Here is a 72,089-nt window from a genome sequence, read left to right as displayed (position 1 = left end):
AGTAAAGTTTACTTAAAGTTTATTTATTAAGGGGCAGGATGTTTAAACTCGAATAACAAAATTACCTCAAGTTCGCTCTGTAGAACTGGAAGTCCATAAAGTCCTCTTTTGCCCAGCCATGACTTGCTCCACACACGTCGTCTTTTTCGTTTGTTTTTTTTTTTTACATCAAGGCATGTAATTAATAAAACTAACGCTACAATATCAACATGTTAACCTTCTCTGGTTTAAGAAGCGGTCTTTTACTTTAGTTTGAAAACCAAATTCTCCATTGCGCTCAGTCCGTTACCTCTCCCTCATCTAATCACATGCCGGATCCATCACTCCACTTTGTTCCGGGACTTCGAAATTTACAAATTAAGCACTGGTGACACCCATATTTAGATTATAATAATAATATATTATAATATATTATTATAATAATAAAGGTGGGAATTATTAATATAATCTATAAAGGTGGGAATCAAGATATTTCATGACATAGCTAATGAATTCGCGAATGTTTCGAATAAAAAGGAAAAAAATAAAACATTAGTGCTGTTGTGGATGCTGTATGTCACATGAAGACCCCCCCCTCCCCTCCACAACCAACTCGTGCCCCCTCAAAAATAATGAGTGCATGACGCCTGTGATTTTTATGAAATCTGAGAGCTCTCTGACCCTACATAGACAGTCAGCAACACAAATTAAATGTTCCCAGATACAGAAACGTAGTAAGGACATTGATAAAACAGTCCATGTGACATCAGTGGCTCAACTTCAATTTTGCAAAGCTACGAGAATAATTTTTGTGGGCAAAGAAAACAAAATAGCATAATTATTCAACAATTCTTCTCCCCGAGCTTCCAACTTCCACCATTTTGGAGAGTTTCACGATGCAAAAAACATGCACTTTCCCCAGAATGTAATGAACATAATCAGCCTTGTTCACATTCAAGAGAAAGCATCGTGGTACACTCCAAAAATATCTTAATTTGTGTTCTGAAGACGAACGAAGGTCTTGGAACTTGCCATTTTTGTGAAATACGAACAATATACAGCTGTATTGTTAGGATCTCACATTAACAAAGATACATCAACACTGTAAAATATATTGCTTATTGTTAGATCACGCTAGCTGATGCATGACCTAATGTTAAGAAACTTTATGATAAAATGTTACAGCAATATGACTTTGTGACAAAAGAATTCAGAAATGAGCTGTTACAATGTATTAGATAGAGAAAATCAAAAGCAGTATACAGTATAATAAAGCACTCTTTTAAACCTAAATCTCAGATTTATGCAATTTGTTATGCTAAAATGATTCACTAAAGTTACATTTAATTTTATGTAAGCTAAATTATCTATTATAAAATGAAAACCACTTAAATTTTTTATATTAGTTTTATATTAATTGAGACAAAACAGCTAAATGAAGAAGAAATTGCAGTGAATAGAACCACACACACACACACACACACACATATATATATATAAACTGTATATAAACTGCATATATAAACTGTAAATGAGCTAAAACTAAATATACAGAACAAAGAAGAGCCAAAAATAAATATCCAGAACACAGTGGAGCAGATCACTCTATAACTGAGAGGTTTGTACTTCAGAAAGGTTACAGGATGAACCACTGCCAGGTAATGCTCAACACAGATCAGACACTGAAACAGAGGAAAATCCAAAGAAAGAAGTCCAAAGAAAAATTGTGTCAATGCTATGGGACTTGGAAAATGGGAAATGGAAACCATTCTGTCACTAGAGTGAAAAAAAGAGTCCACAGAGAAGAGGTTGGAGAATTCCAATGCAATTCCCTTCCTGTTCCTGTGATAAGCCACATAACATAAGAGTGCGTAGGAAGACCATATATGAAGTTGAAGGTCAGCATCAAAATTTCTAATATGCCCGTTTTCCAAAATGAAGATATTTTGATGTTGGCAGAAGAATGGGGTTTCATAGAAGTTCTTCATTAGTTCTATATTTATCTTCTCCAACAATAACCATAAGAACAAAGGAATTATGTTGCAGTTTTGATCTATGGAAAAGGAGGTAGGTATGTAGGTATTTTTTTTTTTTTTTACACAATACCCAATTTAAACCAAATTATATAATTTACATTTATGCATCTGTCAAAAACCTTTTTCCAAAGTGATCAAACATTTCATTCCAGATACAAATTTATATTTGATAATGATACAATGATTAATTAACTCAAAATGTTACAGATGCTGAGGCAGGAGACTTTTCCCAATCGATGCAGATAAAGAACGGGTGGTAAAAATCCAGCCAGCATAAGACAAAAACTACCAACTGACCAGAGAATCAGTGGAAAGTGCTGTGTCACAATAAATATCAATGCAGTTATAGTTAATGGAGCATATGAGATAACGGTGTTTACAGTAGTCATTAGAATGAGATAAAACACTTTTATCTTCATGTGGTTTTCTTCTACTTTCTCTCTCCCTCTCTCTCCTGGTCCTGACTGTTTCAGAGTTCTGAGAACAGCCACACAGCAGAACATCTGAATGGAGAGGAAGAGCAGAAATTGCATCGAGAGGAACCACATATACGTATAGTCAGTAAATATAAGAAAACTATGCATGCAGATTAAACAAGAACCAAGAGGGATTATCCAGGCCACAGAACAACAGATCACTCTATATCTGAGAGGTTTGTACTTCAGAAAGGTTACAGGATGAACCACTGCCAGGTAACGCTCAACACAGATCAGACACTGAAACAGAGGATGACCAGTGACGGCAACTCCTAACATAAAGTCAGCTGATAATATTAGACTTGGATACACAAAAAACTTTGTGAGAAAACATAGCAAATAGTACACAGAGCAAAACAGCCCACAAACAGAGAGATTGAGAATGAAGAACTCTGAAGCAACTCCATTTCCTGCTCCTGTGAGGATGAGCCAGATCACATAGGTGTTTGTAAGAAGACCAAACAGGAAACTGAAGCCCAAAATATTAAATTCAAGGATGTCGTTTTCATTAAATACAAATGTTGTGATGTTGGTGGATGCTTCATCTACGGTGAAGCTCACTGCAGAATTATTCATGTCTTCCTTGTCTATCTTCTCACTACAAAATAATCAAATAAATATTACAATTGTGATCTGCAAGAAAGAAGTGCAAATGCAGAGGTTATAGTCAGACTTCATGTACATCAGTTAAATCACAACCAGTTGTGAAGGTAAAACAGAATTGAAATTTAATTTCAGTGTAAAATCACCCAAAATTATCATCCCTCAAAATCCTTACATCAGTAATTACAACAATGCATTAGGTTTTAAGCAAATTACCTTCAATGACAAAAACAGAACTCAATACGCTTTTTATACAATAACCAATCCATCTAACTTCCCCATAACTCCTATAATATGACTTGCAACAACAATGAAAGTGTTATATATCACACAGCACAACAGAAGACAATGATCTGAACTGAAAAGAGGAGTTTGTCACCTGAAGAGTGAATGCTCAGTCTCAATGCGTGGATTTCACAGCTGTCACAAGTAATTGTGCATGATTTTATAATCTCACCATCACACAGTACATCAGCTATGCAAACAAAAAGAATGGAAATAATGCATTTTATTATACTGTACTTAATTTTTATTTTGTGGTACCATTTAATGGTAACTTTTAATGGCAACTCTAGCCATCACACAGTACATCAGCTATGCAAACAATAAGTATACATTTAAGTATGATTTTATAATACCCAATTTTGTGGTACCCTTTGTCAGAAGACAAAGGGAATGCATTCAAACCACAGATGCAAAAGTATATCTTTCATCATACACGGGTTATTTAATGTACAGACCATTACCTTCATGCAAACATTTAAAAAACACAAATAGATACATATACATATATGAAAATGCATTCAAATTAAACATTAATGACATGTACAGAAAGTGTGGAAGAACACAAACGGGACAGTTCACCATGTCACTTTACTCGTATAATCAAATAACTTTTAGAAACTTCTAGGTAAATCAAATAACATGTTATGCTGATTCATAATGATGGTTAATTGGATTTTTAAATGGACAGAAACCTATGTGTTCAATTTATACTCGAACATCAGAAATTGAGTTCCCAGTAGGAATGTTTGACATGAACGGCACCTCAAGTCAGATTTCCAACTCTGAAACTCTGAGGAACTCCAACAGCTCTGACTCCCAAATCCAATATGGCTGCTCAGCACATCAACATAAGTGAAATAGTAGCAATACACCATTTATTAGGATTTCTGTAAGTCTGCTTCATAAAGCTAAATTATACTTATACTTGGTAACACTAAACAACTTAAGATATGATTGATAATGGTCATGTTTTACAGTTCATCACAATCAAAACAGATCACAAATCCATTGCAAAAAGACCAGACAAACATATGACGGTGTTCACAGTAGTCACTAGAATAAGATAAAACACTTTTCTCTTCATGTTGTTTTCCTCCTCTCTCTCTCTCTCACTTTCTCTCCTGGCCCTGACTGCTTCAGAGCTCTGAGAACAGCCACACAGCAGAACAACTTAATAGAGAGGAAGAGCATAACAGAAAAAAAAGGAGTTACCTGAAGAGTAAATGCTCAGTCTCAATGCATGGATTTCATAGCTGTCACAAGTACTTGTGCATGATTTTATATTCTCACCATCACACATTACATCAGCTATGCAAACAATACGTGGAAATAATGCATTTTAAAGGACACGGTGCTCAACTTTAGAAAACAAACTGAACACATTCAAGCCGCAAATGCAAAAGTATATATTTTATCATGCATGGGTTATTTAATGAACAGGCCATTTCCATCACACATGGGCAAAAACGAGACATAACATTTCGGTGTCTGCATCCAAATTCAATTTACAAAGGTGATTTTATATACATAGTGTTTTGCGGTGCTAAATTCCCTACACCTCCTACCTTATTTTATTTAATCTCAGGTTAGGTAAAGGAAGTCAAGTCTGTCCTATCCCATAAGCATGAAAATGTTCATAATCACAAAATAGGTCACAGAAGACTTCTCCGTGGTCTGTTCTGGCCAATTCTATAAATCAGAGTCTTCAGGCAGGCGAGCTTCTTAGTTATAATTAAGTATAGTTCCTCTTCAGGAAATCGAGCTGCGTCTGGAGACGCTTTGGGGAACTCCTTCAGCGTGACCGGCTCTGAATACAAGTGAAATCTGTCCAATGGATGGACGGGACATCACGAGCAAGGTGACGTAATGACCAGCTGGTATAAAAGCACGTGCGGTGAAACCGGCGTCAGCTTTCTGTCATTCAGCTAGTGCTCTGTGTCTCCGTTAGTCCTATTTACTTATTGCTTATTATTGAACACTAGTTCATGCTTATTATTGAACACTAGTTATTATTACCTCATATTATGAGGTAATATTATGTTTGGTCTCTATCGATTCATCTTCGGATGATCTAATTGAGATTGTATATTATATGTCGATACCTATGCAACATATAAGTGTTCTAAGAATCTTTAATAGTTTGTATATCAACTTCCAATCCGGTTCATATGCAAATGACCATGCATGGAGACAAAGAGTCGTAAAACTTTCCCTCCAAAAGTTCAAGTCACCATAGGCTCTGACTCCCAAGAGGTGTGACCTCTGTAGCAGATAAAGCTGCAGTCTGCGGTTCTGTTAGATTCTGAGAAGATGAGGATGTGAGCTAAAACTCCTCTGAACACTTTACGTTTTTGTGCCAGGCCTTGCAGCCTTGACTTTCCATTCAACAAAGCATCCTCGGACCTCAGCAGATCTCTTTCTTAGCTCTTTTCCACTTTCTACCTGGAAAGAACATTTCTACCTCAGAACATCTTTGGAGTTCATCACTCTTCAACCCGGAAGAACGTGATCGGGAGTCCAAACCCTTGAAACCATTAAGACTTTCATCTGAGACTGCATTCCAGACACTCGTCACGACCAAATGCATTGCAAGTATTGTACATTTAACTAAACAAAACAGAGGTTATTAGTACAAGTTATAGACCCCGTTATAAACGGCGCTGATGGTTCTACTCAGGAGGTTAGAAGACTTTTTCCATAACTGGTTTTCCTGAGGGTTTCATCCATCAACTCTCATTTGCCCTTTCCCCATGTATGAGTGATTGTAAGTATGTATGTTTGTTTGTTAGTTAGACTAGTTTGCGTTAGTGTTTAGTTAATAAAAATACATAAAACACATATTTCTAACCACATATTCCCCACACATTTCAGTGGAAACTAAACAATCTAAACACTTTCCCTGTCTATGCATTTATTTATTTAGCAAAATTAACTAAATAAAATGATCAGGTAATCAGGACTCTGGCACGAAGCAGACAATAAATGGATTTATAACCAAATCTCTGAGTTACGTTTCTTTTAAAGAACAGAAGAAGGACAGTTTTCCAGTCCGGTGCAGAAAAAGACCAGGCTGAACAAAACCAGCCAGCATAAAACAAATATAAATAAGTGACCAAGCGATCTGAATATTCTGCAGTGTCGCAATAGAGTGCAATCCAATAATAGTAAACGGAACATATGTGATAACCAAGCTAGCAGAAATTACTCGGATTACATAAAATGCTTTTCCTCTCTCTCTCCCTCTCTCTCCTGGTCCTGATTGCTTCAGAGCTCCGAGAACAGCCACAAGACAAAACAATTGAATGGAGAGGTAGAGGACAAACTGCAGTGAGTAGAACCATATTTATATATATAAACAGTAAATGAAAAAAAAAACTGAACATGGAAAACAAACAAGACCCAAAAATAAATATCCAGGCCGCAATGCAACAGATCACTCTATATCTGAGAGGTTTGTATTTCAGGAATGTTCCAGGATGAACCACTGCCAGGTAACGCTCAACACAGATCAGACACTGAAACAGAGGACGACAAGTGACAACAAGTCCAAACAAAAACTGCGTTACTGCTGTGAGACTTGGAAATGGAAACCATTTTGTGATTAGAGTGAGCAAAGATTCCACAGAGAAAAAGATCCCACAAACTAACATATTAAGGTTGAAGAATTCTAATGCAATTCCACTTCCTGTTCCTGTGATGATGAGCCAGATTACATATGAGTGTAGGAAGACTAGATAAGAAGTTGAAGGTCAACATCCACATTTCTAATATGTCTATTTTCCAAAATGAAGATACTGTGAGGTTAACAGATGAATGCGTTTCAGTAAAGTTCTTCACTAGTTCTATGTTTATCTTCTCCAACCAGAACCAGAAGAACAAAGGAAAAATGTTGCAGTTGTGATCTATGGAAAGAGAAATGTCTAAGTGTTTCAAAGAAAATCAATAAAAAGCAGCTGATGACACATCGACTGACTACATTAATGTAGGTAAATTTAATAGTTCTACACAATACCACAATTATATCCAGAAAATAAATACATAAATATCATGCTATAAAACAATACTAATTTAAATGTATAGCATTCAAAGATTAAGTTCAAATTATTATATATTTTCTTTCCCCAGAGATCAACAGTTTTACTTAACTAATCCATCTAGCATGCTTATAACCCTTACTCAACCACAATGACCTTGTTATTTATCATAGAACAGAATGAATCAAACTGAAAAGAGTTTGTCACCTGAATATTGAACGTTCAGTCTCTCTGATTTGTCTGCTGTTTTTTATAGTGACTTCACAGCTGTTACAAGAGTATGTGTGCATGATTTTGCTTTGTAAACATCACATAGAACATCAGCTATGCAAATATATGCAGACAGTCTTGAGTAAACATGAACAGAATTTTTTTTTTTTATTATTTGGAAAACTAACATTTACCAACTAAAACACTACTTACAGGATAATTATAATAAGATAGATAGTAGTACAGTTTAATTACAAGTATAGGCCACTTACTAAGACTATTCTGTCTATTTGTCAGAATAATCATACTTAAATAATTATGTAAAGCATATCTCTGATTACATAAAACATAGATAAAGTACACTCTCCTATTTTTTTAAATAGAAGTAATAGCACATTTAAATTTTTGAGTATTTATTTATGAGGAACAGAGACAGAAGAGTTTTCCAGTGCGGTGCAGATAAAGAACCGGCTGAACAAAACCAGCCAGCGCGTAACAAATCAAAGCAGCAATCCGCAGTTCCAGGCTGTTGTGCTTTGTCACAACACGAAATAATCCTGAAATAGTAAATGGGACATTGATCAAAAATGTGTTCACAGTAGTTATGAGAATGAGATGAAATGCTCTTCTCTTCATGTTGTTTTCCTCTTCTCTCTCTCTCGCTCTCTCTCCTGGTCCTGACTGCTTCAGAACTCGGAGAACAGCTACAAGACAAAACATCTGGATAGAGAGGTAGAGGGCAAACTGTAGTGAAAAGTACCATCCATGTGCAATAGTATTGAGCGCCATTAAAATGAACATGCAGAATAAACAGGAGCCGAGAGTGATTATCCAGACCACAGTGCAGCAGATTACTCTATATCTGAGAGGTTTGTACTTCAGAAAGGTTACAGGATGAACCACTGCCAGGTAACGCTCAACACAAATCAGACACACAAACAGAGTACGGCCAGTAATGCCTAGCCCTTGCAGAAAATTTGATGCTATCTTGAGATTTGAAAACCAAATTGCCATTGTATCTAAGAAATAGTAGATACAGATGCCAATCTCACAAACAGACAGATTGAGGTTGAAGAACTCTAATGCAACTCCACTTCCTGCCCCTCTCATGATGAGCCATATAACATAGGACTGTGTTGGAACACCAAACAGGAAAGTAAAGCTGCACGTAAACAATTGTAGACTGTCTATTAGCCCAATGGATTGAGTTGTGGGGTTTGCAGATGCTGCAAGTGTTGTGAAAGTCACTGTAGAGTTATTCATCTTCTTGTCTTGTAAGACCCCCTGACAAGTTATCTATAGGAAGAGATAAGAGTAAGTAGATAAATAAGATACTCTAGGTTAAAAAAGTTAACACTTTATGAAAACTATACACTAATAAAGTACTTGCAAATCATTTACAAACTATTAATGGTTAAACCATACTTTATAAACTCTAATTAAAATATTAATAGACAAATAGTCAGTAGCAAGCATTTTGATAGGAAAGGATGATGAATACGAAAAACACATTTGAAAATGTCATACTCACTGTGAAAGGACCTTGTAAGCATTTTAAGGAAGACTAGTGCAATAAAGGTTGGTATAAAGCACTTAATTATAGTTTCTCATTTTATGACTGAATCTAAAGTGATAAGTCTTCAGTCATAATTCCTAATTAACATTTCCTTTACTACAAGCTAATTAAGTCATAATAACTGTGTTAATTATAGTGACAATGAATGAAGGACTGTCTATATTGATGTATTATCTACAGTTTATAAACTATGCATTAATTATAAACTAATAGTTTGCTAATGATTTATAAGTACTTTATTAGTGTATGTTTATAAAGTGTTACCAAAAAAAAAAAAAAAGAGAGAGACCTAGCCTTATTTTTCTCAACAGCTAATTCATCTAAGTAGCCCATAATTCAAACTAAAGTATGTCTGCTAATCACATTGATATTTGCATTTCACTGAATGGAATAACAAACAAAGTTAAAATATTTCACCTGAAGAGTGAATGTTCAGTCTCTCTGGGTGTAAATAATACCCGGTCCTGTTTGTGTAGTCTCACTTCAGAGTTGCCACAAACATTTATCAAAGATGTGTCACATTAAACAAAACATAAGCAAATGCATGTGGTTGAAAAAAGTGTGATTTGAATGGTGTTCATTCAAATGAATTACAATATTTGAATAGACTGAAAAATTGTGGGCATTTCCCCCCGTGGACATTACAATGAAAAATGAATTCATTTTAGAACTTAATATTAAGAAATTCTAGTAAATGTCAATGATATATAAATAAATAAATATATTTTCTCAGTTTTAAAAAAAATATATATGTAAAATAATTTAGAAAGCACTTTCATTCCAAGTGAATTGAAACACACATTCAAGGTATACATTTCAACAGAGGGTAAACTCTACTTAGCTCATATGCAGTGCTGTGAAAATAATATTGCCTACTTTTTAAATATAATAAAATATTTGTATATATTATTTTCAGTATAATGAAATATCTTTCATGACCCTAGAAAATGAGAAAATTGTGACACTGTATAATACATTAATTGTTTATTTAAAAATGATTGAATGAATGAATGAATGAATGAATGAATGAATGAATGAATGAATGAATGAAAGACCGAACGAATGAACAAAGACACAAACAAATACACAAACAAACAAACAAATACACAAACAAACACACAAATAAATAAATAAACCACAGACCAAACTATTACAATTTGTGCAAAGAAATAAAACTGGTTCATCCAAAAATAGTTTTGTAGTCAGTTTAATGTGGTAGAACTCTCTAAATAATATGTGAACATTATTAATATTTAAAATTAACGAAAAAAGCTATAACTTGAAAGAAAGAGAGGCAGGAGAGTTTTCCAAAGCAGTGCAGATAAAGAACAGGCTGAACAAAACCAGCCAGCACATAACAAAACAAACAAATGCACCAAAGTGCACGGATATTTTGTTTTATTAAAATGGTAAAGAATCCTGAGAGAATAAATGGGATATATATGATAACTGTGTTCACAGTACATATTAGAATGAAATGAAAAGCTCTTCTCTTCATGTGGTTTTCCTTCTCTTTCTCTCTCACTCTCTCTCCTGGTCCTGACTGCTTCAGAGCTCTGAGAACAGTTACAAAACAAAATAACTGGATGCAGAAGAGGAACTGCACTGAGAAGAACCATGTATGCAATATAGTATGTGGCAAGATGAACACAGAGAAAAAACATGAGCCAAGAATAATTATCCCGGCTGCAGCAGAGCAGATCACTCTATATCTGAGAGGTTTGTACTTCAGAAAGGTTACAGGATGAACCACTGCAGGTAACGCTCAACACAGATCAGACACCGAAACAGAGGACGACCAGTGACGGCTAGTCCTAATAAAAATCATATACATTTTTTGAGACTTGAAAACCAAAATGACAGTATATAAATCAAACTCTCCACACAGATACCAATTTCACAAACAGATATATTGATCTTGAAGAACACTGATGCAACTCCACTTTCTGTTCCTGTGACAATTAGCCATAAAGCATAGGAGTGTATTGGAAGACCAACCAGGAAACTGAAACCACATACACTCATTTCAAGGATATCCACAAGCTCAAAGGAATGATTTGTAGAGGCTTCAGGTGTGGTGTAGGTCACTGTAGAGTTGTCCATTTCCTCCTTGTGTTCTTAAAATCTCACAAAATTAAATAGTTGCAACATTGATCTACTGGAAGAGAGAAGAGTATTTGTCCTAAGCAAAAAGTGCTAATGATTTTATTCATTATTATAAGGCAGCAGTCATAAATGAAACATTTCTATAATTTTCCTTAACAAAATGCCTAGTGAAATAATACAAATCAGAGTCTTTACTCATTTTACCTAATTCATCTAACTCACCAATAACACAAACTACATTTTATAATCACAGAAAATGTGTTGCATATTACTTCATGGAAAAACAAACAAACAAATCAACCAAAATGGAGAGTTTGTCACCTGAAGAGTGAATGTCCAGTCTCTCTAGGTGTAAATGATAGTCTGTGTTATTTTTGCAGTATCACTTTACAGCTGTCACAAGGCATGGCTTCATATATGTCACATAAAACAAAACATATGCAAACATATGCAACATGCATGAAATTCAAAATTATCCATGGGTTTCTATTCAAATGAATTAAAATATTTGAATACAAGTGAGAAATTGTGTGTATTTGTTTTTTTTCTGGACAAATTTAACCACAAAAATGAAATTATATATAGCACTAGAGTTTGGTACGAGTCACTTAAGTTGAGTCCAGGTCGAGTCCGAGTCTTAAACCAATCGAGTAGGACACACAGTCCGAGTCCAAACAGGCAGAGTCCGAGTTGAGTCTGATTCCAATTAGACACTACTGTTTGTCAGTATCTGAACCTTGTTTTAATTACAACTAGAACAAAGCAATGTCAATTTAAATGTAACAAAAGCAAACCTCTATTACATCTTGCCATTTTGATTTTTGATTTCATATAATCTCATAATTAGTGTCCTGCTCAGCAAAGCTAAAGTCTTGAATGAATGAATGATGCATTTATATAGCGCTTTATTGTGTATTGCTGTACACCCACAGCGCTTTACAATCATGTGGGGGGGTCTCTCCTCAACCACCACCAGTGTGCAGCATCCACTTGGATGATGCGACGGCAGCCACAGTACAACGGCGCCAGTGCGCTCACCACACACCAGCTACAGGTGGAGAGGAGAGAGAGACAGAGCCAATCAAGTGTATGGGGATTATTAGTAGGCCATGATAGACAAGGGCCAGTAGAGGGAATTTATCCAGGACACCGGGGTTACACCCCTACTCTTTACGAGAAGTGCCATGGGATTTTTAATGACCACAGAGAGTCAGGACCTCGGTTTAACGTCTCATCCGAAAGACGGTGCTTTTTGACAGTATAGTGTCCCCGTCACTATACCGGGGCGTTAGGACCCACACAGACCACAGGGTGAGCACCCCCTGCTGGCCTCACTAACACCTCTTCCAACAGCAACCTAGTTTTCACCAGAGGTCTCCCATCCAGATACTGACCAGCTTAGCTTCAGTGGGCAACCAATACCAGTGGGACTTGATATGTGAAACAGCTTTTAGAATCTGAAACATTATACGGCGAGACTTGACTTTATTCATCGTTACAGTACATGTACGAATTCAAGAGTGGGGGTGGAGGGAGCTTGGTGAATGGGACCTGAATGGAAGAAAATGCACCTCTTATCTCTGATTGTGGCTGTGTTTTGGGTTTTATATGACAAATGGTTTGACCTTAGACAGGGTAGATGGCATTTTGATTTTTTTCTTGGATAGAAATGAGGCTGTGAGGGATACATCTTTATAAATGGCACACACTGCGTACAAATTAGCCCTGCGTGTACTTTCCATAACTCCAGCCAACTCACAACTATTTTTATTTTTGAAAGCTTTTAAAGTTAATATAACTGCATTATGTAAGCAATAATTGATGACGGGCCATTAAATTATTCAAAAATAATGCACACTCAAGGTGGGTTTGGATGCACAAAAACTATTTCTGCAAAGATGTTAGAAAAATATATATTTTTTGAAGCGAGAATCTGCCAATAATAATTTCAAAACAACAGCAAAAACTAATACAAAACTTATGTAAGTAAAACATTATCAAGCTTTCTGAAGGGAAGTAAATTGTCTAATTATTAATTACAAGCAAAAGGATAAATAAATATATTAATCAAAAATACAAATTAAATAGTTCAAGTTTTTCATATAGGTCTATAATATAGGTCCTGATACACTGCACAGTCTTCACTGTATGCATTAAATATAAATGATTCTTATTAAATTTATTAAAGTGATTTGGTCAAGATAAGTGTCACGGATCGCTGAGAGGAAAAGACGAGGTCAGGGTCCAAATGCAGGTGAGGTCTTTAATAAAACAAACAAAGGCCAACACGGCACAACAAACACTTCAGCACGACAGATCACAAAATAGCAAGACAAGTAATGAACCCACACCAGAGTGGTGGGAGAGGGGAGACTAAATAGTCAGTGGCAAATGGGGAACAGTTGTGGGTGTACTGAGTGTGATGATGATGCGGCAGGTGTGTGTTATGTGGCAGGTGTATGTGATATGGGAGAAGTCCGGGAGAACGGGAGATGGCGGCCTCCTGTGGCGCCAGGGAGAAGTGCAGGACCCGGACTCGTGACACTACCCCTCCCTAAAGGAACGGCTTCCAGACGTTCCACCAAGCGCAAAAGTCTGGAGGGAGGTGGAACCGGGGGATGGTGAAGCAGGGGGAGGGATGGCGGGCCAGGTCCATGCGAAGGCAGAGGGCCTGGAGACAGAGACCGAGCAGGAGACCGGGGCGGATTCGGAGGGTTGGACCAGGGAGACTCCAGCCGAACAGGAACCCCAGCGAACGGCCAGGGTGGGACCGGAGGGACAAACCAGGCGGGCACCGCCGCCTCGGAAGCGCTGTGAGCGGGTACCGCCGCTTCGGAAGCCTTGAGAGCGGGCACTGCCGCCTCGGGAGCTTCGTGAGTGAGCACAACTGTCTCGGGAGCTTCGTGAGCGAACGCCGCGCTCTCAGGAGGAACGTGAGTGACCACAGCTGTCTCGGGAGCTTCGTGAGCGAACGCCGCGCTCTCAGGAGGAACGTGAGTGATCACAGCTGTCTCGGGAGGAACGTGAGTGAGCACAGCTGTCTCGGGAGCAACGTGAGTGACCACAGCTGTCTCGGGAGCAACGTGAGTGACCACAGCTGTCTCGGGAGCTTCGTGAGCGAACGCCGCGCTCTCAGGAGGAACGTGAGTGATCACAGCTGTCTCGGGAGCTTCGTGAGCGAACGCCGCGCTCTCAGGAGGAACGTGAGTGATCACAGCTGTCTCGGGAGGAACGTGAGTGAGCACAGCTGTCTCGGGAGCAACGTGAGTGACCACAGCTGTCTCGGGAGCTTCGTGAGCGAACGCCGCGCTCTCAGGAGGAACGTGAGTGATCACAGCTGTCTCAGGAGGAACGTGAGTGAGCACAGCTGTCTCGGGAGCAACGTGAGTGACCACAGTTGTCTCGGGAGCTTCGTGAGCGAACGCCGCGCTCTCAAGAGGAACGTGAGTGATCACAGCTGTCTCGGGAGCTTCGTGAGCGAACGCCGCGCTCTCAGGAGGAACGTGAGTGATCATAGCTGTCTCGGGAGGAACGTGAGTGAGCACAGCTGTCTCGGGAGCTTCGTGAGCGAACGCCGCGCTCTCAGGAGGAACGTGAGTGAGCACAGCTGTCTCGGAAGCCTTGTGAGCGGGCACCGCCGCTAACTCCACCCTGAAGGTTGAGCCGCTCATCCATAGAACCAGGTTGATGTACTCCTCCAGCGACTCCTCAGGGTCCCAGAATGGCGTCAGGGACTTGAAGGGCTCGGCTAGGCCACCCCTGAAAAAGACCATAAGACAGGTCTTCTCCTTCTCCGATCGCCGAGCCAATTCAAAAAACTCCCTGGCGTACTCCTCCGTGCTCCGGACTCCCTGGCGAATGTTGAGGAGCCTCCCTGCTGGACCCATGTGTGGTGGGTTCATTCTGTCACGGATCGCTGAGAGGAAAAGACGAGGTCAGGGTCCAAATGCAGGTGAGGTCTTTAATAAAACAAACAAAGGCCAACACGGCACAACAAACACTTCAGCACGACAGATCACAAAATGGCAAGACAAGTAATGAACCCACACCAGAGTGGTGGGAGAGGGGAGACTAAATAGTCAGTGGCAAATGGAGAACAGTTGTGGGTGTACTGAGTGTGATGATGATGCGGCAGGTGTGTGTTATGTGGCAGGTGTATGTGATATGGGAGAGAAGTCCGGGAGAACGGGAGATGGCGGCCTCCTGTGGCACCAGGGAGAAGTGCAGGACCCGGACTCGTGACAATAAGTGAGTGATTTTTCACTTTTTCTTTTGTTTTTTGATTAACATTTATGACACAGTAAAACCTGATGCACAGATCAAATACTTTGACGCTTCCATATTTCTCCCAACTGTTAAGCATTTACATGAATTATTTCCAAGACAGCCATTTTGACATTACTTTTTGTGTGAATGTGTAGCAATAACGTGCGAAAGAGAACTTAATTTGGTATTCGCAAGCTGACTGAGAGGTGCTTTCGGTGAGTGCTCTTTGGGTGTGTGTGCACAGAATCCCGTCGGCTTTCAATTACTGGACCAGGCTTAAAGGGGCCATCGGATGCCCATTTTACACAAGTTGATATGATTCTTTAGGGTCTGTAACACACTGTGGTTACAATTTCTAAATAGTAGTGTAAAAAACACCTTCTTTACCCTGTCAAAATCAGCTCTGTTTTCAGCACGCTGATCTAGTCCATGTTGTTTTAAATCCTAGTGAGCTCTGCTGACTCCGCCCCTCTCTTCTGTGGAGTGACGAGTAGACCATAGATACGTGTAGATTCCCCATTTGACTGCTCCAGATACGTTAATCCCAGCCATCTCGCATTCACCATAATAATCAATGGATATTCAAAGATATACAAGCGTATAACTTGCTGTTGTAGACACACACAGTCAACGCGCTCAAACATTCGCAGACCGTTCCAAAACTGGCAGATGGCTTGCGTCAAAGACTATAGAATAGCCTTAAAGGAACACTCCACTTTTTTTGGAAATAGGCTCATTTTACAACTCCCCTACAGTTGAGTTTTACAGTATTTGAATACATTCAGCCGATCTACGGGTCTGGCGGTAGCACTTTTAGCTTAGCTTAGCATAGATCATTGAATCGGAATCAAAAATGACCAAAGACTTTCGATAATTTTCATATTTAAAGCTTGACCCTTCTGTGGTTACATTGTGTACTAAGACCAACAGAAAATGAAAAGTTGCGATTTTCTAGGCCGATATGGCTAGGAACTATACTCTCATTCCGGAGATCGGCTGAATGGGTTCAAAAATGGTAAAACTCAATTGTTTAACTCTTGGGGAGTTGTAAAATGAGCATATTTCCAAAAAAAGTGGAGTGTTCCTTTAAAGGGACTTTGCTTACGCACCGCAGCCGATAGAAACAGTCGATAATGAGGCATCTAGGTATATATCTATAGAGCATACTACTAAACTTCAGCCTCGAAACTGGCTAACTAGCACATTAGGAAAGGCGATATGCAAAGATTCATAAAAACCCTTATACTCACTGCTTCTGTAAATAAAGCTGGATCACGAATGATTCGCGCAAACATAGATGTGTTATAGGATGGATGTGTACTCACACTTCCAACACACATTTTTGTTCAAAACAAATTGTAAAGTGAATTCTGCATGCGATGACCCCTTTAAAAACACATGCAAAAACTGAATATCATTTTTTGTGATAATACATCAGTGACATTTCTGCAACTGCTCCTGGACTCAGCTGGACTCGGTTATTTTCTGAGTCAAAGGCTCAAGCCCGTGTCAAGTCAGAGTAAAAATGCATCCGAGTCCGTGACATGTCCAGGTCCCCTAAAAGCTGTACTCGAGACCAGACTTGAGTCAGAGTATGAGTCCAAGTACATTCAAAGACCATCACAGGTCTCTCTCATCCTAGCTACTGTCTGAGTCTACTGACTCCCATCATCATAATATGTTAATCCCTTTTCATAAGATTCTTGAGACAAAACTAAAAATAAATAAATAAATAAAATAAAAATCCTCTAAATGTATCTAAATAAGTAATATATTCAAAACAACCCCATCTAACAAACGCACAGAAAAGGCTTAATGTATATCTTTAAAAAAAAAATACACAAAATAATTTTATGGAAAATTTTTATTTTTAAGTGGTGGGGCCGGTGGACAATAAACGAGAGCTACACTAACTTGTTCAAGGATCATGAGGTTTAAAAAAAAAAAAAAAAGTTTGGCTGGGAAATAAATAACAATAGTTGTTAATACAATTAAGTAAAAAAATTAATTAATTAAGATTAGCTATTTGATTGTGTAATACTTTAATTCGCATGTGTAATCAAGAACAGATGCAGAATAGATTTCCAGTCCAGTGCAGACACAAAACCAGCCAACATTACATAAGCTAAAGCCGTGAGCAAAATTGCATGTTGTGACAAAACAGTAACGAATCTTAAAACTGCATTTGGGATGTTTATGATAACTGTGTTCACAGTAGTTATTAGAATGACTTGAAACGCTCTTCTCTTCATGTGGTTTCCTTCCTTCCTCTCTCTCTCAATTTCTATCCTGGTCCTGACTGCTTCAGAGCTCTGAGAACAGCCAAACAGCAGAACAACTGAATGGAGAGGAAGAGTACAAACTGCACCATAGAGAACAATATAGCTGTGTGTGTTTAAACATGGTGAAAAACTAAAATAAACATGAAGAACAAACAGGATCCAAGAGTGATTATCCAGACTACAGTGCAGCAGATCACTCTATATCTGAGATGTTTGTACTTCAGAAAGGTTACAGGATGAACCACGGCCAGGTAACGCTCAACACATATCAGACACTGAAACAGGGACCGGCCAATGGTGGCGAGTTCAAGTTGACACAGTCTCATTATGTTGAGACTTGAAAACCAAACTGACACTACGATGATCAAACTATTCAGACAGACAAAAATCTCACAAACAGAGAGATTTAGGTTGAAGATCTCTGATGCAACTCCACTTCCTGTTCCTGTGATGATGATGATCCATATAACATAGGAGTTTGAAGGAAGACCAAACAGAACACTAAAGCTGCCCATAATAACTGCCAGTCTATTAATGAGTTCAGAAGAATAATTTATGGATACTTCAGATTCAGTGAAGTGCATAGTATAGTTATTCATTTGCTCCATGTCTTCTCAGTTCAGAATGTATAATTAGCTGTAACGGTGAGCTAATGGAAGAGAGAAGTGTAAATGTATTGCACTGAAGAAGCCGAAGCAAAATCAATCAAACTCAATTGGTCCAGTCTCTAATTGTACAAAACTCTACATTACTACAGTCTTCCAATATTACATTTCTCAGACATAAAAGTAATCTTCACAAAAATATGTTGCTAAACTGTATTCCATTATTAGTAATGTAAAAATAAATTAAAATTAAATCATTAATATTATAGCTATAATCAAACTGTCTAGTGAAACAATACAATTCAGACCCACTTTACTCAACAGCTAATGAATAAATCACACAGATTTTATACTACTCAAAAAAAAAAAAGAGATTGTCACCTGAATAGTGAATGTCCAGTCTCTCTGGATGTAAATGTTACTTTGTGCTGTTTTGTAGTCTCACTTTCCAGCTGTCACAATCATAAATGCAATATGTCACAAAACAAAACACATGCAAACTATTTTTTTTTTGGAATGATCTTGGGGCATCTCTCACCTCAGCTAAGGTCTGTGTTCATGATTCTGCCCTCTAAAAGACAAATAAAAGGTGTGTCTTATGTCAAGATAATCCCTTAAAAATTCTGGAACTACACTCTAAAAAAGGTTTTCACAGAAATGGCATAGAAGAACAACTTCCAAATAACCTTTCAGTAAACAGTTTTTTAAAGGAACCACTTTTTTCTTAGTGTTTTTTTTCTTGCACTATAAAATAACTTAGGAAGTTTAGGAATGGCTTAGTTAAACTTCAAATGTTGTGGTAGGACCAGAATTGCCAGTGTCACTCTTATCATAAAGGGTCATATCATACCCCTTCCCAAAATCAAGGTTGTGTTTGTGCTCACTCAATGTATAGAATGCTCAGGCAATTTAATTAACTGATCTTTTTTCCTTTCTCATCTGGATTCTTGATCCTCATCCTGGCCCTTGTTTCAGTGCCGTCAAATGTGGACAGAACTCACCTGTACATGTGTTGACAGTGTGGCAGTTAAATCTCCCATGAATCCTCTAATGTTCTCTAATGTTCCTCTAATGTTCATTTGTTTCTTAAAAAAAACCCAGTTTTCTCTTCCAACCAATGAGATTCAGGGCCAGACTCAAAACAAAACAAAGAAAAAAAAATTCCTAACTTCTTAAGAAAACTACATAAGAACTAATTACAACTAAGTCACAACACAACGGAATATGCTTTTAAAACAATGGAAATATTGTAGAAACATTTACAAAGAAAAAAAATGTATTTAATGGTCATGAGCCACTTATGTCTAAATAAACGTGTATGTCTAAAGTATTGCAATGAACACCATTTTTACAGTGTAAGGTTTAGCAATAAACAACATTCACAAAAGAAAACGACAAAATACCCATTTCATAGGCACTATGAAAGGTTAAGTAAGGAAGAAATGGTTGTAAAAAGAGGCGATCAGCACCCAACCCTCAATCTGGAAAATGGTGAAACTGGGTGAAGCAGGAAGTACTTATTCAAATCAAACAAACCATAAACAAGTGTAACAACCACATCTGACAAACACACACATAAAAGGCTTAAAGTGTATTCAAATAACATAGTCAATGATTTAAATCACAAGTTGGTTTAAAGTGGTGTACCTCTCTAAAGAAATGAATGGCCATTTATCTACATTAACATGTTTTGGGATCATAAACTCTGAATTAGAGAGAAATTATATCAATGCAGACAGTTAAAAATAAAAACATAAAACAAAAACATTAGTGCCAGCAGGTATTATGAGGAACATGTTAATTTTCCAGTTCGACGCAGAAAAAGAACAGGCTGTACAAATCCATCCAACTAGTCCAATGGAATGAGTTGTTGAGTTTGTAGTGAAGTTCATTGTAGAGTTATTTTCTTCCATATCTTTTCAGCTTAAGACAGCATGGAAAAAAGTCAAAACAAGGTGAAGATGTAAAGAAAAAGATTCCATCATATTCCAGTCCCTAATTTTGCAGTTTTAAATTAAAAATCCAAATACCCAAAGCATACGATATTAAAAGATTTTCATGTGTAAGTATAATCATTCAGATAACAATAAATCCACAAATTCTGTAATTGTGCTGTCCAATGCCGAAATTACTCAGTTTTAAAATCACTTGAAAATATTGCTGCTTACATTATTATCAAACAAATGATCTTTATCTGATTATCGCATTGTTATTTGCATAATGTTATGACTGCAAAAATAAATGTAAGAATTTGTCACCTAAAGACTGAATGTCCAGACACTCTATATGTGTATAATACTTACTCTGTGATGTTTTTATAGTCTTTAAAGCTGTCAAGTGAATAAATGGCTTTATACACAACACTTCACAAAAAGTGGATATGCAAATTATTATTATTTTTTAAATCATGAGGTTCAAAATGATACATTTGATTCAAATGGTTTAAACATTTGAATACAAAGAAATACATAAAAAAAGAAGAAAAAAAAACGTAAGAAAAAGAAGACAAGTCCAAAAGAATCTCTAAGACAACTCTTAAACTGGAAAATGGTAATGCTGGTCACTAACAAAGTAGTTTATTCAAAAAACAAACCACCATATCAACTATATCTTATAAACAATGATAGAAAGTACATAATTTGCATATGAATAAATGCCACGCTAACGTGTTCTGGAATCAGACTGAAGAAATAAATAAATACAGAGTAAATTGTTACTTAATGTTATTTACATTACAGTTACTAACTTTAACAAGTTTCTTAGAGAAAAGCGGTAGTTTTCCAACATGACCCAGAAAAAGAACTGGCTGCACAAAACCAGCGAGAACATAACAAAACACAGCAGTAAACCAAAGAGCCGGAAACTGCTGTTCAGTCAAAATCACAATTAATCCTGTCACAGTATATGGAACATATATGATAGCCATGCTAACAGTCGTTATTAGTATAAGATAAAACGCTCTTCTCTTCATAGGGTTTTCCTCCTTTCTCTCTTTCCCTCTCTCTCCTGGTCCTGACTGCTTCAGAGCTCTGAGAACAGCCACAAGACAAAACAACTGGGCGGAGAAGAAAAGTAGGAACTGCATAAAGAAGAACCATATATAGATGTTCCTTACAAATGACATTACAATTAACAAGCAGAATAAACATGAACCACAAGTAATTATCCAGACAGCAGTAGAACAGAGCACTCTATATCGGATGGGTTTGTACTTCAGAAAGGTTACAGGATGAACCACTGCCAGGTAACGCTCAACACAGATCAGACACTGAAACAGAGGACGACCAGTGATGGAGAGTCCTTGCAAAATCTGTGACAATGTGTTGAGACTTGAAAACCAAAATGACAGTAGAACAAACAAACCTTTCAAACAGTTACCAATTTCACAAAGTGAGAAATTGAGGTTAAAGAACTCTGATGCAACTCCACCTGTTCCTTTGATAATAAGCCATATAACATAAGAGTGTGTAGGAAGACCAACCAAGAAATTTAGGCTGGACACACAAAGTATGGTGATTAGATCAAATGAATCCATTGTAGAGTTTGTAGATGTTTCAGGTGTGGTGAAGTTCACTGTAGAGTTATTCATCGCCTCTCTCTTCTCAGCTTAAAACGTTATAAAAATGAGGTATTAGTTGCAACAGTGATCTATTTGAAGAGAACAATATTGTTTTAATGCTTAAAAGGCAACTGCATTAATTTCATATTAAATTAAGATATGATTATATTCATTATCACAGAACGTACTATTTAGATTTTCAATTTGTTATATTTTCAAAATATGATTTTCTAAATATTGTCCTTGAATAGATTTGGGAAAACATTTGTATACAAAATTGCATATTTGATATGCGACACCTCAGTCTGATTTCCTCAGAAGCTAAATCATTTTACTTGTCCTTGATAATCACACAGATATTTAGCATATTTCTAAATGGAATAACTAACAAATGAATAAAAAAAAGAGTTTGTCACCTAAAGAGTGAATTTCAAGTCTCTCTGGATGTAGATAACACCCTGCTGTTTTTGTAGTCTCACTTCAAAGTTGTTACAAGGATATATTTGCACAGCTTCAAATGCAACATTTCACATAAAATAATACATATGCAAACAACACTGTCAAAAAAAAAAAAAAAAAAACAGGTTTAAAATGATAGATCGTATTTTAACCATTTGAATAGCACACAATTGCACACTGTTCATTCCATTTCTACTGTATGTGGTTAGTGTTATGGTAAACAAGTGTTAAGATTCTTTCATCAGAGTTTGAAAGTATCCTGCACACAAAATCAGGGCTGATTAACAAGTTTAGTTGTTCATGATTACAACCATAACCAGAGCTCTCTCTGTGTTTGTGTGTGCTCATTTGACCTTGTAGTGTGTATTCAGGTTTCAGGCCACTCCTACAGCAAGAAGGCATCCAGTGGTTCCCATGATTCAAATGCTAAACAAACATGCAATAGTACAAATGTGGGAATGAGGATTATGTGTAGGGGTGGGGATAGGCTTGCGGGTAGTGTGTGCGCGCGCGCGTGTGTGTGTGTGTGTGTGTGTGTGTGTGTGTAGGTTTGACTTGTGAGGTTTAAAATCTCATCTGCAAAACTTGCAAATCAACCAGGGCCGGGTCTCCCGATAACGACTGATCTTAGCGCTTAAGAGCGTTACAAATAATTTTATGAACGTTGGTTATTGTTTCACGTAACGTGCGTTTCCCAAAATTGCACTTAATGGCACATAGCCGTGCTTTAAGTGCTACTTAGGAGTCGCTATCCGTTGGTCAAGTGCTGAAATATCAGTTTATTAAATGGCACGTATTTGTAGTAAATGCTAGTTTATTGAAATGTTAACCTAATGCTGTGTTCCAGGCAGCTCGGATAATATAATATAATATAATATAATATAATATAATATAATATAATATAATATAATATAATATAATATAGGCCTACCTTTTTCTTTCTTTCAGTTTTTTTTTTTTTTTTTTTTTTTTGAGTTTATGCCTATTTTTCCCAGTCTTTAAAGCATATTTCCTACATTATTTATTTTATTCGGGGTTTTTTTTCAGTCATAGATCTACGAAGATTTTCAAGTGCTACTTAAGTTACAATGGTTTTGGGAAACGGTCTGCAAATCTAAGATGATTGGTGCGATCGTTTTTACGATCAACTTAAGCTTATGATGCTTTTGGGAAACGCAGCCCATCTTAGACTTGCGGACCATATCCCAAAACCATCGTAACTAACCCTAGCACTTGAAAATCTTCGTAGATCTACGAGTGCTCTGGAGTAATCGTAAATACGTTCATCGTAAGAAGACAGAATTATGAGGACACCTGCAAAACAGTCGGCAGATAACACCTTTAACTGTATTCAAGTGCAATATGATTATAATTAAAGCTTTTGATTATACTTTATTGTACACTTTATTACTCTCTTTTTGTTTAAATGAATTTATAAATTAAATAATTAAAAAAATAGAAATGCACATTTAAATTAAATGACTGAAGAAAAAAATACAAATAAATAATGTAGCAAATATGCTTCAAAGACTGGAAAAAATAGGGATAAACTAAAAAAAATCTGTCAATGACGAAAACCATGTTTTGGACCCGGAAATAACGTCTCTACAGATATTACAATATAGTATAATATTAATCTACAAGTACAATATGAATGTACTATATATATATTATATATAGTAGATTACTTACCACTATTATATTATATTATCCGAGCTGTCTGGAACACAGCATTAGGTTAAAATTTCAATAAACGAGCATGTACTACAAATACGAGCCATTCTATAAATTTACATTTCAGCACTTCACAAACAAATAGCGATCCCAAGTAGCACTTAAAGCATGGCTACGTGCGATTGTGTTAAGTGCATTTTTGGGAAACGCACGTGAAACAAGAACGAACATTCGTAAAATGACTAATAGAAAATGCTCTTAAGCGCTAAGATCAATCGTTATCGAGAAACCCGGCCCAGTTCATTTTCAATTCAAAATTCAATTCAGCATCATAATTATGTTTAAAAACTTAACATGATCCAATATTCACAAAGAGGGGAAATGGATGTAAAACCACAGCTAGAGGCTTTCAGAGCACTCTTTCCAATATAAAACAACAGTTTAACTGCGGCTGTCCATACCACAGATGCAGAAGGACACAGTCAATCTCCATATCAACATTAAATATAAATATCTTTCGACTGTAAAAAGCAAAAAGATGAACTCCAACATCACGCGATCCTTTTATTGAATCCTGAGCAGCGATGTACATCCCACCCCAAAGTCAAATATATCTGTATTGAGTTCATTTATAAACTCAAACAATATCCATTAAATTGACTAAATCAGATGAACATTTTCTAGTGTTAAATTCTCTATTGTTTTTTTTGTTTTTTTTTTGCAAAAAATACAAATATTTGTAGATAACCATAACCCTGACTGGCCTCGCTTCTCGCTCTCTGTTTGCCTTGTTCATGCAACTTTTACCGCAAAGATCCTAAAGAGACAATTTAGTTATTTAGTTACATTACATAATGTTTCTTTTAATATATTATACCCTACTGGTTTATATACAACATTGTCAAGTTTCATTTTTTTTTTTTCCACCAGCAAAGATCAGTAAAAATAAAATGTGCATTTACTAGCAACATGGTAGTGATATTTCCTTCCTTAAAGGGCACCTATTAAGCCCCTTTTTACTAGATGTAATATTGGTCTTGGGTGTCCCCAGAATGTGTCCGTGAAGTTTCAGCCCAAAATACCCAACAGATCATTTATTATAACAGCTGAAATATGTCATTTTTGGGGTCTGTCTAAAAAAGAGCTGTTTTAGAGTGTATGGCTTTAAATGCAAATGAGCTACATATTCCCGCCTCATCTCCAGAAGAGGGCGTTGCATATACATCTCACTGCATTGCATATCTATAATGTAATAAACAGCTGGTAGAAGCAACGTAACTGAGAACAAGAGAACCGGTGTTCAGCCTTGCATATGGGAAGCCTAATGCACTGAAAGTGGAACCAGCGAAATGTTGCAGAGCTCGCCCCGCGCTGACCTGTCATCGGTGTGGATCAATGGACCAAATCTCGAGCTATGAACGGCGCAGACTTAATGTACGCACACAAATACGGTTAAAGTGCTAAGCATTATAACGATATGACATTCACAAAGGAGTCTGGAGTGAAACACGTATTTAGGTATTTTAAGGCACATAACCTTGAAAAATGAAAGTAATCCACTGCATCCTCAGCAGCTCAGATGTTTGGATAAAACGAAGACTCTTATGTTCATTCTTACATGCAAACACAGAGCATTGGGATTGCTTGCATGAAATTGATGACGTTAAAGCTGCTCGAGCGCAGAGAAAATAGAGGACAGCATACAGCCGCTGAGGGCAGAAACTATAGCAATGCCGGGCTTTCAATCAAACCCCATGGCCAAACCCTCTAAAATGTGACGTCACACTGCAGTAAGAATCAAAACGGCAGGCCTAGTGAGACTGACTTGGTTTAAAGGGGATTAAAAAATGAGGAGTGGCTGAATTTTTTTATCATTGTAGGGTGGTTGTGTTCACACACTGCCAACACACATTTATGTCCAATCACCATGTATAAGTGGATTTTGCATAATAGGTGCCCTTTAATTAATCAGTAAGTTTGAACGAATCCTTTGACAAAAAATATTTAAAAAGAAAAGGTCACTTGGTGCCACCTACCAGCAAAATAATGAAACTGTAGAATGGGAAACTATAATGTTAGAAATAAAAATTTAAATAAATAAAAAAATAAGGTGTAGTTGCTTAATATAAAATACTACGATACCATGTTTTATGATGAACAGAGGAAGAGGATTTTTCCAGTCCACTGTAAATAAAGAACAGGTGGCAACAAGCCAGCCAGTAAATAACAAAGAAAAGCAGGGAACAAACAAACAACAACAAAAAAATGTTACAATGGCAAAAAGGAGAAACTGTATTGAGAAGAACCATGCTTATTGCACAATGCTGAGTGAGACTAAAATAAAAACACATAATAAATATAATCCAAGAATAATTATCCAGGCCACAGTGCACCATATTACTAGATCTGAGAGTTTGAAAATCCAACCCAGTCTCATGGCATTTTTAACATAGTCACAAAATGTTAATCTTTTGATTCGTGTTCAAGGACACAAAGTTCCTTTTTTTTTCATGTCACTCAGCACAATTTTCAATATAATGCATTTCAATAGGATGTAACTTTCGTGCCTGCACCACGTTTTTCTTTCTGCCACTGCAACACGTTAGGTGATTTCTTTTTAATTTGTGTGAAGAACACACAAAAAGCGAACACCATCTCGATCCGCAATCTGCCGTAAAACTGTGTGTTTACTGTGCACATTCAAAAGTGGTGCCCAAGGAAGCAAGCATTATGTCAGCTTTGATTGTGAAATGGCATTGGCTGGCGTGTGTCTTGTGACTGATTGCATCATTACATAAGCTTGGATCAAAGCCACTGGAAGCAGCTTGCAACCATTAGCCAGAAAAGCATAATGGCTATTGCTAATGGGAAGCATACCAGAGGCCATTTTATTTGAATGGATGAATATATGTGCATTAACCAGATAAGAGTATATGTCCAGATATGAAAATATTGGACATAAATATGAAATTCAAAATGATGGGATTGTCCTGACTTGATATTTGTCACCAAGCAACATTTGAACAACATTTATCAATTGTTCACAAAAGTTGATTCTGAAAAATGCCAGCAAATAACCACTACATTAAAATTAATCTAAATGTAGAATGAGACAGTCGATGATTTTATAACCAAGTTAATCAGTAAAGTGGGGAATCTCTCTAGATAAACAGAACATTAAATGACATGCTAACATTGATGCGTTTTGGTGCCATAGAGGAATGAGGAAATTAATTTGCAAATCACCACACAAAATAAGCCAATTTAGCTCATTTAAAGTACTTAATTTAATGTTGTATGCAAAGACATAAGAGTTTTCCAGCTCGGTGCAGAAAAAGAACAGGCCAAATTAAACCTGCAAGAATTAAACAAAACTAAAAGAAAAGAGTTTCTTAATAAATTGCTGAGTCAAAAAAGGAAAATAAAATAAATAAATAATCCTAATATCATATATGACTCATATATAATACTCATGCTTACTGTAATTATTAGAATGAGATAAAATGCTCTTCTCTTCATGTGGTTTTCTTTCACGCTTTTAAAAACATAAATCTAATCAACTTTGCAAAAGTCTCGTTACATGATTTTACTGATTTGCACATGAAATTGGGCTTTCATGGAGGAACGAAAGCGCACGGCTGGGAAGGGGGCGGAATGGGGCGCAATAATCGTTTTATCTCGATTACTGTATTTTCATAAACGTTGGAGGCTGAAATCGAAATCGAAACTGAATTTTGATTAATTGCACAGCCCTAAATGGCTCTATTAATTTAAATGAAGCACTTGCATATGGATTAGAATTATATTCAGTTCTGTTATATTTCCCTTTATTGCCTATGACTTTCTTACAATGAATTTTAAAATCTAGTAGATTTCAGCCTTGTTTTATTTCAAAATTAAGCCATATGAGATTAATTTCATACAGAAAACATCAAGTGTATAAAAAAAGTTCTTTACCTGAACAGTGAAAGTCCAGTCTCTCTGGATGTGTGTAAATCTCTAGACTGAATTCACAGCTACCACAAGATTATATGTGCATGGCTTTATCTAATACATGCCACATAAAAATCAGATATGCAAACATTAACCCCCCAAAAAAAAAAAATAAATAAATAAATAAAAACCTTAAAGATGGACAGACTTGTCTGAGTAAACCGGATAGGAAATATTGTATTATGTGCGGAAAGTCGTATGTCAAATGCCTACATTACTTCATTTACTTTTAATGCACAAAAAAAAAAAGGCTAAAAAAATCTACTTGTAACAATTACGTTTAGGAACACACAGAATATAATTAGAATGGGACAGTCAATAATTTTACTTGCGAATGTTTCATTTTATTTAGTACTTGGTAAAATTAAACATGATTTATGGGGAACAGTGGCAGCCAGGATAGTTTTCCATCCTGGTGAAGATAAAGAACAGGCTGAACCAAACCAGCCAGTACATAAACATAACTAAAAGAATAGAGTTCCTTCATCAACTTACTCCTTGTCTCGAGTGCCTACAACGGGGAGGAACGAGGCACTCGAGACGAGGAGTAAACTCAAATTAAACAGTCTATAATACAATCCATCAGGGCAAGACAAGGCAGGGCTGACACACAGAACCACCGTGAGTAACGAGTATACCAGAGGACAACTAACTGAACAGACAGGAACTTAAATAAAAGGGATAATTAATCACACACAGCTAAACAAGGACAGGAAAATGACCAAATAAGGAAACAGGAACAAACATGGGGAAAACAAAATCAACACAGACCATAAGTGACACATATATAATAGCTGTTCTCTGAGTAGTTATTAGAATGAGATTAAATGCTCTTCTCTTCATGTGATTTTTGGCCAATTTTTTCCTCTCTCTCCTGGTCCGGACTGCTTCAGAGCTCTGAGAACAGCCACAAGACAAAACAACTGGATGGAGAGGAGAAATTGCAGTGAGAAGAACCATGTATATGCATGATTGCTATTGTAATGTTTAATTGTTATACTGTGTTAAAGAACACTAGGGAGCAGGCAAGGACAAGGGGTTGGAAAGAGGGAGAGGAAAAAGATAGGGAGCGAGAGGAAGTCAAGTTTGTTTGTTTTTTTTGGAGAGAAAATAAAAAGCTGGGTTGGTCTACTGACATATCTGGACTGGATTTATTATAAGAACATTATAGCTATTAGCAATTAAACTAAACATGCAAAAAAAAATGGATCTAAGAGTGATTATCCAGAACGCAGTGCAGCACATCACTCTCTATATATAATATATATACTAAAGACATGCAGTATTTGTGTAGGATTTTAGGTCAAATTAAATAATCTCTGTGAAAATCCTCAAACTGGAAAATATATGCAAACCTTCTCTATTAAACACACAAAATAGAGTTTATCTGAATGCAGAATGAGATGGTCAAAGTCAAATAGTATATGTATAAATAAATATGGATGATCTTTATAAATAAAAAGAACATTAAAGGACATTGTTTCAGATTACAGTGTTATAAAATAATTCACAAATTCACACCTATTTAATCAGATAGGGTAAAGAACAAATATTTGGCTCAACTCAAAATTTGGCCTGAACCTGGACTTCTCCGCCCAACCCTGGGTGGGATAGAAATCATCCAAGAGTGAGGAGTTGCAGTGGCGGAGGGATCCTGCAAAACTGTCAAGGGACAGAAGTGAGAGACAGCTATGTAAAGTATATGGCTTCCTCTAGAGGTGGAATTATTGGATGGATTACCTGAACATGTTCCACCAGAAATTCAATATTTCAAACTAAACAGTATCTAATAAATGAAATATTTAAAATAAACTGTTCAGTAAATGAACTTAGTCCTAACCCTAACTTAGTAATGTTTTATGGAGAGAAAAAAAAAACAAAAAAAACAGGAGAGCTTTCCAGTCCGATTCAGATAAAGAACAGGCTGAACAAAACCACCCACAATAAAACAAAACATACCTAAAGGAAAAAAATCCACATTAAACTTTTGCATAAATATAAAAGAGAACCCTGAGACAATAAATGGGATATATATAATAGACATCATCACAGTAGTTATTAGAATGAGATAAAACGCTCTTCTCTTCATGTGGTTTTCCTCCTCTCTCTGTCTCCATCTCTCTCCTGGTCCTGACTGCTTCAGAGCTCTGAGAACAGCCACAAGACAAAACATCTGGATGCAGAGGAAGAGAAAGTACTGTAGTGAGTAGCAGCATACATAAATAAAGAAGTTACATGAGACTATAGTAAACATGCTGGACAAACTGGAGACAAGAGTGATTATCCAGGCTGCAGCGCAGCAGATCACTCTATATCTGAGAGGTTTGTACTTCAGAAAGGTTACAGGATGAACCACTGCCAGGAAACGCTCAACACAGATCAGACATTGAAACAGCGGACGACCAGTGGTGCTTAGTCTTAATAATACATATTTTAATGTCTTGAGACTTGAAAACCAGTGATCAAGTACATGCAGTGCTTGAAGTGGAAAAAAAGAAGTGCCGGTACTTTTTAATAATTCACAATGTATGTATGGTGCCACAATCAATCAATCAATCAATAATTAAAAGTTTTCAATACAAATTAGCACAAGTCAAGCTGCAATACCAAACAGGACCACAGGGAGACGCCAAAGACCACTAAATCACCTGCCTTTAATATACGGATCCATTCAGAATCGCTAAATCTCTGACCACCGCATAAACAGCGTTCATTGTAAAACACTCTTTCTTATATGACTCATATATGCAACCTGGTCTCATAAAAATACGTATCTCTGTGCACACCGTTTTACGTACCTTACTGCACGTTTCGCCGCAGTTTCAAAGAGAAATGTCCACTGAGTGGCGCTAAAACACAGGTTAAATACGTGAACCCTGGCACGTTCTTATTATGTTGATATAGGTACGTATTGCTGTGTTTTTATTATGTTGATATAGATACTTATTGCTGTGTTTTTATTATGTTGCTACAGGTAGCCTACATACTGAGGCAGTTCAGAATTCAAATATCCGGGGTCTGTCCCTAAAAGTTAATGCTCTATCGTGTTGGAAATATGGCCTACACCAAACCCAACCCTAAACCTACCCGATAGTGTTTACAAATGCAAAACTGGTATAAAAATGTATTTGTTGATGCAACCGTGCCATTTGAACTTCGTTTTATGCAGATTTTAACTGTTTTGTCGAACCGTAGTTACACAGGTTTCAAACCAGAGCTCCTCGCCTTCTAAGTATGGCTCCTTACTCCGTGAGCTACCGAACAAACTTTCCGTCTATGAAAACCCATAGATACGAGGCTGGATATGTGCGATGCTAACATTCAAAAGCATCAGTTTTCAAATCTCCCAGCATATTAATATTGTTTTGAAGTCGTAACATGATATTCTTAAAGTAATTGTCCAAAAAATATGCTTTATTAATCAAAACTCTAGTAAATGTGAGGTGTCAGAGTTTTACTGCCTCTAGTGTTTGTTTCTTTAGGAAACTGAAACTGCAGTAATATGTAGTTATTGGAACGTATTTCGTGTCTCGCTAAAAAGTACACACAGGTACGTAAATGCCATGAGACTAGGTTGCATATATAATACTCCTGCTTACTGTAATTATTAGAATGAGATAAAAGGTGCTTCTCTTCATATGGTTTTCCTCTACTCTTTCTCTCTTCTGGTCCTGACTGCTTCAAAGCTCTGAGAACAGCTACAAGACAAAACAACTGGACTGAGGGGAAGAAAAGAAACTGTGTAGAGAAGAGTCGTGTGTAGTGTAGTATTCTCCGAAATGAACATTGAGAACAAATAAAAGATTATGTTCTAAATGGTGATTATCCAGACCGTAGTGCAGCACTCTATATCTGAGAGGTTTGTACTTCAGAAAGCTTACAGGATGAACCACTGCCAGGAAACGCTCAACACTCATCAGACACTGAAACAGAGGACAACCAATGATGCCTGGTCCTGTCAACTCAATCTCACAAACAAAGAGACTAAGGTTGAAGAACTCAGCAAACTGATGCTTAAGTCACAGATCTCCAGACTGTTCAGGAACTGAATGGAATGAGTTGCAGAGTTTGAGATGTCTCAAATAATTTATAAATAACGATACAACTGTGATCTAGAGGAAGAGAGAATTGCGAATGTATTTAAGACTAGAAATAATACTGATGTTAGTATTTTTGTTTGTTTGTGTTTACCATTAAATGTAAAGAATTACAAACAGATTGTAATTCCACATAATTCCAAATAATTGGAAACATTCCAGAATTACAGTCTATCATTACAGGTTTAATACAGAGTCATTCTGCATTATATTACACCAGAATAACCAAATAGCATACAAGAGAAACACAATCCAATAAAATATTACTTAAACATTATGTAATTATATTTTAACAAATACAGTTCTGTTATTATTTCATAGCTTATGCTTAGTACATGAGCTATTTAATCACTTCTATTATTTCCACCATAAATAGGTCACACATCAATTTCAAAATCCATCACTTAAGACAAGCAGATTTCAACCATATTTTATTTAATCACTAAACCATATTACATGCTCATAAACCTTATGCAATGCATAATTTGTGCAGCAAAAATGTTTACTATTACTGAATAATAATAAAAAAAAACAGTGTTAGTTTTCACTGTTACACAAATTATATTCTAGATTTCTTTTCAGCCTGACGAAACATACTGTAACGGTGGTGGCCGCCCTATCTTAGATAAGCTCTAAAAAGAAATGTTCGGGCGCCAGCCAGGATTAACCCTGACAAAATTTAAATTAACTCAGGATAGCAAAAAAACACAGCCCACCTGTTACAATACTAATTTACAACACCAACAAAACAAAGTCCAAGAAAAAAACTCTGTTCACAAGGGGAAGATTTATTCTGTGACATCCATGAGAGAAAAAAAATAAAAAACAAAAACAAACAAACAAACAAACAGTTCAGCAGTTCGGTTCACTCTGAAATCCGTGCAGAAATTGCGTCACGCAAGTTTGCAGTCATAAAGGCAACTGGAGAGTGTTGCAGGTTTTGTAGAAACCAGGACAGGTGGATAAACAGCCCTCACTTGTCTTCCGAACAGTTTTACTAAAAGCAGATGATCGTGCTGTGCAACGCTAGAAGTCACGTGAACTTCACGACGCACCAGACATCGCTCACAGGAACAACAGTTCGACAAGCGTCAGTCTTTCCACTTTGTATGCCGTCCACTCGCTCTTACTACTGCAACCTTACTGATGACGCAATTTTTCCTCAGGTATGACACGCTTCCTTATATCCTACTTCCTTCCGCTGTTAATTGAAACACTCCACCCCAGTCACACAAAGTGAAAGTAAAATGATTCCTGTGGCACGGATTTTCCGCATTGCCACACTACCAATTCACAAAACTGACAGAATGCATAGTCAATATAAATATTTGGATGAGTAGCAATTTCCTACTACTAAATCCTGAAAAAAAAAAAAAAAACACAATAACCTAGAATAATCTCTAACACTCACTCAGTGACTGCTCTGTCAAGTCTTCATCATCAGTTAGGAATCTGGGTGTGCTATTTAGTAGCAATCTTTCATTTGAAAGCCACATCTCTAGCATTTGTAAAACTGCATTTTTCCATCTTTAATTAATATATCTAAATTACAATATATGCTCTCAGTGTCAAAGTTAATTCATGACCTCAAGGCTAGATTACTGTAATGCTTTATTGGGTGGTTGCCCTGTATGCTTAATAAACAAACTCCAGCTGGTCATTGCATGCATTTTAAAATCCTGCTGATTACTTACAAAACTCTAAATGGTTTAGTCCCTCAGTACTTGAGCAAGCTCTTATCTCATTATTGTTCTTCATATACATTGTGGCCTCAAAATTCTGGCAATGTTGCATGATTGGAAAAACAAATAACTATATCAAACAAAACACATTCATGGTGCATTTCTATAAGACTAAATGTCAAAGGCTCGCATTGTAAACATATTTTGAGGTTCAGTAATTTAACATTGAACAATTTGATGATTTATGGAGAGCAAAGACAGGACCGTTTTCCAGCTCGGTGCAGAAAAAGGACAGGATGAACAAAACCAGCTAGTATATAACAAAAAATTCCAAAAGAGAAAAGTTCCTTAATAAACTGTTGTGTCAGAATGATAGACATTCCTGAGATAATAAATGGGATATATATAATAGACATAGTCACAGTATTTACTAGAATGATATGAAATGCTCTTCTCTTCATGTGGTTTTCCTCATTTCTCTCTCTCCCTCTCTCTCCTGGTCCTGACTGCTTCAGAGCTCTGAGAACAGCCACAAGACAAAACAACTGGATGGAGAAGAAAAGGACGAACTGTGGTGAAAAGAACCATGTATATATATAACCTATATTTGAGATGAAACTAAACATGCTGCACGAGCAGGAGCAAATAATAAATATCCAGGCCACAGTGGAGCAGATCACTCTATATCTGAGAGGTTTGTACTTCAGAAAGGTTACAGGATGAACCACTGCCAGGAAACGCTCAACACACATCAGACACTGAAACAGAGGACGGCCAGTGACACCTAGACCTAATAAAAACCATATTAATGTTGTGAGGTGTGAAAACCAAATACAATTATCCAGTATATAGAACAAACTTTCCAGACAGTTACCAATCTCACAAACAGATAGATTGAGGATGAAGAATCCTGATGTAAATCCAGTTCCTTTTCCTGTGACAATGAGCCATATAACATAGGAGTGTGTAGGAAAGCCAACCAGAAAATTGAAGCTGTACAGAAAGATGTCCAGTCTGTTCACTAACCAAAAGGCAAGAGTTGTGGAGTTTGTAGATATTTCAGGTGTCGTGAAGTTCACTGTAGAGTTATTCATCTTGTCTGTGTCTGTCTTCTCAGTTAAAAAACTCAATGTAGAAAATACAGCTTCTGTGATCAACGGTAAGAAAGAAGTGCAACTGTAATTCAGACTGCATGAAAATGTCTAAAGGTTTACAAACAATTTGAAATTCCATACAATTTTATATTAAAAGGAACATTTTGATAATAAACAGAAAACATTTACAAGTCATTATAATGCACTTTCATACACCACTGTGAGTCAGGACAACACAATACCGAAGCAACTAAATAATACAAGACAAATGCAATTCGATACTAAATGACTTCAGAATGTGAAATGATTGTTTAAATTCAAATAAAGTAGTGTTTTACTTAGCCTGTGCTTGCATGACAATTCCATACAGATTGTTTATATTTCCCTTAAACGGCTTTCACATTCTTACCTCTTTCACAAATGTTAAAATCTATCACATATAACAAGTAGATCTCAACAACCACCTGAAGAGTGAATGTCCACAAATAGCTGTGCTGTGTTGTACTTAACCGCTGTCACAAGAATATAAGAGCATGAACCAGATATGAAAATAAGTCCGGATATGAAAATATTAGAATTATGAGTAAATATAGGAACAGGAAAAAAAATGCATCTTAGTTCTAAGTGGAAAATTGCATGTTGGCTGCATACAACAGTTCATTTACGTTTATGCAAACAAATGAGACTTTATGGGCCAATTTGTAACCATCATATGAGTTATATTGCAGCACAGAAAAAACAGGGAAGACTAAGAAAAGTTTGTGGCTTCATTATATTATGAATAATACCTCTCCTTAGAAAATTATACAGAATTGTGAGTTTTCACATTTTATCTCATATTGTAATTTGCTGACTTATCTTGATTTAACATTTATCACCAAGCAACATTTGAATATCATTTATCATCTAAACATTCATTTCAGTAATAAGACTGGAAAAAAGTTATGTAATCTTAGTAAGCTAAAAACATCAATCTTCTTAAACAATATTAACACCGGCCTGTACAGCTGCAACACATTTACAATCTACGATGCAAATTTTTAAGAGTGCAAAGGTATGTACAGTATCTGTGTGTGATTTAATTTGACATTTAAAAAATAAGTAATCTCTGTGGCTGTCACGGACATGCCAGGCTCTTCCACCAATCAACGCTCACAATCACCGGAATACTGATCACGCACACCTGACGGTCATTCATTCATCACCCATACGCGTGTGTGTGTGTGTGTGTGTGCATGTTTATGTGGTTTATGAGGACACAAATTTGTATAATGACATGGGTATGACAGAGGTATTACAATATGAAGGTGGTTTATGAGGACACTGCCTATGTCCCAGTAATTCAAAAGGCTTAAAAAACATACTAAATGGTGTTTTTTTGAAAATCTAAAAATGCACAAAGTCTCCTGTGAGGGCTAACTTTAGGTGTAGGGTTGGTGTAGGGCAATAGCACACACAGTTTGTTCAGTATAAAAACCATTACGCCTATGGAGAGTCCCCATAAACCACATAAACCAACATGTGTGTGTGTGTGTTCTACTTACCTGCATCAAGATGCGTTGCACCATCTCCTGGAAACACCACGATCCTCATCGTCTCCATCCGACCTGGGAATCGAGAACAAAACTGTCAGTATCCGACTCAATTCCATTATAGACTCTAAGCTTGCAATACTCACCAGTTCTATGGTCATCTCCATCCTGAATAATAAACCTGTTTGTTTGATTCTAACTCACCTGTGCACTGAGTCTGACTTCCCGTTACAGAGGCATCCCACTAAATTGAAAAAGGCAATGCTGCATTAGCAATAAGCAATTTATTGGGGGAAAGAACGCCAGCAAATAACAACTACATTTACCCAGAACAGAGTTAATCTAAGTCTGTGAGACAGTCAAGGGTTTTATTCACAAATGAATCAGTGAGGTGGTGAATCTCTCTAAAAAAAGAACATTCAAATACAAGTTATCATTAATGTGTTTGGTGCAATATATGTACAGGACTTCATCTGCTACACATCACAGAAATCACCAGATATACAAATATTGGTAAGACTTTACAATAAGGGTACATGAATAATCATGTACTAATTCCTAAATTAATACTTAATTCATCACATATTAATGATTATTAAAGGAGTTAACTAATTATGAACTATCCTTAACTACGACTGAGTCATACGGACTCATGCATGAATAACGGCGGCCTTAACTACATGTTTGATAGTTAATGCATTAATTAACATTTATGGGTAAATGAAATCAAACAGCTTCTTTAAGAAGGAATAAGAAATACTCTGAAATGAATTCAAATAATTTAATAATATCATCATTTGAGCATTTGGCATCTTCAGCTTTGTCATAAACATTATTGGGTGGCAATGGATTAGTTGATCCTCCTCATCAAGTGTAGAAAATACTAAATACACTAATGACTGATCTTGTCTGTTTTGTGTCCTTCTCTTTCCCTTTAAACTCACCCTATTGTGACTTATACACGGATTAATAAAAAATTAAAACCCAAAACCCACAAAGAACATTTGTAGAACAATTCCTAAAGAAATGCTCAAACTGGAAAGACTTCACTGTCCATCCAGACACAGCTGTGATGATCCTGTACCTCCGCTCTCTGACTTCTTGAAAATCCACACAGCATCTTTTAACCGGGCTGAATACTGTGTTAGAACATGTGTGTTTGATAGAAAGCACAACATAAATCGTGAGCTGAGTTCAGTAAGTAGTTAAGAGTGAATTCATTATGATTGGGCCCTCTCAAGTAAAGTCATGTCAAAATCAACTTTAACAAGCCATTAGTTGATGTTAGTATATTGGTAGTTAATAATGAGTTAGTGATGTTGGGCCCTCTCAAGTAAAGTCATGTCAAAATCAACTTTATCGCCCTAACCTGCCTCCCCTCCACCTTCGATGAACATCAATTTGCTTACAGAGCTAACAGATCGACTGAGCATGCAATAGCATAGCTCTCCACAATGCGCTGTGCCATCTGAAACATCAGGAGATCTTTGTGAGGATGCTTTTTTCGATTATAGCTCAGCCTTCAATACCATCATACCGGACGTCCTCTTCAGCAAACTCACAGATCTGGGCTTCCCCTTACTCACCTGCACTTGGATCAGGAACTTCCTGACTGACCGGCCTCAGACTGTTAAACTCAGTCCCTATCTCTCCTCCACCCACACGCTCAGCACTGGCTCCCCTCAAGGGTGCGTGCTGAGCCCAATTCTGTACTCTCTCTATACGCATGACTGCCGCCCAGTCCATCACCAGAACAACATCATCAAATTCGTAGATGATACTACAGCGGTGGGCCTAATCTCAAAGGGGGATGAGGTTGCTTATAGAAATGAGATCCTGAGATTGTCAGAGTGGTGTTCAGCCAACAACCTGACACTTAACACCACCAAAACAAAGGAAATCATCCTTGACTTTTGAAGGCACAGGGCAGACCCCACTCCCCTTTAGATCAATGGAGACTGCGTAGAGAGGGTTCAAACATTCAAATTCCTCGGCACAATTATCTCAGCAGACCTCAAATTGTCAGCCAACACCACAGCAATCATCAAGAAGGCACAGCAGCGCCTTCACTTCTTGAGAGTGTTAAAGAAGAACAACCTAAAGGAGAAGCTGCTGGAGACCTTCTATCGCTCTGCAGTGGAGAGCCTGCTGACATACTGTATTACAGTATGGTATTGTAGCTGTACTGAGGCAGAGAGAAAGGGAATACAGCAGATCATTAACACTGCACAGAGGATCATTGGCTGCCCTCTTCCCTGTCTGAAGGACCTTTACAACTCCCGCTGCCTCAGCAGAGCTCAGAAAATTGGAAAAGACCACTCTCACCCTGGTTCCCACCTGTTTAAACTGCTGCCCTCTGGCAGGCGCTACAGATGCATTAAATCACGGACAAATAGACTCAAGGACAGCTTCTTCCCCAGAGCTATTGTCACACTGAACACACACATGCACTGAACACTCACATACACTGACATCTTACTCAGTACAATATGTGTATTTGTGTATCATATTTCCGTGCAATCTCCATTCTTAGTGCAATGTTTTTCTATCTTTATTCCTTCAGTGCAGTACAGCCTTATATTCCAGTGAAATATCTTCACTTTTTGTGCAATGTTTTTTATATTCTCATTCCTAATAGTTTTATTCAGAGCCAGAAGTCTTCCTCATATTAGTGCAATAATCATTTTGATAAATTGTGGCTTATTATTATTTATTTATATATAAACAAGCAACTCTTTCTATGTTCATTTTCTTTATTCTTTTGTCTTAGCTTAAATATTTTAATTGTACATCACTTTGTATCATGTATATTTATTTTTTTGGTCCATTACCATGCACCTAAAACAGAAGCTCTGCAATTTCATTGTATCTTGTGTACAATGACAATAAAGAAATTCTATTCTAAAATGATTGTTGTAATATTATCTCTAACAATTTAGACAGTCATCTTGCACAATCTTGCCAATTTTCCTGCCAAATATTATTAAAAAGGTTCAGTAATTTAACTTGGTAAGACAAAACAATGTTTTATACAAAGTAAAGACAGGAAAGTTTTCCAACAAATTGCAGATAAAGAGCAGGCTGAACAAAACTAGCCAGTGTAAAACAAATAAAACCAAAATAAAAAGGTCCTTAATATACTGTTGACTAAAAATGACAAATAATCCTGATATAGAAAATGGTGCATAAATACTAATCATGATCACAGTAGTTATTAGAATGAGATGACAGGCTCTTCTCTTCATGTTGTTTTCCTCCTTTCTCTCTCTCCCTCTCTCTCCTGGTCCTGACTGCTTCAGAGCTCTGAGAACAGCCACAAGATAAAACAACTGGATTGAGAGGAAGAGGAGGAACTGCATTGAGAAGAACTACAGATATACAATGTAGTGTGAGATTATGGTAAATATGCAACACATGCAGGAGCCAAGAGTGATTATACAGGCCGCAGTGCAGCAGAACATTCTATATCTGAGAGGTTTGTACTTCAGAAAGATTACAGGATGAACCACTGCCAGGTAATGCTCAACACACATCAGACACTGAAACAGAGAACGACCAGTGACGCTAGGCCTAATAAAAACCAAGCTAATGTCTTGAGATGTGGAAACCAACTGTCAAGTACATAGAGCAAGCTATTCAGACAGTTACCAATCTCACACATAGATAAATTGAGGTGGAGGAACGCTGATGGAATTCCACTTCTAGTTCCTATTATGATTATACATATAATATAGCAGTGTGTAGGAAGACCAAACAGCAAACTGATGCTGTACAGAAGAATGTTAATTTTGTCCACTATCGAAAAGGAATCAGTTGTGGAGTTTGTAGATGCTTCAGGTGTGGTGAAGTTCATTGTAGAGTAATTCATCTCCTTTGTGTTTGTCTTCTCTTTTTAAAAGTTCCTTAAATGTAATTGTATACGCAATTATTTAAAATATTAAATGTACATTTAATTCAAGTGAAAATGTAAATCAGATTTCATGAAACAAGTTTAATTTGTTAACTATTTAAAGGTTATATTATAGAACATATTAATATTCAATATCAAATTTTAAGTCATTATAACACAGCTGGTCACTTCCATACACCAAAGTGAGTCATTCTATACAATATATATACCCAAGCAACTGAACAACACAAGACAAATGCAATCAAATATTAAATGACTTCAGAAAATCTATCACACATAACAATTATGTCAACAGTCACCTGAAGACTGAATGTCCAGTCCCTCTGGATGTATATAAATCTCTGTGCTGTGTTTTGTAGACTGACTTCACAGCTGTCGCAAGAATATATATATGCATGAACCAGATATGAAAATATTAGAAGCAAACATAAACTTGCTAAAGATGGATCACCTTGTGGGTAAACATAGAAACAGAAAAAAAGCCTCTAAGCATTCCAAGTGAAAAAAATCCTTGTTGAACGCTTGCGACACCTCATTTACATCAATGCAAAAATGCCAGTGCTGCATTAGCAATGAAGAAATTTATTGGAAAAATGCCAGCAAATAACCACTCCATTTACATAGAATAGATTGCGTCTGAATCTAGAATGAAACAGCTAAATTAATGTTTTATGGAAAGCAGAAGAGTTTTGCAACTCGGTGCAGGTAAAGAACAGGCTGTACAAAACCAGCCAGAATATAACAAATAAAACTAAAAGAAAAAGTTCCCTAATAAAGTGTTGAGTCAAAATGAAAGAAAATATTATTATTATTATATATGGCTCATATATAATACTCATGCTTACTGTAATTATTAGAATGAGATAAAATGCTCTTCTCTTCGTGTGGTTTTCCTCTTCTCTCTCTCTCACTCTCTCTCCTGGTCCTGACTGCTTCAGAGCTCTGAGAACAGCCACAAGACAAAACAAATTGATGGAGAGGAAGAAGAGGTACTGTTTTTTGATCCATCTTTTGTTTTTTGCCACAAGACAAAAAACAAGATGGCGCCACTGTGTTCGGACGCCGTCCAGGTGGCTCCGCTTAGATTTTGCTTTTATTTACTTTTTTACTTACTTCTACTTTCTCTTTTTACACATTTCACGTCGGCATTGATCACCTATAACAAAGAAACACTTTTGGATATTGGAAACCGCTACACTAACCTGTTCCAGGACACTTCTGTAATGCCACGTGATAACTTCTCTGTTTTACGGATGGACAGAACAGCAGAGGCCGGTAAATCCAGGGGTGGAGGAGTGTGTTTCATGATTAAGAAGAAATGGTGTGATCCCAGGAATATCTCCATTCTGTCGCGTTCCTGCTCGCCTCATCTGGAACATCTTTCCATTACTTGCCGCCCATTTTATCTGCCTCGGGAATTTTCATCGATCATTGTTACTGCTGTGTACATTCCACCACAGGCAAACACCGGATTGGCTTTGTCTAAGCTTCATGATGTGCTCAGCGGCTACATTAACAAATATCCTGATGCTGCCTTTATCATCGCGGGAGACTTTAACAAAGCCAACCTCAGGCAGGTCATGCCGAACTTTTATCAACATGTATCTTGTCCAACTAGAGGACCAAACACACTGGATCATTGCTACTCTCAGTTTAAGAATGCCTACAAAGCCAGCTCACTACCGGCTTTTGGCAAATCGGACCATGCCGCCATTTTCCTCACACCAGAATATAAACAAAGGCTCATTCAGGATCCCCCGGTGCAGAGAGTAGTGACACGTTGGTCCTCCCACTCAGAAGCTATGCTACAGTCGGCTCTTGATGACGTCGACTGGGACATGTTCCGGGCGAGTTCTTCTGACGTCAGCGAGTTCACGGATGTAGCATTAAGCTTTGTAAACACGCTAACAGAGCAAGCTACAGAAACAATAACTATAAGGACATTCTCCAATCAGAAACCGTGGGTGGACAGAACAATCCGTGCTGCGGTTAACACACGCACTGCCACTTACAATGAGGATCTTCTGACCGGGAATGTGAGCGAGTACAAAGCATCGTGCTATGCTCTCCGACGCGCAGTAAGAGCCGCCAAACACCGATACAGAGAGAGAATTGAGTCTCATTTCCAGCTCAATGACTCTCGACGGATGTGGCAGGGACTGAGGACCATCTGTGCCTTCTGAAACTAATCCTCCGCAGAGATGAGAGCAGATCCGCTGCTGGCCGACGAGTTAAACATCTTCTACGGCCGCTTCGATTGCAACGGCGGCAGCGCGACTCTGCCGTCCAGCGCGTCAGGAAGCAGCAGGCAGAGCAGCGATAATCCTGTAGTCACCGTGTCGGAGGATGAGGTTCGGCGGGCACTAAAGAAAGTGAACGTCAGGAAAGCAGCCGGACCTGATGGGATAACCGGCCGTGTTCTGAGGTCCTGCGCTGATCAGCTCGCTGGTTTGTTCACTTCCATCTTTAATGAGTCCCTTGCTACCTCCGTGGTTCCCACCTCATTTAAAAAATCTGTCATAATCCCTGTGCCTAAGAGCAATAAACCCTCTTGCCTGAATGACTATCGCCCAGTTTCCCTCACATCTATAGTCATAGAAGGTTTTTGAGAGACTTGTTAAGAGCCACATTTTCTCCTCCATCCCTATTACTTTCGCCCCAATAGATCTACTGACGATGCCATCTCTCACGTCCTCCACTCTTCCCTCACACACTTGGACAGCAACAATGGGAATTATGTAAGGCTGCTATTCATTCACTATAGCTCAGCTTTCAAATACTATAGTCCCCATGAAGCTGGCTTCTAAACTCACAGACCTCGGCCTAAACTCCTCACTCTGTGACTGGATTCAAGACTTCCTCACCGGCAGACCTCAAGTGGTGAAAGTTGGCCAGTTCACCTCAAACTCCATCACTCTAAACATAGGAGCCCCACAGGGCTGTGTCCTGAGTCCCCTGCTCTACTCTCTCTACACGCATGACTGCGTGTCCTCTCACAGCTCCACATCTATTATCAAATTCACTGATGATACTGTGGTTCTGGGCCTCATTTCCAACAATGATGAGACCGCATACTTGGATGAGGTAGAGAGACTCACATCATGGTGCCAGGACAACTGTCTCTCTCTGAACGTGAGCAAAACTAAAGAGCTGATCATGGACTTTAGGAAGAGACAGCAGCGGCCCTAGACTCCTCTTATGATCAGTGGGACCCCTGTGGAGAGGGTGAGTAGCTTCAAGTACCTCAGTGTAAACATCTCCGAGAACCTGACTTGGACTACACACATCCAAACACAGGTTAAGAAAGCCAGGCAAAGACTGTACCACCTGCGACAGCTGAAGAAATTCAGGGTATCACCAGCAATCCTGAGAACTTTCTATTCAGGGACCATAGAAAGTGTATTGACTCAGTGCATCTCAGTGTGGTATGGGAACAGTTCCAATCAGGACTGCAAAGCACTACAGAGAGTTGTGCGCTTAGCTGAGCGCATCTCAGGGTCTGCTCTCCCCTCTCTGCAGGACATCTACCTCAAACGCTGCAAAAGTAGAGCTGTCAAAATCATCAAGAACTCAAGTCACCCTGGTAACCATCTATTCACTTTGCTTCCATCTGGTAAGCGCTTCCGTAGCCTGATGGCAAAAACTGATAGACTTAGGAGGAGCTTCTTCCTCCAGGCCATCAGGCTCCTAAACTCTAACTCTGTGTAATAACATCACTTGACTCCATGTAAATATCACTATATCAATAAACTATTCATAATTTTTTCTACCTCATATTGCTGCTATTTAAATACCCTTTACAACTTTTTTGCACATTCTTTTACACACTCCTTTTATATTTCTATTTAAGTCAACAACATACTGACCTGCACATTTATATTTATATTTTTTTATCTTTTATTTTATTTTATTCTTTTATTTTTTCTACTTTTCTTATTTTAAGTATTTGTATACTATATAATTGCACTGTCCTTGGAGCGGACCTGACCTATATTTCACTGCTGGTTATACTCTGTATAACTGTGTATGTGACGAATAAAAATCTTGAATCTTGAATCGTGTTGAGAAGAATGTGTGTGTGTGCGCTGTAATATTCTCTGAAATGAACATTGAGAGCAAACAGGATCCAAGAGTGATTATCCAGGCCGCAGTGCAGCAGATACTGAAACAGAGGATGACCAGTGATGCCTAGTCCTTTTACAAAATCGGATACTATCTTGAGACATGAAAAAAAAATTTTCATTGTATCAAAGAAACATAACAGACAGTTACAAATCTCACAAACAGAGTGATTGAGGGTGAAGAACTCTGATGCAACTCCACTTCCTGATCCTGTGATGATGAGCCATGTAACATAGGAGTGTGTAGGAAGACCAAACAGCAAAATAATGCTAAGCAGACAAATGTCCAGTGGTCCAATGGGACTGAGTTGTGGAGTTTGTATATTCACTTGAGGTGAAGTTCACTGTAGAGTTATTCATCTTCTCTTTGTTTGTCTTCTCAGCTCAGAAACTCAAGAAATAAATAGCCCTATATATACGTATATATATATATATATATATATATATATATATATATATTAATAATAATATAACTCACAACTTTCCCCAAAACTATTAAATGTATTATTTTTAACAATGTGTAATTCCACACATCATGAATGTTTCAATAATAATACAATTAAAATAAATATCTAATAGTGCAGGTAATTTCAGTGCAGGCCACTTTAATACTCCACTATTAGTCTCAATGACAAAAAAACAAACAAAAAAAACTTTTTGTAAATGTTTTGTTATAATTCCATTAAATGGCTTACCATTTTAATAATAATAATAATTGATTTATTATTAATAATAATTATTATTATTTATTTATTTGTTTTACAAATCTTAAAATTGATAAGTAGGTCTATGTAAGTAGTAGTTTCATTTGAAAGTTAAACCATCTTACATGCTCATAAACCTTATACAATACATAATATTCACAGCAAAATGTAATATTATTGAGTTGAAACAAGAAATGATTAACGTTTGTCACCTGTGAATTTTCAGTCTATACGGGTGTAAACTGTATTAATATCAGTGCTGTGTTTTGTAGACTGACTTTGAAGCTGTCATAAGAATGATGTGCATGACTTCAACTGCTACACATTACATAAAACATCAGATGCAAATGCAAATATTTATGAAAAGGCATCTGTATAAACAGGGGGAAAAAAAGGAAACGGGGCATTTCAGTTTGATGAGGATGCTGCAACCAGATCTCACTGGACAAACCAATAATTAAAATATATATATATAAAATAAAAGAGTTAATTAGGAAATCTGTGATTTAAAAAAAAAAAAATCTATCATTTTTTTTGTTTTGTTTTTTTCTCAAATCCCAATATCGAATTAAGATTACCGCAAATCTCACATTTCATTTCTGAACCGGTATAAAACTACACCACAGTCCCGCTCATGTTTTAGAGAATATTGACCTTGCATTCTCTGTTTTAGAGAATATTGAACTTGCTTTCTTGCTTTTTTTTCAACATCCGCAAAATATGCAAGAAGCAATGCAACAATCACATTTATTTTTGAACAACACATTATTCATAACAACACATCACAACATATACAACACATTATTTACAATGAAACTACAATTTTACAGCATCTTACGTGATATAATGATTAAAGGATTAAAGGATTAAAGACAAAGAAAAAGTTGATTTGTTTGTGTAATAAATCACCTCTACCTGTCTTTGGAGAAGAATATAAAATTGTGTTGTATAACAATGTTTTCAATGTTTATATTTTGCAATTAATCTGATCTGATCACCTACAATCAAACTTGATTATGACATGACACTTGCTCACCAAACATTTAGACATTTATCATCTGACCCTCAACTATATACTTATATATAACTATATACTTTAACCTTAGTTTTATGTATATGCTAAAAAACATAAACAGCATTCATAAAACCGGCCTGCACATGTGCAACGCCTGCTATGCAAATGTATATATCTAACATTTGTCAAATTACAGAAGTTTATTATCAGAATATGTGTGTGATGGGATTTCAGGTCCAATGAAATAATCTCTGACTCCTCAAACTGGAAAACACACATACTGTACATACACAGAATTATACGGTATAATAAATACAAACACATGAAATAGTTTATCTGAATGTAGAATGAGACAGTCAAAATTATATGCATACAGTAAGTAAATCAGTGAGGTGGATGATCTCTCTAAATCAACCATATTAAATTACATATAGGTTCACATCAGCATGTTTCATTGTCATAAAGGAGTATGAATATTCACTGAGTAGAAACTAAGTAAAAGTAAACAACAACAAAAACAGTCAAATGTTCACTAAAAGAAATTAGTCAAATGAATCAACTGAATGTTTTATGGAGAACAAAGACGGAAAAGTTTTCCAGCCCTGTGCAAATAAAGAACAGGCTGAACAAAACCAGCCAGAGTAAAACATAAGAAACCGAAAGAAAAAAGTTTTGCAATAACTAAATGCATAAGAAAAAAAAATAATCCTGAGATAATAAAAGGTAAATATATAATAGTCATAGTCACAGCAGTTATTAGAATGAGGTAAAATGCTCTTCTCTTCATGTGGTTTTCCTCATTTCTCTGTCTCCATCTCTCTCCTGGTCCTGACTGCTTCAGAGCTCTGAGAACAGCCACAAGACAAAACAACTGGATGGAGAGGAAGAGAAGGAACTGAATCGAGTAGAAGAATATGTAAATATGTAAATTAAATTGCTCTTTAATAAACATACAGAACAAACAAGAGCCAAGAGTAATTATCCAGACAGCTGTAGAAGAGATCACTTTATATCTGAGAGGTTTGAACTTTAGAAAGGTTACAGGATGAACCACTGCCAGGTAACGCTCAACACAGATCAGACACTGAAACAGAGGTCGACCAGTGATGAATGGCCCTAATAAAAACCATGCTAATCTCATGAGATGAGAAATCCCAGTGTAAAAATTAATTACAGACAGTAAGGAATTCAGACAAATACCAATCTCACAAAAAGTGAGATTTAGGTTGAAGAATTCTGATGTAACTCTACTTCCTGTTCCTGTGACAATGAGCCATGTAACATAGAAGTGTGTAGGAGGACCAAACAAGAGACTGATGCTGTACGTACAAATGTCCAGGTCATTAATTTGCCCAAATGCATCAAACAAAGAGTATGTAGTTGCTTCAGATGTGAAGTTCACTGTAGCGTTATTCATCTCCTTGTTTTTCCATCAGTTCAAAACCTCACAAAAATTGCAATAACATCGCAACCATAATCTATGGAGGGAAAAGCATAAAGTGATGTCAGGTAAACTTAAGGATTCAGTCCTTAAATACGTATTTTCAGTGATAGGGATGCAGTTTCTGTCTAATTTGTTCTGAATGAAAATTTAATATTTTCTGAAGTCCCATAAAAATATAGAGCACATAAATTAATGTATGGATTCCCAGAGGATCAAGAAGGAAACATGTAAAGACCATAAAATATCTTCATGAACCATATTTTCATGGTCTGCATAAAAATACTGAAAAGCATCATATGGTTTATTATTCTGTAAGAAACCATGAATGTAGACATAGTTTATGTACTTCAAGACTAAAAAATATTCTCAACAAGACACTCATCTTTGTCTCAATCACACACGTACACACACGTACACACACACAGTCTACTGTTTACACAGACTTCTCAAAATTAGTATTTTTATTTTTTTATGTACTGCTGTTTATCAGATGTGTCATACCTTAGAAAAAAAAAAGTTTCATTATATCCATTGTTTTAGCATTTTAAAAAGAACAAACATAATTAAACTGCAACTGAAACAAATCCAAGCAAGTCAATGCGTTTTAACCGTGCTTTTTCAATACATTCTATACTTCCAGAGTTTAATGAAAATTAAATGGCTGATATTCTATTAATAATACAAAATTCTATTAATAATAAAAATCAAGTCTTTACTCTTGTAGCCTATGCAGAGAATACCAAGTTTACAAGAAAAGTTTATCACCTGAAGAGTAAAGGTTGAGTCTCTCTGGGTGTATACAAATCTCAGTGCTGTGTTTTCTAGACTGACTTCACAGCTGTCACAAGAACATATGTCCATGACTTCATCTTATACACGTCACATAAAACACCACAAATTCAAATGCAAAATGTAAAGCAAAAAAAACAAAAAAGAGAGAAAAAGTGTAATATATCAAACTAGCTGACATTCATCAAATCACATTTCTAAAGGTAAAACCAGTATTAGTATATTGTACTCCGTACATAAAACATATTGTGAATGACAAAATCACACTATCATTTTCGAAGACACTTTACACTGCAAAAACGGCACAGAATCCATGTCTGCAAAGCATCTGATTTCATCAAAAGGCTATATAGATGATGTCCCATTTGAACAGAATAGACTAGTTAAATGGGACACATTCCCTTCAAGTACATCTTTTAAAGATGTAAAATCTCTGTCTCAAAAATGCTGACCGTCTCAGGTGCATACACAATGCTCAAAATAAGTAAAATGAAGTATAAATACACAACAGTTTAGGAAAACAGATTATTCTCAGGAATGGGTCCCATAGCTGTCAAGGATCTGGTGGGAGGACTCAAATGCAGAGTGAGTGTTAACAGATTTATTGAACAAACTGTGGCCATAACAGGCTGAATGATAGCCAAAACGTTAAGAGCAGGCCGCTCAGGAACAGCCTCTGGGAGCACAACAGGAACAGCAGGAAACTCAGATATGGCCTCCTTGAGCATAACAGGCTGAATGAGAGCCTCAGGAGTAGCCTTTGTGGCCAACCCAGTGGGAGTGGGCTGTTCTGGAATGACCTCCGTGGATAAGAATTGACTGACAGGAATATTCTTAGACTTGACATGACTGGAATGGCATCCGTGGATGCAACTGGGAAAGCAGGCTGCTTGGGATTTGCCTCCGTGGAACAGGCAAGACGAAAACTTCTGCATCGGCCTCAGTGGCCATGGCAGGAGAAGCAGCCACCATAGGAAGAGCCTCCGTGGACATGACAGACAGGAATACATTCTGTAGACAAGGTAGGACTCATTCGCCTGGCTTCAGTGGACATAACAGAACGGGCATTACACTGCACAGCATGGGCCATTTTCCTCTTCTGACGGATAGAAATTGCATGCTTGACCGCCTCTGTAGTATCTGTAGCTAACTCGACCAACACAGGCGGTGAAGCAGGGATCCTGGTCATCTTAGCGGAGACAGGAATAGGCCCAGCAGATTGTGACAAGTCGGGGACAGACCTAATAGACTGAGGGACAACATTTGACTTGACTGATTCTTGAGTAATGAGTGCACTCAGTAGATTCTGGGAAGAGGTTGACTTAGCAGACTCAGAAACGCCTAGTGCAAATTTCATAGACTGAATGATGACAGTAGTCGACACAACCTGCTCCTGGATAACGGTAGTGAAGGTGACTGATTCAGGGATGACAGAAGTTAACTCTGGCTTAGAATTGACTGGGTTGCTGCTTGCTTGGCCATCTTGTGGATGAAGGGAGTGAGGTTGACGGGCTCTGGAATGACTGGAGTGGACTTGACAGATTCTGGAGTGATTGCAATAGAAAGGTCAACAGTGCTCTTGACTATCTCTGGGAGAGGTGAGGTTGATTCAACAGACTCTGAATGAACTGGGACTGAGTTGTATGTCTGGGAGATGACATGCGTTGACTTGACTGGCTCAGAGGAAACATGAGCGATCGCAGTAGACTCAGGGGTGACTGGGAAGGTGTCAGAGTCATAAATGGATGCAGCAGACTGGAGAGCCATCTTCCTTCTTGCCCTTCACTTCTGAGTAGTAGTCAGAAGAGAATCTTGGTCTTGACTTGACAAGGGAAGTGGGGCGTGGTTGCTGCATGCTGGCCTAGGAGGTGTAGGCATTCCCCACTGGATGCGAATACCTGGAGAAGTCCCAGAAATGTAAAATCTTGAGACCATCTCCCACTTAGGCAGGGGAACATCCAAGCAGCCATTAAAGATGTACTTGAGGGTGGCGTCATTATAATTAAGCCCCACAGACAAAAATCATTAGGATTTTAAGTAAAGATCATGTTCCATGAATACATTTTGTAAATTTATTACCTTAAATATCAAAACGTAATTTTTGATTAGTAATATGCATTGCTAAGGACTTCATTTGGACAACTTTAAAAGGGATTTTCCCAGTGTTGTGATTTTTTTGCACTCTCAGATTCCAGATATTCAAATAGTTGTATCTCGGCCAAATATTGTCAGATCTTAACAAACCATAAATCAATGGAAATTTATTCAGCTTTCATATAATGTATAAATCTCAGTTTTGAAAAATTGACACTTAAGACTGGTTTTGTGGTCCAGGGTCACATATAAAGGAGAGGAGAACACGAGGAACAGGTGCGAACACTCAGACAAACAAGGAGAGAACAAGATGGACAGGTGACGACACTCAGACAAACGAGGACTAAACAAGGGGGCGTGGTAACGAGAAACAAGGAGGAGCACATGGCAGACTCAAACAAAGACAAAGCCATGTGCTCACACACAACACAAACAAGGAAACATGAAACAAAAACAACACAGGTAAGACAGACAAGGCAGGATCCTGACAATATCTGTAGTTATATCATTATTAAATTAACAAACATCACATAATTTAGTCAAAGATTTCAAATTTTAATGTAAATTTAAAATGAATATGGAAAAGCCCCAATTCAAATGAAATCTGCCAAAATTCTAGCATATACAACAGATATTCTAGTATTAACAACAATTTAAAGTTTACTTACATTCATATAGAACACAGTTTATAAAAGGAGTTATCACCTGAAGAGTGACTGTTTTAATGTCAGCGAACAATGTATGAATAAAACTCAGAGACCAGTGACACTTTCTTTTCCTTGAATCATTTTATTATATTCATGTGTGTGTTTACAGACAAATAATATATAACAGTGAAATAACACCATACATGATTTGTCTTGTCTTGTCTGCAAAGGAATATAGCTACTTGATCTGACGTCATTAACAGATAAAAATCATTGAAATGGAAAAAAACAAAACAAAGTTTAGACATTTACAATTTAATGTAATTTACACTTATATAATAAACATATCTGATAAACTCAGCATAAATGTAATCTTTATGTAAAAAAGAACAATCAAATGTACAACTATAAGTCAGGTTCTGTTTGTGTTGCTCTCTAAGTAAACAGTGAATGACAGAGAGTCACACTAACATCTGAGCCACTTCACACTGCAGATACAGCGCAGAAGATTTTGAAAAAATATAAAATATTTTATTGAAAACAGAAGAGTTTTCCGACCCGGTTCAGATAAACAACAGGCTGAACAAAACCAGCCAAAGCAACAGTAAAAGGTTCCTGAAAATAACCTTGAGTCAGAATGGAATGCAATCCAGTAATAATATATGGCACATATGTGATAATCATCCTCACAGTATTTATTAGAATAATTAGACACGCTCTTCTCTTCATGTGGTTTGTCTCCACTCTCCGTCTCTCTCCTGGACCTGATTGCTTCAGAGCTCTGAGAACAGCCACAAGACAAAACAACTGGATGGAGAGGAAGATGAGAAACTGTATGAGTGTATGTTGATCAATCAAATGTTCAACTGTATGCTTGATTGTGATTTTGGATCTCTTTAAATAAACATTCAGAGAATCACACAAATGCATTCGATCAGATACTAATTGAATTATTGATCGATCTGAACAGGGAATGTTTGCATGTTGATGAAGCAATTTAATGTAAAAAAAAAAACACAAACGACAAACAAATTATATAAGCAACAACCACATTTAATTAACACAGAATGGAGTTAATGTGTCTGTAAGAAATGATTTGAGGTGGTTTAGTAAGGTGATTCACTAAAAGCTAAACAACTTCATAATTTATAGAAAGTGAAGACAGGAGAGTTTTCCAGTTCGGTGCAGATAAAGAACAGGCTGAACAAAACCAGCCAAAATAAAACAAAATAATCCAACAGTAAATATTTCTAGAATATACTCTTGGCTCAGAATGAAAGAAAATCCTGAGACAATAAATGGCACATAGATAACAATCATGTTCACAGTAGTTATTAGAATTATATAAAATGCTCTTCTCTTCATGCGGTTTTCCTCCTCTCGCTCTCGCTTTCGCTCTCCTGGTCCTGACTGCTTCAGAGCTCTGAGAACAGCCAAACCGCAGAACAACTGGATAGAGAGGAAGAGGAGAAACTGCAGTGAGAAGAACCACGTATAAAAATAAAACAAGGCTTGAGTAAACACGCAGAATAAACAGGAGCCAAGAGTGATTAACCAGACCGCAGTGCAGCAGATCACTCTATATCTGAGAGGTTTGTACTTCAGAAAGGTTACAGGATGAACCACTGCCAGGTAACGCTCAACACACATCAGACACTGAAACAGAGGACGACCAGTGATGGCTAGTCCTATTATACAGTCAGTTATTTTCTTGAGAACTGGACGATAATCAAATAGGGAGAGCAAAGAATTCAGACAGTTACCAATCTCACAAATAGAGAGATTGAGGATAAATAACTCTGATGCAACTCCACTTCCTGTGACGATGAGCCATAGAACATAGGAGTGTGTAGGAAAACCAAACAGAAGGTTAAAAATGTCCAGAATACTCATTAGCCCAAAATAAAGAGTTGTGGAGTTTGTAGATGCTCCAAATGTGGTGAAGTTCACTGTAGAGTTATTCATCTCCTTATTTGCTCCTCAGCTCAAAAGCTCACTGCAAATGTAAAAGTTCTATGAAAAAAAAGGACAGGGTAAGGTTGTAGTTTCAAACTCTATCATCATTTACTCACCCTAATGACATACGACAACATGTATGACTTTCTTTCTTCTTTGGAACAAAAATTAATTTGAAAAATGTCTTTGTGTTTTGTTTGTTCATATAATGAAAGTAAAAATGGCCAGAGTTGTTCGGACTCTAACTTTCTTCACAATATATTTATTTTGTGTTCCACAATTTTCATTTTGGTTGAACAATCCAATTAAACATAATAATCACCTTTGTGACCAAATGTGACCCTGGAACACAAAACCAGTCTTTAGTAGCACAGATATATTTGTAAAAAACTGATACCATCTCAGGTTCACACCGAATATTCAAAATGAACTGAATGAAATATAATGTCTTGTTGCAGTTTATGAAAAGCTATTCTCAGGAAAGTGTCTTGTTTCGTCTGTTGTTTTATCATTCTAAACCTAACAAATTACGCAAGACAACAACATAACATTTCAGGAATTTTAAAGATTGATCCTGTTCAAAAAGCCTGAGCATTTCATATTGTAATTATATTAATAATACTAAAATAGAATAAATATATAGTACATATAGAATTTATCACCTGAAGAGTGAATGTCCAGTCTCTCTCTGTATGTACTGTATTTAAATCTCTGTGCTGTGTTTTGTAGACTGACATCACAGCTGTCACAAGAATCATTTGCTACGTCACAAAAAAAAGAGTAAATATTTACAGTAGAAAAGAAAGGTTGATCACAGTAATGCAGAAAATGTACATTTTGATAACCAACATTGTGTTATCCACACTAGCTGTGTTTACATGGATCCTAATAATCCGATCGTAATAGGACTAGAGGGACAATCGGAATAAAAAAGGTCACATGTAAACACATCAATCGGATTGAATTGGCCAGATCTGATTAAAATTTTGATCGGATTGTAAGGGGTGGTTTATTATTTTTGAAATCCGAACGAGATGACATGTTAACACTTGATCGGATTGAAAACACAAATTTAAAAGTACTGCGCATGTGCAGTGTCATAAAAATTGCGTAATGATGTATGACGCACTGAAAGAGCTGTTCTTCCCGGTGAATAAAAGTGTCATAAATGAGTGTCCAGTCATTCTAAAACGCTGCTTTCACTCGTTGTTTAAGACTCTCATCCACAGACGACTGGTTTTGGGCACGGGAAGGGTAACTTTTACTGCTTTCTAAAGTAAGAAAGTTAATGTGCTGGTCATCGACTAATTACGGCCCGAAGTAAATAAATATCAAGTGTGCGTTTTAAAACAATACTCTTGTGACATATAAACACTCACATTAACCCAAACACTTTATTTAGTGTTAATGTAAACACTACGTTCGGATTCATCAATCAGAATGAAATCATTCCGATGGAAGCATAAAGCGTCCATGTAAACGTTGCTACTGATAAAGTGTTCTAAGGTGAAGGCAGTCAGATATTTAAAGATTTAAGAAATTATTACCAGAGCAGTGAACATCAAGTTTTTCCTATCTTTAATGAAACATACTGGCCAGAATAGGTGCACTCATTAAATCTGTCATTCCATCATAACACAGATGTGCAGAGAACTTTTTCTATCTCATTTTAAATGCTTGATCTTAAAATTTGCATATCATATTTTAAATGAGTGGCACCTGTGCTGGCCAGATTCAGAATAAAGAGTGTTTGGCAAGACTGATCATTCACAGTTCCAGAGATGATTTCTTTTTCAAAGATTTAAATAATTGCATTTTTAACTTGTAAATAATAACAGAATTATTTGTTTTAGTGTCAACTCAGTATTAAACTTATCAATTATATACAGTACAAGTATACAGTAACTAAACTGCTAAATAAAACCATGGCATGATTTTATCATATAATACAAGTTTATGTTCTTCACCTCAGAAATGTGAAAGATGGTAATCAAAACTGATTCTGCAATATTGAAATGTTTTGCAATTATTATTAACATTGAAAATAAAGCTTTTTTTAATGAGTGTTTTCCATATCTGTCACTTTACCTAATCTATCTCCTGTCAGTAAAGACCTAAACCTCAGTTCCCTATCTGTCGGTCACTACGAGTTATGTCGTGACGACATAGGGGATTTACTTGGAAGCCCCAATCATCTCTGACTTAAGAGAAAACGCCAATGAAATTGGCTAGTGGATTTTGCATACCTGAGCCACTCCCCGTGCATACGGGTATAAAAGGGCGACAGGTGCATCCACTCATCCGATTTTTGCTTCGGAGCCGAGTGGATGAACGTGTTGATCTCCACAAAGCCATTCATCATCTGTCTGGAAGCTGTTCTGGTTGGCGTTACGGTGCGAACAGCGGTGTCCTGTCTGCAGCGATTCCCCTGGGCACTTCAACTGAAAGAGCAAATTTCCTAAAAGAGCAAATCATGGTTGGTTCACGTCTTTTTAAAGACGCTGTTCCGGCCGTGTCCTCTTGGTTGCGGTCGTTTCCTGTCCTCCGTAAACAGCCACGATCGTTGTCTTCAGTGTCTGGGGCTCCAGCACGCTGAAGCTGCGTTCGTGGATGGTTTATGCGTTCATTGAGCGTGTAACCATAGCAGCGCTGCGATCGCGCCTCTCTCTCCTCACGGGGATGGGAGGGGCCCCCTCTGTCACTACCCGCGCTGGCTTCTCTGCCACGAGCAGAGAACCATCGGCTAGTGCTCTGGGCGATCTGAGGGTTACAGTGAGAGCCTTCCGCCGGGCCAGTCCCCACGGACCTTTCACTCCTCCTGCAGCAGCTGTTCTGTGCGGCTCCCCGGTGATTCTGCTGTGCCGTCTCACGGTGTGCCCAGCAGTTTCATTCGGCGCGCCGATAGAGGATTAGATGTCGATCGCGGCATCGGGGGATGGGCAATCGTCCTCTGAGGATGAAGGTTCGGCGCAGCTGCGGGGTTCGCGGCCGCCGCCGAATCGGACCCAGAGTTGACGGCCGTGCTTTCCCGGGCCGCCGCGAGATCGGGCTGGAGGCGTGCACACCTCTCAGTCCTGAGCCCTCGCGGTGAGATGATTGGCTCCTCGGCAGAGGCTGTGGCTCGCGACCACGCCCTGCCCTGGTTCCTTTCTTCCCGGAAGTGCACGAGGAGCTGATGAAGTCGTGGACGGCCCCTTTTTACGGCCAGAAGCGGCGCGTCTGCCTCCTCCATCCTCGCTACCCTCGATGGCGGGGCGGCTAAGGGTGACGCTGACATTCCCCAGGTGGAGAGAGCGGTCGCGGTGCACTTGTGCCCGCGAAACGCCGCCACTTAGGGGAGTCGTTCGCACCTCCCGTCCAAAGCCTATAGGCTGATGGCCGTTCTCGGCCAAAGCTTATAGTGCTGCGGGCCAGGCCGCCCCTGCCCTGCATGCCACGGCTATCCTGCGAGTACACAGGCCAAGGCATTAAATGCACGAAGGTAGTACCAACCCGAGGTTGACGCAGGAGCTGCGCTCAGCGACTGGCCTTGCCCTACGGGCAACGGAAGTCACAGCGCAGTGCCTCGGGAAGGCGATGTGCACACACTTGTGGTCCAAGAGTGCCGTCTGTGGCTCAGCCTGTGGAGAGGGGCGAAGTCGACAAAGTACACTTTCTCGACGCTCTTGTCTCCCAGGCTGGACTGTTCGGCGACACTGTCGAGGACTGTGCCCAGCAGTTCTCGGCAGTACTGCAGCAGACCGAGGCCGTCCAGCACATCTTGCCCCGGCGTGATGCACCGCTCCGCCACAGGGCAAGCCCCAGTCTGCTGGTCACCGTGGGCGCCCTCCTGTGTCCCTTTGAGCTGCTCCGCCTTGTGCTGGGGCGTCGAGCCTCTTGCAGGAGCGTGGCGCCCCCCCCCCCCCCCCCCCCCCCCCGTGTTCCAACTGGCCCCGATATCGTCCAAGGAGGCGATAAAACGGCCCTGACACGGGCAACCCGGAGGTGTGGGAAGCTGCTCTATCTCAGGAGATGGTGGGATCAGCGCCGCTCGTTCCCCCGAAGGAGGGTTGGGGGGAGAATCATTCATTCTGTTCCGCCGCTGGCTCAAGAAAGCCAGCGGTACCCACTTTGTCAAAAGAAGAGCAATTTCCTTTTTCCCCGGGTTATCAGGTTCGCGGGTTGACAGTGCGCGACGCACTGCCTCCTCACTCTCGCCCGCGACCCATCTTGCCAGCAGCCAAGAGAGTGCGGTTCGGGGACGCAGTGCCTCCCCACGCACCTCTAGCCAGTCCCCTTTGGGACCTAGGGAGTTCGGTAAGGATGCTTCAGAACGCGCTGCCTTCTGTACTATCCAGCCCTACTCCTCTGCGCTGCACCACCGCAGGTACGTCGATTGTGCCGTTGGAGCCCCTTGCACGGCGTCTGGAAGCGTGGCTTGCGCTGCCCAGCCCGTCTCGGTGGCTCACGGCACAATTCGACTCGGCTATGCGATTCAGTTCGCCAGGCGACCTCCCAAGTTCAGCTGCGTTCTCGAGACCTCAGTGGTAGCTCGGAACGTTCCTGTCTTGCGCGAGGAGATTGCTGTCCTCCTGGCAAAGGATGCAATCGAGCCGGTCCCTCCAGCCGAGATGAGGCAGGGGTTTTTACAGCCCTTACTTCATCGTACCCAAGAAAGGCGGTGGTCTTCGACCAATCCTGGGGTGCAATCCCCAGGATTGGTTTGCAGCGATTGACCTGAAGGATGCTTACTTTCATGTTCGATCCTTCCGCGGCACAGACCGTTCCTACGGTTTGCGTCCGAAGGTCGGGCATGGCAGTACAAGGTCCTCCCCTTCGGGCTCTCCCTGTCTCCCCGTGTCTTCACGAAGGGCGTTGAAGGCGCCCTTGCCCCGCTACGGGAAGTGGGCGTCAGGGTCCTCAACTACCTCGACGACTGGCTCATTCTGGCCCAGTCCCGAGAGCAGTTGTGCGATCACAGGGAGCTGGTGTTACGGCACCTCAGCCAGTTGGGGCTTCGGGTCAACTGGGAAAGGAGCAAGCTCTCCCCTGTGCAGAGAATCTCTTTTCTCGGTGTGGAGTTAGACTCGGTGAGTAGGACGGCGCGCCTCATGGACGAGCGCGCCCAATCAGTGCTGAACTGCCTGAGTTCCTTCAGAGGCAGGACTGTGGTGCCACTGAAACAGTTTCAGAGGCTCCTGGGGCATATGGCATCCGCAGCTGCGGTCACGCTGCTCGGATTGCTTCATATGAGACCACTTCAGCACTGGTTGCACTCCCGAGTCCTGAGGTGGGCATGGCGCCGCGGTTCACTTCGGGTGAGTATCACGCGCGAGTGTTGCCGCTCCTTCAGCCCTTGGACGGACCGTGCTTTTCTACGGGCCGGGGTGCCCTTAGAACAAGTGTCCTGGCATGTTGTTGTCACAACAGATGCCTCCAGTACGGGCTAGGGCGCTACATGCAACGGGCAGGCAGCCTCGGGGCTCTGGACAGGGCCTCGACTGCTTTGGCATATCAATTGCCTGGAGCTGTTGGCAGTGCATCTGGCCTTGCGGCAGTTTCGGCCACTGCTGCTAGGCAAGCATGTGTTGGTCCGCATGGACAACACTGCGGCTGTGTCGTACATCAACCGGCCGGGAGGTGTACGATCACGCCGCATGTCACAGCTCGCCCGCCATCTCCTCCTCTGGAGTCACACGCAGCTCAGGTCGCTGCGCGCTGTCCACATTCCGGGGGAGCTCAATCGTGCGGCCGATGCGCTCTCACGACAGCTCACTTTCTCGGAGAGTGGCGACTCCATCCCGAGACGATCCGGCTGATCTGGAGTCGATTCGGGGAAGCTCAGGTAGACCTGTTTGCTCCCCGCGAGTCCTCCCACTGCCAGCTATATTCTCCCTGACCGAGGGGCCCCGCGGCACGGACGCACTGGCACACAGCTGGCCTCGGGCTTTACGCAAGTATGCATTTCCCCCAGTGAGCCTACTCGCACAGACACTGTGCAAGGTCAGGGAGGACGAGGAGCAGGTCCTGCTGGTCGCGCCGTATTGGCCCACCCGGACCTGGTTTCCGGAACTCATTCTCCTCGCGACAGCCCCTCCCTGGCGTATCCCTCTGAGGAAGGAACTCCTTTCTCAGGGGCTCGGCACCATATGGCACCCGCGTCCAGATCTGTGGAACCACCATGTGTGGCTCCTGGACGGGACGCGGCAGACTTAAGTGGTCTACCACAGGCCGTGGTAGACACCATCACTCAGGCTAGAGCTCCTTCAACAAGGCAAGCCTATGCTCTGAAGTGGAGTCTGTTCGCGAACTGGGGTTCTTCTCGCCGGGAAGACCCCCGAAGATGCACGATTGGAGTAGTGCTTTCTTTCCTGCAAGAAAGGTTGGAGCGTAGGCTGTCACCCTCCACCTTGAAGGTGTATGTGGCTGCTATCGCGGCCCATCACGATGCAGTGGACGGCCGGTCCGTGGGAAAGCATGATCTCATCGTGAGGTTCCTGAGGGGTGCCAGGAGGTTGAATCCGCCTAGGCCACCCCTGATGCCCTCCTGGGACCTCTCTATCGTCCTGGCGGGACTTCAGAGGGGTCCCTTTGAGCCGCTGGACTCAGTCGAGCTGAAATTCCTGTCGGCTAAGACAGCGCTCCTGACCGCGCTCACTTCCATCAAGAGGGTCGGGGACCTCCAAGCACTTTCGGTGAGCGAAGAGTGCCTTGTGTTCGGGCCGGACTACTCTCACGTTGTCCTGAGACCCCGGCCGGGATACGTGCCCAAGGTTCCCACCACGCCCTTCCGTGATCAGGTGGTGAACCTGCAAGCACTGCCTTCGGAGGAGGCAGATCCAGTCTTGGCGTTGCTGTGTCCCGTAAGAGCATTGCGCATATACGTGGACCGCACCCGGAGCTTCAGAAGCTCTGAGCAGCTCTTTGTCTGCCACGGAGGTCAGCAGAAAGGGAAGGCTGTCTCCAAGCAGAGGTTGGCCCACTGGATAGTGGAGGCCATCGCCTTGGCGTACCAATCCCAAGGCGAGCCGTGCCCCCTTGGGGTGAGGGCTCACTCCACACGGAGTGTTGCCTCCTCCTATGCGTTGGCGCACGGCGCCTCTTTGGCAGACAGCTGTAGAGCTGCGGGCTGAGCGACACCGAACACCTTCGCGAGATTTTACAGTCTCCGCGTGGAGCCAGTCTCTTCCCGTGTGTTGGGTAACAGGTAAGTGGCGGGAAGAGTTGGCCGGTGTCACGCTTGCTGCGCCATTCCCCCTCACCCGGGGATACGAGCGCCTGTTTTCCTCCTCCAGTTCAGTTCCCCGGACGGCGAACCCTGGTGGAGACCTCCAGCACCCCCGGCAGTCAGACTGGGCGGAGCAGTCTGACGCCAGGCCCAGTACTGGTGCTAGCTCGCCCGGGTCTCCGGTCAGCCCCTGTACTCGGCTAGGTGTCCGTATGGCCTGATTCCCTTCGGGTAATCCCACACGTGTATTCATCCACGGTACGGTTTCCCTCACGGTAAACCCGTGTCTTCCCTTTGGCAGAGCTCTGTCAGGCCCTGCTGGCAGCCCTCCTCCCTACTCCTAGGTAGGATCTGCCCCAGGGTCCAGTCGTATGTAGTACTGCCCCAGGCCTGGGTCAGTCCATATCAGTGTCTCCACATGTTACCTCCCTTCGGGCAGGATGTGGCCTCCGTAGCGCCCTTCTCCGGAAGGCTCGCTTCCCCGTCGTTACCGCCAAGCTGTAACAACAAATAGGAAAGACTTGAAGCAGTCTTTCATAGAAGGTCGAAATCCCTTCCGATTTCTTGGGGAAAGGAACAGCGGCTTGGCTATCTCCAGCAGCAATGTACTCAGTGGTCCCTGCGGGCACCAAGGTTAGCGAATTTGCGCTGGGGCGATGGGAAGGTTGCGACCTTCGCATGGCATTTGTCTGTCACGCACTAGCTTGTCAACATTTGCATGCACAAGGTCGTGACGGGGTTCAGGTTGTGGCGCTTTCCATATGACCCCTATGTCGTCACGACATAACTCGTAGTGACCGACAGATAGGGAACGTCTCGGTTACGTACGTAACCCTCGTTCCCTGATGGAGGGAACGGAGACGTTATGTCCCCATGCCACAATCTTGAACCATCGCTGGTTGCCAGGGACACGTTCTCGGCTCCTCAGCGGGTAAAACCGGATGAGTGGATGCACCTGTCGCCCTTTTATACCCGTATGCACGGGGAGTGGCTCAGGTATGCAAAATCCACTAGCCAATTTCATTGGCGTTTTCTCTTAAGTCAGAGATGATTGGGGCTTCCAAGTAAATCCCCTATGTCGTCACGACATAACGTCTCCGTTCCCTCCATCAGGGAACGAGGGTTACGTACGTAACCGAGACGTTTTTACCTGATGTATTTTTTTTTATATCTGGTGTTATATGTGAGGTGCAGCAGATGAAGTCGAATACATAGATTCTTGTGACAGCAGAAAAGCCAGTACAAAACAGGACAGGGATGTATCCATCCTGAGAGACTGGACATTCACTCTTACAGGTAACACACTAATCTTTTCAAATCAATTTCTGTTGGTGTTTTTTTTTTTTACACAAATAATAACCAACAGTGCCACTGTGTTTATATGTCAAATGTATTTGTTTAGATACTGAGATAAAAGAGACAGCTCTATTTTTGGTTTAATAAGCAGATATAATTCATATTTTGATACTATAAATAGGCTACTGTTTTAGATGATAGATAGACAGACAGACAGACAGACAGACAGACAGACAGACAGACAGATAGATAGATAGATAGATAGATAGATAGATAGATAGATAGATAGATAGATAGATAGATAGATAGATAGATAGATAGATAGATAGATAGATAGATAGATAGAGATAGATTTCCTGTTGCCTACCTGTTTATGAAAGAACTCTGCCTGCCTTGCTGATCTGTTGTGTTATCTGTCTGCCGCCTGCCCAGACCTCTAGCCCGAACTCTGTTTATGAATCTGCCCTGCCTACGTGGTACCTGACGCCTGTGATTGACTTATGCTTGTATGACCATTCTTGTGTGATAATAAAGCTGCACGTGGATCTTAAAGACACTGCCTCCTCGTTATAGATGCCCCTGGAAGTATGGCATAAAATTTAATTTTACATAATGTTGTAGGCTATGAAAGGAAAATCTTACCAAATTTCTAAAACCATGTTTTAAATAACTTTATATTTGAATGAAAATGGCGCTGCAACTTGAATTCCCTGATTCATTTATATCTCTTTTCCAGTATAGGCCTAAATCACAATCGCAGTAGACCTGATGAAGACAAACACAGAGGAGATGAATAACTCTACAGTGAACTTCACCACACCTGAAACATATACAGACTCCACAGCTGATTCTTTCTGGTTATTGGAAAGTCTGAGAATTGGTGTGTTCAGCATTAATTTTCTGTTTGGTCTTCCTACACACTTTTCTGTTATATGGCTCATCACAGGAAAAGGAAGTGGAGTTGCATTTGAGTTCTTCGTCCTCAATCTCTCTGTTTGTGAGACTGGAACCTGTCTGAATTGTTTTATATTGTGGCAGTTTGCTTTTCAAGTATCTCAAAATTAGGTTCATCCTGTAACCTTTCTGAAGTACAAACCTCTCAGATATAGAGTCATGTTTTCGAATTTGGCTTGGATAATTATTCTTGGCTCCTGTTTGTTTTGCTTATTTGTAGACTTCAGGAAAAACAGTCAACTGCAATCCCAATTCTTACCTCTTCTTCCTCTCCATCCAGTTGTTTTGTCTTGTGGCTGTTCTCAGAGCTCTGAAGCAGTCAGGACCAGGAGAGAGAGGGAAAGAGAGAACCGAGGAAAACCACATGAAGAGAAGAGCATTTCATATCATTCTAATAACTATTGTGAGCATGACTATCATATATCTGCCATTTGCTATCACATAAATAATTACCATTCTAACAAACCAGTATAATTATATTCTTTGGATCACTGGTGTGGTTTGTTATGTGCTGGCAGGTTTTGTGGGCTGGAAAACTCTCCTGCTTTTGTGTAATAAAATAATTTTTTAATCAATTATATCATTATTTGACGGACTTTGTTACAGCTACATTTGGCTGTTTTTGTTCTGCTATATTTTGTCTGTCTATAGTCAATGTGATCTCATTAAAAAGTCGTATTTGAATGTAAAATTTGATTCTAGTAAACATGAATCATCATATGTTTTCACTGAATAATAGCGTTAGTTATTGACAACATGTATCTAAAATGCATTTTACTTAGAAATGCTTATGAATCATTTGATTTTAATCTGGATTGAATACACTGATTTTATTACATTAATAATTTACATTAATAAAAATATGTTATCACATTAGTTTGTTTATACTAGTCTTTCTTCTATCCAATATAATTATCAAGGACACTGTGATTGTGGATTTTTATTGTTTTTATTTTTTTACACATAGTTTACATGAAAAATATAGGCCTATAAATTAACATGTCTTAAACCAGAAAAATTATGCATGTAAAAGTAAAATGCAAAACAAAATTCTTATTGGTTAAGAACACTTACTCTGAATTAAAAAAGAGGGACAATTACAGCGTGATTGGGACAGTTTTTGAATTTTCACCTTGTACAAGTCTTCTTGCCATAAATTAAAAATATCAATAATAGATGATCTATCCTAGGAAGAAACAATGTTATTGTCTAGATTCTACATTCATATGAAAAATGTGTCACCTGAAGAGTGAATGTCCAGTTTGAAATGGTTCAACAAGGCCTATTTTATACAACATTTAACTAACATGAGAAGTTTATGATTTTAATTAGCTTTGTAATATTACCATGTAGTATGTGTAAATGATATGAAATACGTCAATGTGTAAATGATATGAAATGTGCATTCTTTCCCAGATCTTTATTTGTCAGCAAAACTACTTTTGATAACCTCTGGCTTTTGTTTAAACTTAAGCATTTTTGTGTCCTCAGTCAGATCGAGCCAATTGTATTATGAGTGTTTGAAAAAAGAACACTACAATGCTATCTTGCCAGTGGTGAATTATATCCATCTAACTAGCATGTACTACAACCTTTTTCAAAAACCTCCTTCAGATTGATTGACTTTAAAAATGATTATCTGTGGGAACCCTCAAATTGGAAAAGTGTCGTTGAGGAAGAGTTTTATTGGATAAACAAATGCAGTCATTGTAAGAAAGACAATAATTGTATAAGTAAAGGGTGGATAATTATTATTTACAGTTCTTTGGTCCAAAAAAATAAATGTTAAAAACAAAAATAACATTGTAGTAAAATGAACAATTCAGTGATTTATGGAAAGCAGAGGCAAGAGAGTTTTCCAGTCCGGTGTAGATACAGAACAGGCTGAAGAAAACCAGCCAGAACAAAACAAAAAAATACAGCAGTAAAAAGTTCACCACAATTGTTGTGTCAGTATAAATGATAATCCTGCGAGAGTAAATGGAACATATATAATAGTCATGCTCACAGTAGTTATTAGAATGACATAAAACGCTCTTCTCTTTTTTTTTAGTGGTCAAAGAAAAGGTACTCAAACACTTCCAGTTAAATCTGTGTATAAGTAAAACGTGTAATTAATATTTAAAAATAGAGCGCTGAATGAACACACTAACATGTTACAGAATATTCCCATTCTTAAATTAAAGTTATCTAACAGTAAAATAATAATAAAAATATTACAACTGCAAGTTTTATGGGGCAGAGGCAGCAGGAGAGTTTCTGCACCCGGGGGAGATAAAGAACAGGCTGAACAAAACCACCCAGAATAAAACATATAATATCAACAGACAAAGGTTCATCAAATTAATACAGTGTCAGTGCATAAACGAAACCTGAAACAGCAAATGGTGTATATGTTATATGCGGTAGTTATTATAATAAGACAAAACACACTTATTTTCATGGGATTTACCTCTTATTTCTCTCTCTCCTGGTCCTGACTGCTTCAGAGCTCTGAGAACAGCCACAAGACAAAACAACTGGAGGGAGAGGAAGAGAAGGAACTGAATTGAGTTTATGTATGCATAGATATAAAAGTTAATTAAGACTATAGTAAATATGCAGCAGATACAGGAGCCAAGAGTTATTATCATGTCTAAATAATAAGATTTATAAATGTACATTTATATAGTTTATTAATCATTTACTTACACTTTCTAAATGATCAAGAACAAAACATTTGTAGCTGTATTTATAAACTGCTTACTAATGCATATTAAGGTTGGAACAATGCTTTATAAAGGTTGAATTTACTATTTACTAATGCTTAACTAATTATTCATAATGTGCAGTTATTATAAAGTGTTACCAAATATATGTGCATGACTTCATCTGCTACATATCACAAAAAAAAACACCAGATACAAATATAAAAAGTAAACAAATATAAGGATCAAAAGGACAGTATCTGATTAAATTAAATTGACAGCCACTTATTGACTTGAGTAATTCACCAAGACACATATACAACATTTAAAAGATTGACTCTTATATTCAGGACTAAGAAGGACAACAACAGGTTTAAGATTAAGTTTTATTTCTGAAAGAGTGTAACAAACTCGATAGAAACTTCATTCATGGAAGATACATGCAGAACATTTCACATCAGAGCTTACACCAAATGTGCAAGACGCAATGTAATATAATTACAATATAATAAATATATTATAATAAAAATATAATTTTGTGGTAACACTTTAGAATAGGGAACACTTATTCACTATTAACTACAACTTTTCCCCCCGATAAATTCCTAATTTGCTGCTTATTAATAGTTAGTAAGGTAGTTGTTACGTTTAGGTATTGGTTAAGATTAGGGATGTAAAATAAGGACTGCAGGGTTCGAATTACGGGGGAGCTAAGGGGAGCTCGGCTCCCCTGAAAAGGACCTGGGCTCCCCTGAAAGCCTACTTTGAGACATTTAGGGGGAGCTCTAAAACACTGTCCATTTTTTGTGTCGCATATAGATTTTGATTTTCTGTACATTAAGGTTCCTGAAATAAATGATGATATTAAAAATGTGTCAATGTTGTGTGTTTATTCGCTCATTACATTACTATTTCCGAACATCTGTTTTGTTTAGTTTTTTTTCTATTTCCGAACATCTGTCTCCACTAATAAATGCAATGCTGTGTCTCCTGCTGTGACCATCCATGCGTGGCGGCGCTGCACTGAAATTACTACGTTTACGTCACCACTTGAACTTCTCACTGAGTTGGTATTTGAATGTTAGCTTAACTTCAAGTTCAAAACATACTTTATTCATTTTTTGGAACACTCTGTGGATACTAATAAGAATGGCAAAAAGAAAGCAGCCAAACCTCAGTCAATTTGGATTTACAAAACAAACGAAGAGGAGTGATGACAGCGCACCAGCTACAACTAGCTTGCCGGTGTTACCGCCGCTGCCGCCGCTAAAAGTTGCTGCTAGTGACAGCACCAGCACCGAGGATAGCGAGACTTGGGCGCCAGAAACCACCGCTGCGACCTGCAGCGAACCAGGCGATCATGCAACACCTTTCAACTGGACAACAAAGCAATGGAGTGAGTGGAGAATCAGGAATACATGGCTCTACTCCAAAAATCAGAAGTTAGGATGTACAGTATGCATGGAGGCAAAAAGCCTGTTGCTCGCCGAAAGAGCAATGGGAGTACATCTGTCAGAGGAATGGATGAATGGAGAGGTCAGCAGCGAGTCACAGAATAACCTGCGGAAAAAGATTTACAAGCATCGGGACAGTTTGGCACACAAAAGAGCGGTTGAGATTTCGGAGATGAAGGAAAAGGATGTGCTCCCAAACAAGGTGCTTGAAGTAAATGCTAATTTAATGCAAGAAACAGCTACGTCTTTCAGATCTGCTTATGTGGTGGCCAAGGAAAAAATGGCCTACAGAAAGCTCCCTGCTGTAATGTCCCTTCAAAAACTTAATGGTGCAAACGTGGGAAATGTGCACAAATCAGACCATGCTTGTGCTGAAATAATCGGACATATCGCCAGTGAAATGAGAGCTAAATTTGTTTCAAAAGTAAAAGAACTGGGATCACGAATCAGTATCACGATAGATGAGAGCACAGTTCATGGCCTGGCTTATATAATCATTTATGTGCGGTGTGACATGACAGGAATGGGGGAAGTGGATAATGTTTTTTTAGATATCGTTGAGCTTTCAGAAGGCACAGATGCCGAATCGATATACAAAAGTTTGAGGAAAATCTTGAGACAAGCGGGACTGGATGATGAGTTTCTGGGAAAAAATCTCATCTGCATTGCAACGGATGGAGCAGCGGTACTGACGGGCAGAGTCGGCGGGCTCGTCACTAAACTCAAACAAGATTTCCCGAAAGTTCAGTCAATACACTGTCTAGCTCACCGACTTGAGTTAGCTGTCAAAGACTCACTTAAGGAAGTAGCTGGATGTAACCAATTTGAGTTTTTTATCTCAAAACTTTACGCCCTCTATAACCAGTCATCAAAAAACGCCTGTTTGCTCCAGGAGGCAGCTACAGGTTTGAACATGCAAATCCTAAAAATAGGTCAAATCTTTACAATTCGTTAGGTGGCTAGTAGTTTTCGCACTGTGAAGGCAGTATGGAACGATTATCCTGCACTGGCGCACCAATTCAGAACAGCCATAGAAGACACATCTCGCTGCGACACAGAGAGGCAGAAATTCAGGGGCCTGCACAAACTCCTTACAAGCACAGGTTTTTTGGCTGATTTGGCATGTATGAAGGATGTCCTGCGAGAACTACAAAATCTGTCGCTAAAACTGCAACGCAAACAAACATCTTTAGTTGATGCAAGTTGCCACATTCAGCAGACCATTGACGTCTTCCTGTAGGCCTCCCTTTGAGCCAGTTGAGGAGATATCAGATCGTCTTCTTACGTTAAAGACTGTATTTCTGTTAGCAATATCTTCTCTAAAGAGAGTTGGGGATCTGCAGGCCCTTTCAGTGGCCCCTTCTTATCTCGACTTTGCGCCCGGTCTGGCCAAAGCTTTTCTGTACCCTCGTGCGGGGTATGTCCCTAAGGTCCCCTCCTCTACACTACAGCATGTCGTGCTTCAGGCTTTTTGTCCTCCTCCCTTTAGGGAGCCCGAACAGCAGAGGTTTAATTGTATGTGTCCAGTGCGAGCACGCAACGCATACATCCACAGAGCTGCCCTGTGGAGAAGGGCAGACCAACTGCTTGTTTGTTATGGTCCCGCTAAGAGAGGTCATCCTGCTTCCAAGCAGACCCTCAGCCGGTGGATAGTTGATGCCATCACTGTTGCCTATGTGTCCTCTGATCTCCCCTCACCTTTGGGGGTCAAGGCTCACTTGACAAGAAGTGTTGCGGCCTCAAAGACCTTTCTGGCAGGTGTGCCTATGCAGGACATCTGCAACGCTGCGGGATGGTCTACGCCCCTCACGTTTGTCAGGTTCTATGACCTAGATTTGCGAGCCACCCCTGGTTTCTTCTCTTGCCATAGCTGTTTTCTTCCACACCAGGCAGGGATTTGCAAATCTGGCGGAGTGGACATCTCATTCCCCTAGTGTTTCCGACGCAGCTCAAGTTCCTGAAGGGGAACGCCCCAGGTTAACCTGGGACATTTTATATAATTTCCCATGAGCAAATTTATTTAAATTGTTACTTCTGTTCAGTATAACAAAATGAGCTCACTCTTTTTAGCTAAAGATTAATAGCTATAGATTGTTAGTATTGAACTCTCCCCAAAACCCTTGGTCTGATAAACAGACTGAGGTTAAAACAAGAAATTGCATAAAAATTAGTTTATCACCTGAAGAGTGAATGTCCAGTCTCTTTGGCTGTTGCCTCTCATTCAGCACAAGATATGGAAATTGTATGACCAAGAATATCAAAATAAACAAAAATCTTATACACCTCTGTGTTATTTTTGGAATGGAAACTTGAAGCAATGTGACAAAAAAGGAGCATTGATGAAGTGTTTCTATTAGATAAACAACCCCCACCCCATTGTGGTACTAACTAGAGGGAGAATAACCGACATTCGGGAGAAGATGGGGAGATGGAGGGATGCCGGAAGAATCTCATGCTCAGTCTCATGCCATTTATAACTCTAAGAATGACAATAAATTTTTCTCATGTTTTTTTTTTTTTCTCTTCTACATTTTTGCTGTCAGACCATAGGACACAGTCCAATGTTTATTTGTCGACTACCCATATGCATGCTCATTATTTTAAATTAAACTAAACATCAGAACAAACAGGAGACAAGAGTGATTGACAGGATGAACCAAAATGTGTGTAATATTTGTCATGCTTAGCCGCAGTTGCCAAACAGCAAACTAAATAAGTGTTAAATGATTAATATTAAACAAATAATGACAAAATTCGTATGAGAATGTGTGTCACGGTTTGGTTTCTGTTTAGTTTCCTGTTTTGCCCATATTTGTTTTTTCCTGTCATTAGTTAATATTATCTTCTGTTGTCTTCTGTAGCTAATACTATCTTCTGTTGTTAATAAGCTGCAAACAACACACCCGGATGGAGTTTTTATTATTGCTGGTGATTTCAATCATGCCAGTCTGAGAACTACTCTCCCCAAATTTCATCAAAACGTTGCTTGTCCTACAAGAGGAGACAATACTCTTGATCAGGTTTATACAAACATCCCTGATGCTTACAAAGCAACTCCCCTCCCCCACATTGGACAATCTGATCACCTCTCCCTGTTCCTGCTACCCAAATACACCCCCATCATCAAACGTGTGAAACCCACTGTGAGGACTGTTAAAGTTTGGCTAGAAGAAGCAGACTCCTCACTACAGCAGGAGTTCCTGGACACAGACTGGAATTTGTTTGCTTCCCGGGCCACACTGGACTCCCACACAGACGTTAACATCTACACCAGCTCTGTTCTGCATCATATCAACAGATGTGTTGACAAGGTAACCACCCATAAAGTAATTAAACTGTACCCCAATCAGAAACCCTGGATGAACAAGGAAGTCCGGCTTCTGCTGAAGGCACGTGACGCCGCCTTCAAATCTGGCGACCGTGAAGCCTACAGCTTATCCAGGTCCAATCTGAAGAGGGGAATTCAATCAGCTAAATACAGTTATAAACTGCGCATTGAGGACAAATTTAAAAACAATGATCCTCGGCGAATGTGGACAGGCATCCATGCCCTCACAGACTATAAACCAGCAAACAGTACACCCCCAAACAGAAATGCCACCCTCCCTGACGAACTGAACAACTTTTATGCTCGCTTTGATCGTGGAAACACAGAACCACCCATCAAAGCTGAGCTCACAACTGACGACCTGCCGCTCACACTTTCCACCAGTGACGTGTGCGCTACCTTGCGTAAGGTGAACTCACACAAAGCTGCCGGCCCTGATGGCATCCCTGGCCGAGTGCTTAGGGCCTGTGCAGAACAGCTGGCTGAGGTCTTCACCAACATTTTCAACCTCTCTTTGGCCCAAGCCATTGTTCCCAACTGCTTCAAAACAGCCACCATTGTACCTGTACCAAAACATACTGGTGCAGCGGCCCTCAATGACTTCCGACCAGTTGCTCTTACTCCCATCATTGCAAAATGTTTTGAGAGGCTGGTTCTTTCCCACCTGAAAACATGCTTGCCCCCAACACTGGACCCATACCAGTTCGCCTACAAATACAACAGGTCGACTGAGGATGCCATTGCCTCAGCTCTCGACTCCGCCCTGACGCACCTAGACAGAACCAACACATATGTCAGGATGCTATTCATTGATTTCAGTTCCGCCTTCAATACAGTGATCCCATCCACACTGATCTCCAAGCTCACCGATCTTGGCATCAGCCCCTCCCTCTGTAACTGGACCCTGGACTTTCTCACCAACAGACCACAGTCTGTTAGAATCAATAACCACACCTCCTCCGTCCTCACCCTAAACACTGGAGTACCACAGGGCTGTGTGCTGAGCCCAATCCTCTTCTCCCTTTTCACCCACGACTGCATACCTGTATATGGCTCTAACTCTATAATCAAGTTTGCAGATGACACCACGGTGGTAGGCCTGATCAGCGACAATGATGAGACAGCCTACAGGGATGAGGTCCAGCATCTAGCAATGTGGTGTGCCAACAACAACCGTGCACTCAACACCCAGAAGACCAAAGAGCTGATTGTAGACCACCGGCGGACTAAGAAGGACCACACACACACTCCCATCTACATTGATGGGGCCGAAGTGGAGCGCGTGGCGAGCTTCAAGTTTCTTGGTGTCCATCTCTCTGAGGATCTCTCCTGGACCCTCAATACCTCCACCCTGATCAAAAAGGCACGACAGCGCCTTTACTTCCTTAGGAAATTAAGGGAAGCTCACCTGTCCCCCCACATCCTGCTGAACTTTTACCGTTGCACTGTTGAAAGCATACTCACAAACTGCATCACAGTGTGGTACGGTAACTGCACTGTTTCGGACCAGAAAGCCCTCCAGCGGGTGGTAAAAACTGCCCAATACACCACTGGTGTCGTGCTACCCTCCATCAAAGACATTTACCACAAACGCTGCCTAAGGAGAGCAAAAAGTATCATCAAAGACTCCTCTCACCCCAGTCACAAACTGTTCACTCCTCTCCCATCTGGGAGACGTTATAGGAGTCTTCGCTGTCGCACCAACAGACTCAGGAACAGTTTCTTTCCCTCAGCTGTCAGCCTACTGAACTCCAATCTCAGGCGCTGAACACTACACCCAAGATGGACCACCTAATGGTTTAAAAAAAAAAAAAAACTGCACTGTTCAACAACCTGTCTGCACTCCTCACTCACAATGTTTTTTATTTCCTGCTATTTGCACATTCCTGATATTTGCACATTCCCTTGCACATTTCTACCTCCGGATGCCGTGAA

At 39.4% G+C, this 72,089-nt stretch overlaps 1 protein-coding gene across 1 annotated transcript; it reads right to left on the bottom strand.

Moving 5' to 3' along the window:
• Positions 1-35,469: 35,469 nt before the first annotated feature.
• On the bottom strand, positions 35,470-47,715 carry LOC306855998 (uncharacterized protein; the record flags this gene model as incomplete). The annotated part of the gene is made up of 4 exons (XM_079394957.1): positions 35,470-35,528; positions 36,561-36,623; positions 38,135-38,342; positions 47,047-47,715. 4 exons carry the CDS (start codon positions 47,713-47,715, stop codon positions 35,470-35,472), a joined length of 999 nt encoding a protein of 332 aa, XP_079251083.1.
• Between the last annotated feature and the right edge of the window lie 24,374 nt (positions 47,716-72,089).

This window comes from Barbus barbus (assembly GCF_936440315.1).
Source record: "Barbus barbus genome assembly, chromosome: 36".
NCBI classification, from domain to species: domain Eukaryota; kingdom Metazoa; phylum Chordata; class Actinopteri; order Cypriniformes; family Cyprinidae; genus Barbus; species Barbus barbus.
The sequence above is the reverse complement of the archived record's forward strand: the minus strand, read 5'-3'. Positions and strand labels throughout refer to the sequence as shown.